Source organism: Bos indicus x Bos taurus, chromosome 5 (genome assembly GCF_003369695.1).
Source record: "Bos indicus x Bos taurus breed Angus x Brahman F1 hybrid chromosome 5, Bos_hybrid_MaternalHap_v2.0, whole genome shotgun sequence".
In the NCBI taxonomy this organism is placed as follows: domain Eukaryota; kingdom Metazoa; phylum Chordata; class Mammalia; order Artiodactyla; family Bovidae; genus Bos; species Bos indicus x Bos taurus.
In genome coordinates, this window is record NC_040080.1 from 93058414 (window position 1) to 93124112 (window position 65699).

A 65699-nucleotide genomic window follows, 5' to 3' on the forward strand; every position below is an offset into this window, starting at 1 on the left:
CCAGCATTATCCTGGTGGGGCAACAGTAATGATCTTCCTACACCCTGGTTCTGCTCCCCACTGTTATCATCACCCAAATCTTGATCACAGAAAAACACGGTATTGTGGTCATTGAGTGCGAGTGAAAGCAGAGGATTCTGCCCAAGGCTGCCCACACTTTCTGGGTGCATCATGTGTCACTCCATACACTCGGGCTCCTCAAGTGCAAGACAGATGAGGTCCTGTGGCACCAAAGGTCTGTGGTTGTAGATTCATTGAGCATCTCGCAAGACTTAACATGGTCTTCTAGACCAAGAGACAAACTACCCTCAAATCTCTCTTTATTTTTCTTTCCCCATCCCAATCTCTTGTAGACCAATGCTTTTGTAAAATAGGATAAAAATGAATTACCCTTAAAGGGAGATTTCTTTTACATGCACGCATGCTCAGTCCTGTCTGACTGTTTGCAACTCCATGGACAGTAGCCTACCAGGGTCCTCTGTCCATGGAGCTTTCCAGACAGGAATACTGGGATGGGTTGTCATTTCCTTAGCCAGGGGATCTTCCAGACCCATGGATCAAACCCACATTGACCTGCATCTTCTGCATTGACAGGTGGATTCTTTACCACTGAACCACCTTGGAAAACCAAAAGGAGATTTTCTTTAAGGTATATGAAATACAAGCCTCATTTTTTTTTAATTTTTAGATTAAGCACACCCAAAACTGTTCCGTTGCTAAAAGGAAAAATATTTGCAATTTGTTTCTAAATGATCATTCTCATATTTTGTATGTATCTACTCTCAAACCAGTAACAAAGCACCTGTGGACCATATTTTGGAAAGCACTACCCCAGACAGGAAGTGTGGGCAAAGCTCATTCAACATACATCAGTGTCAGCCTATAAAAAAATGTGTGTTTGCCCTTTGGAACTAAATGGATGGTCACTTTCATCCAAAACTTATAACAATGACAAATAGTATTGAAGAGGAAAAGCCCTAAACATCCAGACTCAGAAAAATGACTAAATGATGGCTTGCCATTTTGATACAATTATCTAAAATTATCATCACAGAATGATACAACATTAAATGAGGAAATACACAATGGTATCTGTGCTATGAACCCATAAAAATTAAGAATGCTGAGAAGGCAGGTTTAAAAAGTAACATAGGAAGTGAATTGGTTTATTAAAGATTGTAGGTGGATTTTTTTTTCCTATGTCCTTCTTTGTTTTTGTGCAATAAGTAAATACTTTTGCGAAAGCTGAGACTCAAGTCCCAGCTGCCAACAGCTAGAGCAAGACAAGTGCTGGGGAGCACCAGTGAGCGGTATCCCAGGGCTGGGAGGGGCTCTGTGGGCAGCCTCCATGCCTTCCTAACTGCTCAGCAATTGTTTAGTGGACAGTCTCCAGTAGACTCTATGTAAAAGAGAAAGTGAGCTTAAAATTTACAGTCCACAGAGCTGGGTGGTTGCAGCACCCAGCTCTGCTCTCACTGACCTGTGATCTTAGGCAAGTCACCTCCTGTAGAACCTCAGAAACTTAGAGAAATCAGAGTATCTATTCTTCACAGAGTCAATCCCATAAGGCAAGTGAAAAAGCACACAGCACTATAATATATTAAACAAACAGATGGAGCTATTCTCGGATCCTCGCAGGTTGACCAATGGCCCCTCTTGGCCTGGACTTTTAGTGCTTAAACCAGGACAGTCCCGGTCAAGTCAGGATGGGCACCTTAGTCTGGGCACCTCAGGTCTGCACAGCCCTAGTCCTGATCCTAACCCCCTCAGGGAGCTCTTGGTAAGAAAGATAAGCCAAGCCTCAGCCCCTGGGCCCAAGAGACAGAGGAGAAAACCAGTAGACTCAGAGGAATAAAAGGGGAGTCTGATCGGGTTGGGTCAGAGTGAGAGAGTGGCCTGAAGGCAAGGATTCTGAGTCAGGTCGAGGCAGAGAAAGCAAGATAAGTGAAGAAAAGATGATGGGACCCAGGTAGGAAGCAGCAGTGGTGTGGGGAAGATCCTTGGGTTGGGCATCTCAAAATCCAGCCTGCCTCTGCCCACTCCTGGTCCCATGACTTGGACACTTAGCTCCTTGAGCCTCAGTTTCCTAGTCTGCAAAATAAGGATAATCACCCTAGCTTCACAGGGTGACTCTAGTAAATAACTGAGATCAAATATGAAAACTCCACAGAGTCATACAAGTGGGTTCAGGTACCCCTGCCTGCTCACCTCCACATAGCCTTTCCTGAAGGCTCTAGACCACATGAGCCAACTTGTCACCTGCTGCGATGCTTTTTGCATCCCTCACTTTCAACTCTTATTATGAAGAATGCCCATAATTAAAGCTTTCGTGGGTGTCTCTACTGCCAACTAAACAGGAAGCTCAGGGTTATATTTACTCCCATACTGAACATGGGTACTTGGTCAATTGTGATGAAATAGAAGAGGAACCCCCAAGAAAGCAAACTTTAGAAAACCCCTTTGGTCTCTAGCTGTGACTAGCTGCCAGCATCCAGTGCCAACACCCTCGTCTAATTCCTGAGAGCAGGCTGACCCCTGCTGAGCTACTGTCACTCCCTTGAAGGGCTGAGGCAAGGGGAGCTCAGCAAATATTACTGAGTCTTTGGTGTAGGCTGAAAACCATTCTACTCCCTCAGCACAAAAGAAAACTGGCTTAAAGTTAAACAAGAGAGATTTTGCTTGTCCAGAAGACTGACCTGGGGAAACTGTTAGACGCTGGATGAGGTTTCTAGGACAAATTGCTGTCCGCAAAGAAAAACCCTTCAATTGGTTGGACAGCACAGAGTAACGGTTTCTAAACTTGCTACACATTGGAATCACCTGAGGAACTTCAAAAACCACTGATGCCTGTGTCCACCCATAATAACCGGTTCACTCATTTGTGGGGGGCGGGGGGGGGTGGGGGCGGGGATAGTGTAGGCTTTGGAATTTTTAAATTCCAGGTGGTTTAAATGGGCAGACAAATTTGGGAACCATTGACCTGGAGGAAGCAGAAGGATGATTGAGAATATTGAGATTCAATTCAGTCCAAGGACAAAAGAAAAATGATCAGAGCACTAATAGTCAACCTCTTACCAAGGGCTTTCAATGGACCAAGCACTGCACTGGTTCTGTAATGTGGATAATCTCATGAAATCTGTAAGTCAACGTTATAAGGGAGGTATTCTTATTCTTACCCTCACTTTACAGATGGGAAAGAGGAGACTTGGAGAGATCAAGTAGCTTATCTGAGAACTTACAGATGAAAGTGGTGGAATGGAGATTTGAACCCAAGCATCCCTACTCCAGAACCCACAGGTGCTGCAGAAGAGGTGGGGTCTTTGGAGAGACAGGTTCCCCGCCTCCTCTCCACATCTCTTCTCACCTGCTGTCAGTGCTGTCCTTAAAAGGAAAGTAGGAAATCAGTTGAGGGCTCCAGCTGGCCCTGCCTGTCTCCCAGATACTAAAATCCAGGGCTGCCAAGAGGGTGAGGCCCAGGGCAGTTATCAGCTAGCAGATCACAGCTTCAGGCAGCAGTGGGAGGCAGGGTTTAAGAGAAGTTGCTGGTGTGACTTGCTGAGGCAGCCCCTGCAAAACCATCCCATCTCACCCTGCATCTCCTAGGTCCAGAGGGGGATATTATAGGACAGCAAGGAAGTGGGGCAGGACGTGAGGACAGAGGCAGGGCCCCTTAGGCAGAGAAAGTAGCAGAGGGAAAATTTCAATACCAGCCCCCGCTTGGGGAGGAAGGGAAAGATACAGTCCTAGTGTAGGTATGTGGGCCTTTAATCTAGAAATCAGAGGCTTAGGGACCCTGAGCACCAGAGGGAGGCAATAATGTGACAGGGATCAGGAAGAACAGCCCCTAGATGGATTTGAAATTCCTAGCCTGGGCTTCCCACACCCTCAGGCCAATATTCTGCCTGTGGAGTATCAGACCTAGACAGTTGACAAGACCATCAGCCCAGCACCTTAATTTTATGAGAATGAAACACAAGAAAGAAAAGGACTTGGTCAAGGCTACAGGGGAAAGTTGCTGGGATAGCTGGAACTAGAACTTGAATAGCCTCCCTCCCAATCCAAAAAACAACCAGAGGCCTAGGAGAAATTCCTGGCAGCCTCTTGGCTCCTGAAGCCTGGGAGAGATGGGATCCATGGGGAAATTGACTTTCAGTCTCCAACAGGCCCTCCTGCAGGGATGGAAAATGGAGCTAGGCATGCGAAAACACCCAGGTATTCTCCTGATTCTGTGTTGGAGTGAGTGTTTGGGGCAACAACTAAGGCCTCAATCTCCTCCTGAAGCCCCAGATCAGCCAGGACCCCACTTCTGACATCCTTTTGACTAGAATGCCACCCTGCCCTGGAAACTAAGGATCAGTCTTTCTTTCTCATAAAATCTAAGAAGTGTTCTTGGGCCAGAAGCCCCCACAAGGTCTCAGAGCAGCCCCATACATTCTCTTGGCCAAGGTCCAGAGATAATATTGTTCCAGGCAAATTAACTCCTCCATCCAACATTCTGGAAGTCTCGACTATGTATACACCCATTTGTAAAGCTGGCAACTTTCTCTTGTCTCTGAGGGATAAGAAGCATCTGTGCAGACACGGGCCTGAAGGGAAATAAGGCTGCTGGTTACACGTGGATTAAATTCTAAGAGAAACAGAAAGGCTCCTGCCATAAACAGGGGTTGTCTAGGCAGAGGATGCCATTATATGATGGATCAGATTGAGAGACAAGAAAGACCCAAGGTCTCAGTGCCAGGTAGTGGTGGGGTGAGGACCAGAATCCCAAGTTCTTGAGGGAAATACGGTACTTATGGGAAACTGCAGGTAGTTCGGATGGATCACACCCAGGCAGCCTGATTCCAAAGCCTGGGTCTTACCATTGTACTTACAGCTTCATGAGGCAGTTTAGGGCAGCTTCGGCATTTGGCTGCTGGAGTTTGAATTATCTCCCTCAAGAAAGTGAAGAAGAACTAAAGAGCCTCTTGATGAAAGTGAAAGAGGAGAGTGAAAAAGTTGGCTTAAAGCTCAACATTCAGAAAACTAAGATCATGGCATCCAGTCCCATCACTTCATGGCAAATACATGGGGAAACGGTGGAAACAGTGGCTAACTTTATTTTTCAGGGCTCCAAAATCACTGCAGATGGTGATCGCAGCCATGAAATTAAAAGACGCTTACGCCTTGGAAGGAAAGTTATGACCAACCTAGACAGCGTATTAAAAAGCAGAGACATTACTTCGCCAACAAAGTTTCGTCTAGTCAAGGCTATGGTTTTTCCAGTGGTCATGTATGGATGGGAGAGTTGGACTATAAAGAAAGCTGAGCACCAAAGAATTGATGCTTTTGAACTCTTGTTGGAGAAGAGTTGGAGAAGACTGTTGGAGAAGACTCTTGAGAGTCCCTTGGACTGCAAGGAGATCCAACCCGTCCATCCTAAAGGAGATCAGTCCTGGGTGTTCATTGGTAGGACTGATGTTGAAGCTGAAACTCCAATACTTTTGGCCACCTCATGCGAAGAGCTGACTCATTTGAAAAGACCCTGATGCTGGGAAAGATTGAGGGCAGGAGGAGAAAGGGACGACAGAGGATGAGATGATTGGATGACATCACCGACTCGATGGACGTGGATTTGGGTGGACTCCGGGAGTTGGTGATGGACAGGGAGGCCTGGCATGCTGTAGTTCATGGGGTCGCAAAGAGTTGGACGTGACTGAGTGACTGAACTGAGATAAGTTCATTTCTCTTTCTTGCCTCCATTTCCTCATCTGTAAAGTGGAAGGAAGAACACTGCCTGCCTCTGTGAAAATTAAATGAGTTAATTTTTTAAGATCTGTTACCAGAGTGCTAGAAAATAAGAAAGCATCCATTTTCACAACTATTACAATGCTGCACAACATACACACATACCCATTAACCAAATTGTATTTTCCATCCATCTTCCCTTAACAAATGGGAAAGTCATTGTGAGCAGGAAAACATGTATCTGTGATATATTGTGGTTTTTTGTTTGGTCTTGTTTTTAAAAGAAATTCAGCTTTTTTTTTTTTTTAGGCTACAGTGCATGGCATGTGGGATCTTAGTTCCCCAACCAGAAATCGAACCTGCATTGGAAGCTCTGAGCCTTAACTCCTGGATCACAGGGGAAGTCCCTGTGATATATTGTTAAGCCTACAAAAGATACAGGAAAGCTTTTCTTTAATCATGTACTTAAAGGAACATGGCAAATTTTTAATCTGTTTGAAACAAGTCAAAAGTATCTCTTCTGTCCTTGGGCTAAAGGTGTGTTACACTGCATCACTGCCTTGGGGGGGTGTGTACCCAACAGTGGGTTTGCTTTTGAAAGGTGAGGCTACATCCCCTTGGAGCACAGGCTGCCATGGGCAGTTGCCAGGCTTCTCTCTGTCGGCCTCAGACTATTGCAGGTAAGCTATTCACTTCAGAGCTAGAACATCCACTGTCAAAGCTGCAGTTGTACATTGTGTTTTTTTAGGCAGTGAGCATTTGGCAGCTGTGTGTTTACTTAGCAAAGAGTTTCTGGGATCACCAGGAGGTGTGCCCTCTCTTTCTGTTTATCCAACATTGTCAGTCTTCTATGCTGATGAGGACCACACTTTAAAGAGAAAGTACTCAGGCATACACTCACTTTGTCTACCTGCATGTCCCTGGTTTGAGTTGAACCTCCCAGACTCTGCAATGAACCTGTGTTCTACACAAGTCCTCCTGGGTCTGCCTTGATTCTGTGCTGTACCTGGGGTAGGGGTCAGGGGTGACCTGTCACAGGGCCATTCAAGGTCTTTGACAGTTCTCCTAACTTTATATTTGAAGGCTCCATGCTCAGATGGTAAAGAATTTGCCTTCAATGCAGGAGACCTGGGTTCGACCCCTGGTTCAGGAAGATCACCTGGAGAAGGGAATGGAAAACCACTCCAGTATTCTTTCCTAGAGAATTCCATGGACAGAGGAGCTAGGCGGGCTACAAAAAGTTGAACACGACTGAGAGACTGACACTTTCACTTTCACCACATCATAGCAAACATGTTAAAATACATATGCAATTTTGTGTTACAAAACACTCAAATTTTTACAATTGCTTTTTAAAATATACGACTATCAGCAACTAATTGAATTATGATGAGCTGTAATGACTGGACAATTTCAGACATTTCTGGAATGACTCAAAAGCAAGGAAATCAAATCTACAACTTTTTTTCAAGGGTAATGAAATTTTTATGAATTGAAAATCTGATCAGTGAAGAAAGTTGGTATATGTCATGCATAGTCTTCAGTGAATAAAAGACACAGCCCCTCCCGCCTGGGAACTCTTCAAGCTCAGGCCAAGCTCTGCGTGGGAAAGAGATTGCGGTGAGCCACTGGCGGTGATATCAAACCCAATGACCTTAGAATCCAGAAGGAAAAGTCTACCACTGTCTGAATAAATGCGGTTTATTGAAGATATAGAACAGAAAATTCATACATATATTGGTGCCAAGAAAGGAAAAGTACTGCTCGAGGGAAACCAAAACATCAGCAGGAGATTGGGAGGAGAGGGGCCGCCGAGAAAGGGTGGGTAGCCGGGTATGCACAGGGCTGGCTGGGGCTTTCCCATAGGACAGTGGAACGTGGGCTGGGGTGGCGAGCCCTGCGGGGCGGGGGCGGTGACACAGCCCAGCCCCTGGGCACTGCCCCGCGGCTCGGCCTTATTGGAGTAGATGGTTTTTCCCCCAGATAACCCCTCCCAGGAAATTTTGGGCCGCCATGCCAGCCGCAGAAGCTACGTAGGGAAAGGGTCCCACGGGTATATCAAAGGGCGTACAGAGCTAGAGTGTGCCGGCAGGTGAAGGGGGCTGGTGGGTCCGAGACAACGTTCAGAGTTTGTGGTGGGACCGCTGGCTCTGAGAGGAGCTTTGTGTGACCCGGACCGAGCTGCGACCGCCAACCCCGCTGACGGCGCACGAGCCCCCGGAATTGGAGACGCCCCCGCGCACAGCAGAGCCCTCGCCGGAACTGCTGTCCAAGCCCAGGCCCCCGCGGCTGGCCCTGCTGTCCCGGCCTCCGCTGCCCAGCCTCCCGCTGCCTAGACCGCCGCTTCCCAGACCCCCGCTCCCCAGGCCTCCTCGACCTCCAGCTCCTCCTCCCAGGGCGCCGCTGCCGCCACTGCTGCTGCTGGTGGTGTTGTGAACCATCTCTGCAAAGAGCATTGGGGTCAGCCAGCTGCTGGGAGGCCGGTCCAGCCCGCCCACCAGTCCCGCCCACAGTCCGGGAGCCAATCCCCTCCGCCCACCGGCTCTTCCCCTGGGTACCGCCCACTAAGGTTTGGGGGAGTCGGGTGAGGGCAGGCTTCAAGACAGCCGGGTAGGGGAGGTTGGCCTCCCCCGCCGCCACCCTACAGCCTCTTCCCAGCCTGCAAATGGTGCAGCCCACCAGCGCTGGCCCCGCAGTAACCCCCCCGCGCCCCCCCACCTCGGTTTGAGAAACATTATCCCAAAGCATCCAGCCCCTTTCCTGAGAAGGAACCCGGTACTCACCGATGCTCACAGAACTCTGGCACTCCCCAGACATCCTGTTGGGGAAGATCAGACCTCCGTATTAGCATCTGTGCCGGAGCCTCCTTTCCTTAAATACACCTTGCTTAGGTCAATAACAGTGAAAGCCCTAGCTCCTTCCTGACTGATGCTGACTGTAAGAAATAGGTGCTCAAAATGCCATGACATGCATTCCTCCTCCTGTTGGGTAAAGTTGGGCTTAAATTGTTACCCTTTCCCACTAACATCACCTTCAAGAGGATCAGAGCAGAGGGTCATTCGTGTGTCTACCCACACTCTTCCTGCTCCTCAGGGGCCTATATAGTAAATAATGTTTATATCTGCCCCTTTAAAGGCCAGAGCCCTGTAACCAAGTGCCAGCCTACAGGAACCCACTCTTCAGAAACCTACTATTAAGGCCTTAAATAATAAAGAAATAACCTAGAAATAGTATTTATGCCTGTGAAAGAGAAAGTCGCTCAGTCGTGTCTGACTCTTTGTGATCCCATGGACTATACAGTCAGTGGAATTCTCCAGGCCAGAATACTGGAGTGGGTAATCTATCCATTCTCCAGGGGATCTTCCAGACCCAGGAATCGAACTGGGGCCTCCTGCATTGCAGGCGGATTCTTTACCAGCTGAGCTACCAGGGAAGCCCTTATACCTGTAAGTCCTCCTCTTTTTCAGACATGTATTTTACAGCTAAAATATGAGACATGAAAGATGGGAAAACCTGCCCAAGATAAGTTTCTGGTGGTGTCACTATTGCATAGAAAGCACAGTTCTCCTGGAGGATTGGCAGCATCTCAAAACACTTAAAGGGGCAGGGGCAGGAGTTGGGTGGGGGTGGAATGGGCCCGCTGAGGGCTACCACCATCTCCAGCAGTCCACATGAGCATGCTCAGGCAGCAAAGCCACCAGACATCTCAGCCTCCTGGAAACCAGAGGGATTCCAACTAACCTGCACTCCTCGCCCTCCAGGAGGGTCCGGTAGGTGGCAATCTCAATGTCAAGGGCCAGCTTGACATTCATCAGCTCCTGGTACTCCTTCAGCAGCCGGGCCAGGTCCTCCTTGGCCTGCTGCAGGGCAGCCTTGAGGTCCTGAAGCTTGGCATTGGCATCCTTGAGGGCCACTTCCCCATGCTGCTCTGCATCAGCAATGGCTGTCTGCAGGTTGGCATTCTGGGTTGGGGGCAACCAGAAGTCCAATTTAGGTTCAAGTGGATTCACTGAGAGCCTGCCTGTATGCTTGGGGCTTACACATGGATCGCCTCATGTTGGACAAATGAGGAAACTAAAACCCAAGAAGATGAAGCCTGGGCTGCAGTCGAAATCCTAGTGCCTCAAGGAATGGGATTAACACCATCTGGCCTCAAGGACACAGGCCAGCTCAGGAGTCAGACTCCTCCTATACCTCTCTTCTCTCTCATGGTAAGAGTCTAAGCATCTCCTGAAAGCCCTCCTCCTCCAGGAAGTCTTCTTGAATTATCCTAAGAATTGTCTTTCTGTCCTAATCCATGTTGATGTGAGCTACCTTGGCTATTCCCCTAATTTGGTCTTCACACAGCTTCTTTCCCCAGCCTCCCTAATTATGTCTGAACTCAACATTTCTGGTCCACATCAGCCTCCAGTCTCCAGGCAGGCAGGATCTGGGTCCATTAGACACAGCCCAGAAGCACGCCCCGTCAATTTTAGCATGCAAGGGGCTGGGACGTGAGTGCTGAGACCTGAGCTTACGGTGCAGGCATCAGCCCACAGTCTCAGGTGAGTGCTCCTTCCTCCTTCCCACCTGCTTCTTGACACTCTCAATCTCGGCCCGCAGCCTCTGGATCATCCGGTTGAACTCCATGATCTCACTCTTGATACTCTTCAGGTCATCCCCATGCATGCCAGCTGTGGTCTGCAACTCACCCAACTGTATCCGAAAAGAGTCACACATTCAAAAGGCCAGCAGGGCCTACTACGGTCCTCTACTCCAACCCTTCTGCATCACAAACGGGAAAACAAAAACAGAGTTAGGGCCTATGCAAGGTCACTCACTGGAGGAATCAGGTGCTCTGTCCTCTGTGTCAGGGACACGTCTTCCAGCACAGTCGCTGCTGGGATTTTTTTGAGCTTTTACTTTGCCCCAAGCCCTGTGCTTTACCTCATAGAACCTCACAGCTCCCTGATGAGGAAGGCATTATTATCCCTATCTTATGAATGGGAAAACTGAGACACAGATTGCTTGAGTACCATGACTAAACTCTCCGAGGTGTCAAGTAAGAGGGCTGGCGCATGAATGCAAACATCTCAGATGCTGGAGCCATCTCTTACCCAGCAGGCTATCCTTCTGGGGCAGAAAACTCAGAAGAGTCTGATGCTTAAGGGCTAGCTTAGGCCCCATGCAGATGTGGGGATGGGAGAAAGGTGTACAGAATTCCCCTGTCCTCTAATTTTGCTCAGTCTCCCTTGCTTTCCTCCTGCTTCCTTTCAGACACTGACTTCAACCCCTCAGTGTGATCAGATCAGAAGCAAGCATGACAGGGCCCAGTTGGGTGAGAGCAAAATAGAAGTGTCTCCAACAATAAAAGATATGCAGCCAGAGGGCTTTAGGTTAAGTATTTCTCAAGCTTGGCACTAGTGACATTTCAGACAGAGTAATTTTTTGTTTGGTGGGAGAATGGTATCTCACACATTGTAGAATGTTTAGCAGCATCTCTGGCCTCTACCCTCCAGACTCCTGTAGCACCTCACCCCCACCCCTAGGTGTGACATTCAAACCTGTCTTCACACATTGCCACATGCCTCCTGGGGGAAAAGTATACCTTCCCCCCACCCCAGTTGAGAAGCCCCAGGTTAGAGCAATGTCAGAGCTCTCTGATTAGGAAGGGAGATGTCTGGTAGCAAACCAGCCTAGTAGGAGGGAGAGGAGCCACCATGCTGGAAATGCAGAGAAGAATGACTCTGGAGCAGACTCGGCCCTCCCGGGGAGACGTGATGGTGTTACCCACCTTGGACTGGTACAGAGCCTCAGCCTCAGCCTTGCTCCTCTGGGCGATGGCCTCGTACTGGGCGCGGGCCTCGGCGATGATGCTGTCCAGGTCCAGGCAGCGGTTGTTGTCCATGGACAGGACCACGGACGTGTCACCTGTGTCTAACTGCATCTGGGACAGCTCCTGAAGGGCCAGGCAGACATGACCCCTCCTGAGCTCGCCAGGAGACACAAGCCACCAGCTCAGGAGGGAGGGCTCTGAACCAACTGAGGGACAGGTGAGAAGGTGTCACTCTGTCAGAAGGACAGAGACATAAAACTTTTTCTCTAGGAGACAGGAGGCAGGGGGGTGAGGGGCAGACTTACGGCATCATAGAGGGCCTTCAAGAAGTTGATCTCATCTGTCACACTGTCCACCTTGGCCTCCAGTTCCACTTTGGTCATGTAGGCAGCATCAATGTCCTGGGAAAGAATTCAGTCATGGTCCCCTCTGACCTGTGGGCTTAGCCCAGTCCTGGGCACTAAGGGAGGGAGCGGGGCAAAGGGGCCACAGGGGCCTGCCCCGTTCCCCCCACCAACCGCCCCCCCTCCGGAGCTCCCACTCAGGGGAAATGAGACGCCCATCCAGGCACAGGCAGACCTGGCCTAACATGACCAAACAGGCTGCCTTACAGGCTGGGCTGGAGGACCCTTCTCAGAAAACAGCCAAAGAGGCTGTGAGGGTGAAAAGAAGAGCAAGGGTTGGGCCGGGGCCATTACACTGAGACTGGGTGAGGAGAATTTGTGAGGAGGGTCTGGGGGAGAATCTAAATCAGCAACACTCAAAGGTTCTCTCTTTTTTTTTCCCAAAGGCTCTCTTTAAATTGCTCCTGGGAATACACTCCTGTGGTAGGGGGGAGGAATATATATACTAATATATATTCCTTCTCTTCATCCACTTTCTGATCACAACTCAAGATCTAATGGGATTCATAGACCCACAGGCCCACCAGGAGGGAGCCACATGGCAAAGTCTGGTGGACACTTTGGACCCTCCTCCCAGGAGGGGAGCAGCCAGGCCCTCAGATGCCCCTCCCAGCTTGCTAGGGTTCCGTGGCCCTCCCTCCCTACATGGCCTGAAGGAGACCCTCAAAATAAGAGGACTGGACTTTTTCTCCCCTCAACCTCATAGCACCCTATTCAGCAGGGCTCTGGGGTAGGAGGTGGGGGAAAGACCCTTCACCTTCTTCAAGACAACGAAGTCATTCTCTGCCGCAGTACGCTTGTTGATCTCCTCTTCATATCTATGAGAAAAGAGGCACTTTCTGGCCCATCTTCCCCAGGAGGTCACCATGGCCTCAGAGCACTTCCCGTAAGTACCGCAGCCTCAGGGCTTCTTGTCCTGCCCTTTAGCTCAAGGCCTGTGCCCTTGCAGTGCACCGCCCCCCAGGTTCAGGTGAGACCTGGTTTTTCTACAGGCTTCACTGAGCACTATGTGCGCTCAGAGGGTAGGGCCTGGAACCGGCTCTATGTTCAGCAAGTATGGTAGCCCTGTGGGCTCTTGGTAAGCACTTCTTGAATTCACGAAAACCCAGAATGGCACTACAAATGTGCCAGGTCTCATTCTGTGAATGACACGTATTAACTCATTCAGGCCTCGCTACAGTGAATAAAGACTACCACTGTCTCCATTTTACAGATGAGAAGACTGAGGCACAGAGAAGCTAAGGAGTCAGTCCAAGCTCACAGAGCTGAAAGTGGTGGAATAGACCTTGCCCAAGGCACTCGGATCCCAGAGACCGTACTCTTAACTTTAAAGTAACCTGCCTCTCCTTCAGAAGCCTATTGACAAGGGAAATACACCCCATATTTGGAGGGGAATTTGGAGTTGATGTAGTCCAGGGAGGATGGAGGATGTTGTCTGATTCTATGTGGTTTGTGAATGAACTTCAGAGTGTCTTTGAACATCCCCACCAAACTTACATGGATATACCCTTTCATTAAATTCTTAAGAGTTTCTGCCCCAAATAAACCATGAGCCATTATTTTAAAGACTGGGATCTTGAAAGTCGGAGAAGGTGGGGGTAAATCCCCCCCAGCGTGTAGCCAGCTGGAACAGAGCTGGCCCCTCCCACCCTCCAACCCACCCTGCCCCACCCCCTGCCCCAGGAACTGAGCAGCACACACCTCTTCTTGAAGTCCTCCACCATCCCCTCCATGCTCCTCAGCTCCTCATGCAGCTTGTCCTTCTCAACATGCAGACCATCCAGAAAGGCCCTGAGGCTGCTGATGTAGTTCTCGAAAAAAGGCTCCAGGTTGCGGTTGTTAGTGTTAGTGCCAGATCCCTGCTCCTGCAGGAGGCTCCACTTGGTCTCCAGGACCTTGTTCTGCTGCTCTAGGAACCGCACCTGCCATCCAATAGGAAAAGGACATCAGGGAGCAGTCTGCAGCCAACTCCAGTCTTGGTTGACTTTCCTAGAAGCAAAGTTCCCAGGGATCTCCCAGTCCCTCCCGTTGGGTTGCATTTTGCCTGCTACAACAGTTCAGTACTAACCCCATGTGGATAGCAGCATCAGTGACCTACAACGGAGGCAGAGGCCTGCTGTGCAGATAAGGAAACTGAGTCCCAGAGTAACCAAGGTGACACTACAAGCTAGTAACAAACCAAAACTGAGGTTTCTTGATACCCCGACTGGATGATCTTCCCACTGTATCATTCATTCATCCATTCATTCCTCAATCAGTTAGTACTCAATAAATAGCAGGAGATTTGAGAGCCTACAGCAGGTGTAGTTTCCAGGAAGAGGTTTACAGTACATCTGGGTGCCTATGTATTAAGGTGAGAAATAGAGAAAACCACAGAGAAATGGCTCTTGGGCTGCCCTAGTCCTAGGAACAAGGGCCCAGGTGCACCGAGATGGGCCCTTGCTGCCGAGCCTGGTTAAATGTAGGACTCAGTTGCATTTAAATTGAACCACTAGCTGAAGATGTCTCAAACTTTCATTTGCTGCAAAACGTTTCTGTACACAAGCTCAAAGCCAACTGTATAAACAATGGAATAAATATCAATCAATTGACCATTCGACAAACATTTGCAAAGCACCAGGCATGTGCCATGCCTTATGCTAGCCACTCAGGACCCCAGGACCTGAGAATCCCCCTTCAAAGGTGATAAGAGATCTTGCTGAGAAGGTCTTGGATAGTTCTCCACCTTTTGTGGAGAGCAGTATTTTCACATCACTTTCTACCTCTCTGTGAATAATTTATCTGGACACCCAGGTGTCTGCCAGGAACTAGTGGGTCACTAGGCTTTGAAGAACTTCCCCTCTGCAAAGTCTGATATTCCAGTGTTAAGATCAACTTCATCTTCAGCTTTGCCCAAGCCTCTTACGTATGGTGAGAGGACCCCCAACGAGTCCCTACAAACCCTTTCTTTAAGACCTGATACTATCCCATGGTCACAAAGAGATCGCAACACCTTATACTCAGCAGTACTGCTGAAACACTCAGTTAGCAGCTGATCAAGCCTGGATACTCTCTAGTCACCACAACTGTTGTCATAGTGTCCCCACTATGACATGGAGTAGTCAGAGCACAGAAAGCCCAGTAAAACCTCGCTTCAACCTCGCCTACACACAGACACGCATATACCAAGGTCAGTGGCCTAACGTTCACAGCTCTTCACGCCGAAATCTTCCCAAGAGAATCACCCAGGAGGAGGTACCCCTTACCCTTTCCCCCCTCCCACCCCCAAAAAACACTCTGCATCCCTCTCCTTAGGCTGAGAGTAGATTAATTCATCACTCAGGTAAATATCCAGCCTTGGCAGAGTTGGTCTCTCTTTCAAAGAGGAGCAATTCACAGTCTTCCTGAGATGGAGGAGGAGTGCAGAAGGCATCAGTGAGGGACATCCATGATGGCAGCAGCCTCGGCAGCGCCAGAGGCACCGCGCAGAGCTGCGGTGATGGGGCTTGCAGGAACGGTAGTGGCTCCGTCCAGTGAGGGACCGGAGATCTTTTCATCATCTACCACTCCCTTAGCAGGCCCGCCCCTGAGGGATGGAGGTAGAGGATGAACCTGCAAGTCCTTCCTTGGTGGCAAAAGGAAAAGAGGAAGAGGGGGCCAAGCTCATTAGGACAAACTTTCTCACTGTCCAGCTGTCCCGAGCTGGGCTCACCTTGTCAATGAAGGAGGCAAACTTGTTGTTGAGGGTCTTGATCTGCTCCCGCTCCTGAGCCTTTACTTGCCCAATCTGGGGGTCAATCTCCACATTGAGGGGCTGCAGGAGGCTCTGGTTGACAGTCACTTCCTGGATTCCCCCAGGGAAGCCACCTGGGCCAAAGCCACCAGGGCCACCAAAGCCACGGGGTCCACCAAAACCACCAAGTCCACCAAAGCCACCAGGACCTCCAAAGCCACCAACTCCCCCTCCAAAGCCCCCAGCTCTTCCACCAAAGCCCCCGCCCATCCCTCTTCCACCACCTCCAAAACCACAGCCTCCTGAATATCCCCCACTGGTGCTCCTAAACCCTCCAGCCCGGATGCTGCCTCCAGCCAGGCTGATGGAGATCTTCTTGTTCCCCCCCAGGTTGTAGAGACTCTGGCTGCCGAAGCCTCCTCCCATCAGGGCACAGGCGGCAGACCCAGCGCCACCCCCGCCTGAGCGGGAGGCCAAGGAGGACTTGGAGGAGGTGACCCGGCTCTGGCCCGACACCACGGCTGAGTGCCCGCTGAAGCCCTGCCGGCGGCTCCCGCTGGAAGCCCTGCAGGACTGCTGGCTGTAGCCGGCCTGACGACTCATGGTGGACGGCAAGTTATTCCAAAAGGAGAGCGGACCGGGAGGTTGGCGGAAACGCGGAGACCTTCTGAAGCTCTGGGCCAGAGGTGGCGCTTATATAGGGCTGGGAACTTGGCTGGCTGGCGGTGCCAACCAACTAATTGAGGTATTATCAGCTTTGGTTTGCCTGGCAGAAAGAGGTCAAGTCCGAAACTCAAAACACACCTTGGTAATCACTCCAGATTTCCAAATTGCTTTGTTTCCCGAGGGTTACTCATCTGAAGGAAGCTTAAGTTGGGAGAGGGGCCATCCTGCAGGGCTGGACACAGCCCTAATCCCCGAGAGACTTACCCTCCCATCCCAGGAGTGACAAGTCAGCATTTCCGTACCTCCCCTGTGTCCCCATGGCCACCCTGCCAGCCCATCAAGCCTCAGAAGTTTACAGGATGGGTTCAGAGCCTCAGTGAGGACCTAGGGGAAGAAGGGAGAAGAAGGGGGAGGGCTGGGAAGGAGAAGGAGCATGAGCAGATGGAAAATGGAAGAGTGAGAGAAGGTATAGCATCCCTCTGGGGCTCTTGCCATCCAGGCAGGAAAAGGTACACATCCGAATCACACAGCAGGATGTGTTCTTGACCGTGTGGGCCTTGGATGGAGAGCTGGTTGGGGAGCGGGGAAAATAGGGTGCAGGGTGCTCAGGCCAAGAAACAGAGGGATATACAGTGGACTGAAAGGAAGCACAGACCACAGCCAGGGCTTCCCCGGTGGCTCAGCGGTAAAGAATCTGCCTGCAGTGCAGGAAACGCAGGAGACAGGGGGTTGATCCCTGGGTCTGGAAGCTCCCCTAGAGGAGGCATGGCAATGCACTCTGGTATTCATACCTGGAGAATCCCATAGACAAAGGAGTCTGTTGGCTATGGTCCATAGGGTCGCAAAGAGTCGGACATGACTGAAGCGCCTAAGAACACACGCACACACAGACCATAGCCGAGGACTTTGAGGAAGGCAACAGACAGGGAGGGGGGCCTGTGGGGAAAGGAAAGCTGGAGGAAGACTAATCCAGGAAGGAAGAGTGTGCAGACTACCTGGTCCGGGTCAGAGAGACCACCAACCTTTCCTATTCCAAGCTCACATTAGAGAAATGAATCCAGGATTTCTCATTTCTCCTCTCGGCTCCCCTAAGATACACCATCTACACCACCTAGGAAGCTTGAGTGGCTCCCTGGATGGCTATAAACTACATCCACCCGCAGCTGGGCAGGGTCCATTTAACTTGACTCAGACCGTAGGAAAGTGAAGGCTCTTTCCATCATCAGTTTTCTAAAACATATTTTTATTTATCATCACGATGTATACAATAGAGCTGATTACTTCCAATCACATCATGATCTTGTAGATTTTTTCCCCAATATTCTTTGCATTACTCTTTATTCCATATTAGAAACAAAAGTTTCAGATATCTTTTGACTCAGTATTCCAAGTTCTTGGGACATAGCATCAGTACTTCCCACTATCCTGTTGGGTTCTTGCCTCTTATCTCTGACTCTTTTTCCAGAGCACATTGTTGACTAAAATCCATGAATTCTACAGAAAAATCATTTAATCTGCTAATTTCCCTTTTCTTTTCACCATCAAGATTCTAAAAAAAGAAGAATGATTGCAATTTGTAAGGTTGTTGAGAGGATGGTTATGAGAAAAGCAAACTGTCATATCACTTATCATGTGTGGTATGAATGTTTAATCAGTTACAACATTTACCTCCCATTCCCCTTCAGCAGCAAAGACCAGTCTTAATTACTCCAAGGCTGAAAGCCGACCTCCAGGTACTCCGGAAAATGTCTTTACTTAAAGAGAAAGAGAAAGGAGACTTCTCTTTCCTCTTCTAATTTGGCCTCCTTTGTCCCCAGATACCTGCCCCTCCAGGAATCCCCCCTCATTTATCTGACCCAGCCCCTTTGTTTACCCCTCACCTCTGGCTGCTCAGCATATGTGCTCTCAACCAAGAGTGCGGGGTAATTGCTCCCCTACAAGCTCACTGGGAATCGAGCCAGTTTAAACCAGTGACCCATGAAACCTTAGTTCCAGGAACTCTGCTCCTGTTTCTTCAAGCACACAAAGACCCTCAAGTCAAGTGGCCTCGGACAGGGTGGCAAGTGGAGGTTCTGTATGATCGAGGTCTGCTTGGATTACAGAATTCAGTGCCTCAGACTACCGGACTTTCTGCATACATGCATGCACACACACACACACACACACACAGGACCAAAACACAACATGTACTGTGCATTAACAGTAACCACACATACATGTGTACACACTCACAAAATCTCTCACATACACGCAGACACACGCTCTCAACACGGTTCCCTGCCCAGCAGTCTCTTCCCTATGAAGCCCTTGATGTCACAAATAGGCATTCCCTGCTTTGTCTTCTAAACCTCATTGCCTGCCTCATTCCCTCATGGCCCTGATTATTGCCCAAAGCATCTCACTAATCTGAGAAACCAAGATACAGCAACTGGGTCCAAACAAAGGCACAGGCTGGGAGTTAGGCAGCCCGGGTCCTACCCTGACTCAGCTGCCACCCACATCTCTCTGCTGCTCAGCCTCCTCTTCCAAACAAGGACGGTGGCACACCTGATCAAGGGATCCGTGCAGACCCACTGAAGCCCAGGGTTCAGAGGAGGACAGGGGCAGGAGGAAGGGGCAGCAGGGGGCAGTGCCCCAGTGTCGTGGCCACCGCCATCTCAGCCCGCTGACATCCATGAAGGATAGTCCACCTGGTGAGAGTGGGGAGAGTGGCCTGGTGACTGGGTTGGGAGACGGGGCCTTTACAACACAGCACATAAGCCGCTCTCATTGCCGACCCGTGAGGTCAATCCTGACTCCAAAATCCAAATAGTGTTTTGGATTCAAGTGTGGCTGATGCCCGCATCCAAAGAGACCCTGAGAATGAATGAGGAAATGTCCCGCACCGTCTTCCTGTCTCACCTGCGTGGTTTTCAGTGCTATCACAGAGAAATTCTTCAGAACGATTAGCTGATTTCCACCCCTTGGCAGCTGCCAATGCCAGGGCCCAGTTTGAATATGCTGAGAAGTCAGTTTGCATTTCAAACGTCGAGAACAAAGTCCAAAGAGCTTGAAGTGGAAGTCTGGGACTCTAATGAGGGCCCAGCCCAAATCTCTTATTCCTGACAAATCCCACTCTAATCCCCCACACCCACAGACTATAAAAGCCCAGCCGCTCTCCTCTGACACCTCTTAGGGAGAGAAATGGTGTGCTACTGGCAGGGAGGTGCCACCGCTGAAAGCAGTAGGTGGGGCTTTCTAGGAGGTGAGGGCACAGGGGTCCCAGGGGAGGCACGGGGCCCTGCACCACCTCCTCTCTGTGGTCATGGCTGTGCCTCCCAGGACGGCGCCCTGACCAAGGCTGCCTCTGCTCCGGGGAAGCTGGGTCCTCTCTGGGAGAACTAGGGAGGAGGAGGAGGGATTGCTCCTGCCCACAGGCAGCCCCGGCTTCTCTGGGGACCAGTGCACTCAGATGCAAGTGCTCAGGGCTAAGGACAGGCTTGGCAACACAGGGCACAGCAGCTGGGCCAAGGACAGCAGGTGGGAAAGAGCCAAAGAGGGAGAAGGAGATGGGGCTGCACCAAGATGGGGGACCCTGGGCTGGGAGGCCTGGCAGGAAGGGCGGGGTGGATGGTTCCTGGGTAGAGTTGGCCCTAAAGTCTGCACTCGGAGGGCACGCTGCTCCACAAGGAACTGTTCCTCGACACTGAGCTTTGAGCCAAGTCTCCCCAGGGAGGGGCCAGCCCTGTGGCATCTGGAGCTCAGGAAAAAAAGTCTAAAGCCCAGCAGATGTAGTCTTGAACTTAGCTCCATCCTGAAGGAGAGGGCCAAGAGGGACAGGATGGCTTCCTCACGGTGCCCAGACTCTCCCACCCAGGAATCTGTCAGAGCGATGCCACGGGGGGCCCCTCTGGCCAGAAGCAGGAGGCCTGAGCCCCAGGCTCCAGACCCCTCTGGGCCTCCAGTTAGCCAGTCATGAAATAGAGCTGATACACCTCTGCTCTCCTGATTGAGCAGAGAGGATGGGAGGTGAGTTAAGTACAGTAAAGGGCTTTATAAACTCAAGAGCAGGAGTCCTGTGTTGACCCGGGGCATTCTAATAGTAGAAAAGCAAGTCATGAGGGTGCTGGCCGGATGGCAGACTCCATAATTAACACTCTACAGACTTCTCCCCACTTGACCCTCATTGCAATCCTATAGGGAAGATTTGTAGCTCCATTTTACAGATGAGGAAAACTGGGGCCTGGAAATTAAGTAACTTGTCCAAGACCACAAGTGCAAAGCCAAGCCTCCGACTCAGTTCTGTCCCTTCTGTCTGGAGGGACATGCCTGTGGCCCCACAGGGTGTTCTGTGTCTGTTCCTGCCCAGAGCTCAGCGCATGGAGCAAGCCCTGACTCTGAACAGTTGATGGGATTTGATCACATTCTGGAAATGGCAGGTAAAACCAGAGCATGGAATGAGGAGAAGAGTCACAAAGACCACCACACACTGGTCCAGGGATGGTCCCCAGAAGGGTGCTTTGCGTTATTCCCCCCACAGAGGTGACAGTTTGTGCTGAGCTAGCCCCCTCCTTCTTGGTCAGGCCCATGGACCAGATTTTGCAAACTGGTGGACCCCACCCTGGAGCCATGGACCGCTGAGACACTAAGCAGCTCAGAGCTGCTACTGTTGCCCCCCTCATCCTCTGCCTGAGGCCCTAGTGTGAGTCCGCCCCCCTCACCCACACCCAGCCACCACTTCCTGAGCACCTCTCTGGCCGGGCACTGTCCTGACCTCCTCTCACCCACTCTCCCTCGGTCCTAGGGATCATGAAGAGTCCTCAGACTTAAAGCCCCCTCCCCCTTCCCTTTACACCCTGATGTATCATTTAGGAGCAGTCCAGCCCCACCACAAAGGCTCATATGACCAGCCTGGCCCTCGGCCTCTTCTGTCCTAAACCACCTGGGACGCCTGTAGCCCCTACCACATCCATAAGTCACATGAGAGCATCTTCCCTCCCTTAAACCAGTGTGAAAGCCCTTGGAGGGCAGGCCTCGTACCTGGGGCAGTCCTCTGTCCCCCAGCACCCAGCCAGCTTTGTACAACTCAGGAAGTTCTTGGTTCCCTGTAAAAGCCAAGCCACAGCCTTATAGGCATACATGCCAACACTTAACAGTATCTGACATTTGTGGAGTGTCTTCAACTTTTTAAAACCCTTTCACTTATCTGACTTGACAGACAAATGGGCAAAAGCACCACCTAGAGATACACACCCTCCTGTGACTCATAGACAAAGCACTTTCATACAACTTGTGACCCCAAATGGAAATGACAAAAGCATTAAGCACGAACTGAGTTTGAAGACCGATGCAGTCAGGAGGTAGATTCTGTCCCAACCTACCCACTGATTCTGCTTTCTGCTAAAAGGCATGAAGATTAGAACAGGAAGTGAAGGTCGGGCACAGTGTTCAGAGGACACAGAAAGAGTATCCAAACTCTGTCTCCTTAAGACTTCATTCTCTCCAAGGAATCCAACTTGGACCACTATCCATTCAGTCATCCCTCCAAACATCCATTCATTCTCTCAGCAATCACTGTTAAATGCCTACATATGGCTGGTCCCAGGCTACCCAATAAGGAACACAATGATATGCAAGACAGGGTCCAAGATCTGGAAAAGCTTCCAGTTGTATTGAAGGAAGGGATCAGTCATGTAAACAACTCCTTATTAGTACTTTGGGGATCAGCATTTTTGACAGCAGATCAAAAAAGTGTTATGAGTAGACAATGAATAAAGGCTATGGAAGATGTCAGAGAGAAGGTCATTTTGAGTAGGGTGTTGAGGGATGAGGAGGAGTGGGCCCAGTGGGTGGACAATAGGAGAAATATACCCCCACGTAGAGAGGAAAACATTTCAAATGCTGGTGAGGGGAGAGAGTCTGTGAGAGATCCCACATGCTTGCAGAACAGGAGACATAGAGGAGGGGGACAGGTGATAACAAAGAGCTGGATGTGTAGGTTGAAACTGATGGTAATGATCTCTGTTCTGTGCTGCAAATTTGGGACTTCAATCTGTGAACAGTGGCCCTCAGTGCTGACTGCAAATCAGACCATTAGATAGCTTTTTTTTCTTTTTTTTTTTTCTTTTTTTTTTAATTGAAGGGTAATCGCTTTACAGTATTATGTTGGTTTCGGCCAAACATCACCATGAACCAGCCATAGGTATACCTATGTACCCTCCGTCTTGACCTCCCTCCCCACCCCACCCCTCTAGGCTGTTACAGAGCCCCAGTTTGAGTTCCCTGAGTCATACAGCAAATTCCTGTTGGCTATCTATTTTAGGTATAGTAATGTATGTTTCCATGTTACTCCGTCCAAACATCCCACCCTCTCCTTCCTCCCCCCACCACCGTGTCCGTAAGTCTGCTCTCGATGTCTCTGTCTCCATTGTTGCCATGCAACTGGGCAACCTGAAAGAAATGGACAGCTTTTTAAAATCCAGATCCTCAAACTCTAGTCCTGACTTCCAGAGTTAGGATCTTAGGGAATGTGGCCCAGAAACTTGTATTTTCGTAAAGCTCCAGTTTGCTTTGATTTTGATGGACTAATTTTTACAACAAAAGGAACTTTATCAAAGGAAGAAACTTCCATGTTTTCATGAAGGCCTGGGTAACAATAAGAGAATCACCTGTTCTGTCCTCAAACCAGACACAGAGTTTCATCTAGTCCAAGAGGCTGGACCAGTCCCCTCAGCCTTTAGATACAGCTGCAAATGCTGGTGACTAAAGGCACCCAGAGCCGTTAAAAGGAGGCAGGGAGCTTGAAAACACGTTGCTGAGAACAAGAAAATGCAAACCAGAGCCCCGGGCAAAATATGCATGATACATACATCTGATGGATCTCAAAAACATCCTGATGCAACGAGGAAGTCAGACACAAAAAGAATATCTGCTATATGATTCCGTTTGTATGAAATTTTAAAAGAGACAAAACCAACCTATTGTGATAGAAAGCAAGCCCAACCTGGGCCTGAGGGCTGGCGGGTGAAGGACTGCAAAGGGGCAGGAGAACATTTTGGAAGATGACCCAGATTTTGACTGTGGCGGTAGTTATCCTGGTATATACATTTATCAAAATTGATTGAAATGAATTGCTCAGATCAGATCAGATCAGATCAGTCGCTCAGTCGTATCTGACTCTTTGCGACCCATGAATCGCAGCACGCCAGGCCTCCCTGTCCATCACCAACTTCCGGAGTTCACTCAGACTCACGTCCCTCGAGTCAGTGATGCCATCCAGCCATCTCATCCTCTGTCCTCCCCTTCTCTTCTTGCCCCCAATCCCTCCCAGCATCAGAGTCTTTTCCAATGAGTCAACTCTTCGCATGAGGTGGCCAAAGTACTGGAGTTTCAGCTTTAGCATCATTCCTTCCAAAGAAATCCCAGGGCTGATCTCCTTCAGAATGGACTGGTTGGATCTCCTTGCAGTCCAAGGGACTCTCAAGAGTCTTCTCCAACACCACAGTTCAAAAGCATCAATTCTTCGGTGCTCAGCCTTCTTCACAGTCCAACTCTCACATCCATACATGACCACAGGATAAACCATAGCCTTGACTAGACGAACATTTGTTGGCAAAGTAATGTCTCTGCTTTTGAATATGCTATCTAGGTTGGTCATAACTTTCCTTCCAAGGAGTAAGCGTCTTTTAATTTCATGGCTGCAGTCACCATCTGCAGTGATTTTGGAGCCCTGAAAAATAAAGTTAGCCACTGTTTCCACTGTTTCCCCATCTATTTCCCATGAAGTGATGGGACCAGATGCCATGATCTTCATTTTCTGAATGTTGAGTTTTAAGCCAACTTTTTCACTCTCCACTTTCACTTTCATCAAGAGGCTTTTTAGTTCCTCTTCACTTTCTGCCATAAGGGTGGTGTCATCTGCATATCTGAGGTGACTGATATTTCTCCTGGCAATCTTGATTTCAGCTTGTGTTTCTTCCAGTCCAGCGTTTCTCATGATGTACTCTGCATATAAGTTAAATAAACAGGGTGACAATATATAGCATTGACATACTCCTTTTCCTATTTGGAACCAGTCTGTTGTTCCATGTCCAGTTCTAACTGTTGCTTCCTGACCTGCATACAAATTTCTCAAGAGGCAGATCAGGTGTTCTGGTATTCCCATCTCTTTCAGAATTTTCCACAGTTTATTGTGATCCACACAGTCAAAAGCTTTGGCATAGTCAATAAAGCAGAAATAGATGTTTTTCTGGAACTCTCTTGCTTTTTCCATGATCCAGCGGATGTTGGCAATTTGATTTCTGGTTCCTCTGCCCTTTCTAAAACCAGCTTGAACATCAGGAAGTTCATGGTTCACATATTGCTGAAGCCTGGCTTGGAGAATTTTAAGCATTACTTTACTAGCCTGAGAGATGAGTGCAATTGTACGGTAGTTTGAGCATTCTTTGGCATTGCCTTTCTTTGGGATTAGAATGAAAACTGACTTTTTCCAGTCCTGTGGCCACTGCTGAGTTTTCCAAATTTGCTGGCATATTGAGTGCAGCACTTTCACAGCATCATCTCTACTGTATGTAAATTGTACCTCAAAGAAGTTGATTTTAAAAGGGAAATAGGAAGAGACAACAGGAAGGACAGAATACTCACGTTAAAGATAACATGAGCTCTGGGCTCTTCTTTGGAATAGGTATTCCAAGGCACTTCACTGTATTGATTTGTCCCTATATATACCAAGCCATGGTTCCTTAAGGCAACAGCCATGTTATGCTTCTCCATAGCAGGGCGACTTCATGGTACATTGGTACTCAATGAAATTTAACTAAATGGATAAATAACTCACCCAGGAAGAATATGTAACATGAACAGTAAAGGCACCCAAGAAAACATCAGTACTTAAATACTTTTCATTTTATTTTTAACTATAAAATATTTCAATCATACAGAAAACAATATAGCAAACACCTATGTGTTCACCATCAAGGTTAACCAGATGGACATCTCTCTTTTAAAGTGTTCTATAATCCTCAGTTTGATGACCATGTGGAGGAAAAAAGCGTACACAAAAGTCAACTGCAGATCTGAATGTGAATGAGATTTACAACAGTAAACCTTTTAGAAAACACCAGAGAATATCATCATGACCTTAGAGTAAAGAGAAGAGTATAGGACATGAAAAGCACCCCACAAAAGAAAAATATGATGAACTTATGAAATAAAGTACTATTTTATCAAAAAGCTCCACTAAAGAGTGAAAAGGTAACCTACAGAGTAGGAAACAGTATCCATACATGAGCAAAGGGCTAATATTCAGAACATATAAAGAACCCCTATAAATCAACAAGAGAGACAGACAGACAGCCTACTCAATAGAAAAATGGGCAGAAGACAGTTACAGAAGATGGTATCCAAATGGCAATAAATATATAAAAGAAGTCCAGCATCATTAACCACTATGGGACATACAAATTAAAATCACCAAGACATACAATAATGCCTCCTTCCAAACAGCTAAAATACAAAAGAAAAGTGAAAGTGAAAGTCGCTCAGCCGTGTCTGACTCTTTGCCACCCGTGGACTATACAGTCCATAGAATTCTCCAGGCCAGAATACTGGAGTGGGTAGCCTTTCCCTTCTTCAGGGCATCTTCCCAACCCAGGGAAAGACCCAGGCTTCCCACGTTGCAGGCGGATTCTTTACCAGCTGAGCCGCAAGGAAGCCCAAAATACAAAAAAAAACTACCAAATGTTCGCAAAAATATGGAGCAACTGGAACTCTCCTATACTACTAGAATGGCTACCTAGGGAAATTATTTGGAGTATCTATCATAACTTAGCACATCAGTGCCCTATGAACTTGGCAATCTCACCAGTAGGTATTCACAAAGCCATCGAGAGCACACATGTATTCACCAAAAGACATGGACTGGAGTATTCATTGACGTGTTGTTCATAACAGCTGAAAATATGAATCCAATGCCCCATCACAACAGAGAACACAAATAAACTGGGGATAGCATACTGATGAGAATGAACGACTTGCAACTGCACGACTGGTTTGGGATGATTCTTCATATATTGTGTTAAGTAGAAGAGTCCAGCCACAAACCATATGCTTCTGCTTATATAAAGTACAAACACATTAAAACCTAACCTATGGGAATTTCCTGATGATCTTGTGGTTAAGAATCTGCCTGCCAATGCAGCAGAGATGGGTTCAATCCCTGGTCTGGGAAGATTCCACATTACACAGGGCAACTAAGCCCATGAGCCACAACTGCTGAAGCCCATGACCTTAGAACGTGTGCTCTGCAACAAGAGAAGCCACTGCAGTGAGAAGCCTGTGCGCCAGAACTAGAGAGTAGTCCCTGCTCACCGCAACCAGAGAAAGCCCACACACAGCAACAAAGATCCAGCACAGCCAAAAATAAATAATACATTTTTAAAAAACTAACCTTTGCTGTTATAAATGAGTTTTTTCCTGGGGTGGGGTGGGATGGGAAGTGGTTGGAAGGGAGCTGGGTATGCGGGCTTCTAGGGTCATGGGAATGGATGTTCTGTGCTGGTTACATGAGTGGGTTCAATGTGTGAAAAGTCATTAGGCTGAACACTTGAGGTCTGTCCTCTTTTCTGTATGTATGTTACAGTCCAATAAGAAGTTTTTTTTAATGTTGCAGAACTCCAGCATTTAATGAGTAGACTGAGGAAGAGAAAGCCACAGCAGAGATTGAGAAGGCAGGGCAAAAGAGGTCGCAAGAAAATAAGGGTAAAAAGGGTGAACAGAGTCAGAGCTTCAGAGGGTTTAGGGAAATGACTAAAAATAGGCCACCGTGTGGACTATGAGCTTGTCCCTGGAGACTTTAGTGGGGGCACAGTCAGTTTGGTGGGCAAAGGGAGATCCTGAAGGTAGAGGGCAAGGTGAATGAGATGTGCTTAGAAGACTCTTATCTTGCACGTCCCCAGGGTCTCCCTCCAACTCTGAAAGAAGGTCCTCCAAAGCCACTATCGTGTCCCCCACTCCAGCTCCCTCCAAAGGCACCCAAACACCTCTGTGCCAAGCCCCCAGCCTGGACAGCACATCCAGCCACACTGAGTAAGACCTTCTAGCACCCTCTCCCACCAAGGCTATACTGGCTTCTGCTGCCAGAGGCACCCTTCTCATGACACAGGCTGTAAAGACTGACTGGGATGGTAGAGACATCAGCTCTGGCCAGATGCTGCAATAGCAGAGAGACAACTGGAGCCCTTGGTGGCCTGGGATGGCCTGCTGGACCGCTGGCTTGTTGTTTTCAGAAAGTCTTGGAGGAAAGGGCCTTCTGACACAGGGAGGGGGTGGGCATTTTTACAAGTTCCAGTGAATTGGTTCATTAATTGGATAATTTCCTGTGCTTGATTTTTCTAGCCAAAATGGGTCAGTGCCTCAGATCTTGAACATATCTTAGCTGAAATCCTGGAGTCACAAGATGCCACAATGAATCCTACATACATGCTACAACTAAGACTCAACACAGCCAAAAATATAAATAGATAAATATTTTTAGATACATCACAAGGAATGAAAAGGAGGGATGGAAATCTGTACCTGTGAGCCAGTAATAATGCATAAACATTATTTAGGACTGATTCAAACAAGCTCTTTGAATGAAAACATTGATGAAGCATTATCAGAAATGTGAACTGAGGCTGAATAGTTGATCATATTACTAAAGAGTTAATGTTCATCCCACAAAGGGTCATAGTGTTATTCAGTCAGTTCAGTCACCCAGCCATGTCCGACTCTTTGCAACCCCATGGACTGCAGCATGCCAGGCTTCCCTGTCCATCACCAACTCCCAGAGCTTGCTCAGACTCAATGTCCATTGAGTCAGTGATGCCATTCAACCATCTCATAATGTTACTATGGTTACATTATGTAAAGGGTCTTTATCTTTGAAAGAAACTTACAAAAAATGTTATGAATAAAATGATATGACATCAGGATTTGCTTCACCATAATCAGGAGGGGTAAGAGCAGTGGGTAGAACAAAGATAAAACAAGATAATGAGTTGACTGTTGACCTGGGTGAAGGGTCCAGAAGCACTGATTATACTACTCTCATTTTCATAAGAGGAATTTTGAAATTTGTTTGAAATTTCCCATAAGAAAAAGATTTTTAAATAGCTACTTCACATAAGACTAAATATAACACTTTTCTTCTCTATAATACACAAGCAATTTTTGCTTTAAGTAGCAGTTTCCCTTCCAAGTACACCCAAATGAGGACATTATTGCGTATAACTCAAATTTGTAATTTGCCTGAACCTGGCCACTGTAATAAGAAGTTGGGTGGTAAGATCAAAATCCAAAAATAATTTGACAGTTTGGGGCTCGAGCCAAATCTAACAAGAAAGATTTAACAGAGATTAATGTAAATCAAAACCTTAGGTGTATTAAAACAAAACAAGCTGTATGGTTCAGCCTGGGGAGATTCACAATAGCTTTTATAAAGTGGCGCCAGCTCAGGATGACTCAGCAGCAGGAAAGGGCTGCTAGACTCACCTGCAAGGTTGGAGGATGCACAAAAATTAGTCCCCATGTTCACGCTTTTCGTGAGCTAGTTAATCCTTATCTAGTGGGTTGGGCTGTATTCCCTATATCCAGAGTGTGACATGCAGCCTGGGAGGGAGCATGCCAAAGCATAGGAGGAAATGGAAGTGTTCAGCTTGGAGAAGGAATAGATAAAGAGACAACCATCCCCAAACATGTGGAGATTCTCATGCACAGGGAGACTTGCTCCCCATGGTCACAGAGGAGAAACCTTGAACCAATGGGTAGAATTTACGAGGTAGGACAAAGCTTAGCATCTTCTGTGAGAGAGAGAAGGACCCCACCCAGGAGGGTGGATCACCAGTTAGAGAACTGGTTTTGGAGAGGACTCCAGTATGTAAATGGGGCTCCTCTTTATAGCCTCTGAAGTCATTTCTAGCCTTAAGAGTCTGATTCTTCAGAAATCAATGAACAGCAGTAACTCTAAAAATATTGATGGTAATATCATAGATTTATTGAGTACTTACCTTGTTCTGGGAGCTGTGCCAACTCTAGCATGCATTCAATTATTTAGTCAGTTCATCAATCAACAAGTGCTGTGAAGTGCACATTTTCTATCCAGTATTAAGCAACATATGAACAGTATATGACATAGTCCCTCTCTTTAAAGAGTTTGTAATCTAGTTGCTAATCAAAATGTCCATATCTGTAGTACAATAGCTGTATGAATATCGCTCATTCTATAAAGTGCTTTTCATGTATTCCTTGAAACATCCCTGAGAGACAGATTTTATTTTTATTACCACATTGTTGCTGTTGTTGTTCAGTCGCTCAGTCGTATCCAATTCTTCGCAACCCCATGGACTGCAGCACACCAGGCTTCCCTGTCCACCACCATCTCCCAGAGCCTGTTCATGTCCATGGAGTTAGTGATGCCATCCAACCGTCTCATCCTCTGTCGTCCCCTTCTCCTCCTGCCTTCTGTCTTTCCCAGCATCAGAATCTTTTCTAATGAGTTATCACTTTACATCAGGTGGCCAAAGTATTGGAGCTTCAGCTTTAGCACCAGTCCTTCTAATGAATATTCAGGATTGATTTCCTTTAGGATTGACTGGTTTGATCTCCTTGCAGTCCAAGGGACTCTCAAGAGTCTTCTCCAGCATCACTGTTCAAAAGCATCGATTCTTCAGCACTCAGCCTTCTTTATGGTCCAACTCTCATATCCATACGTGACTACTGGAAAAACCATAGCTTTGACTATATGGACTTTTGTCAGCAACTTGGTGTCTCTGCTTTTTAATATGCACTCGACATAAAAACTAATAGCTAATATTTTTAATTGCTCTCTTCTTCTGGTGTGCCTGTTTCTAGTGTTGCTCAGTGTGATCCTAGCCTCAAACAAGAGAAGATTAGCTTTTTATTTTTAAAACCCTCTCATCCCAATAATAAAGGAATTCAATTAAAAATTATAATCTAAGTTTTAAAAAAGGATTCTAATCACCCCATGATAAATATTCCCTAGCAGATGAAACAAAAAATAAAATGTGCTAAATTATCTAAGTTTTATTATCCATAAGAACTGTGAGAGAGAGTCTTTTGGGTGTTTTTGTTTTTGTCTTAAAGTAAACATAACAAAATGGACAAAGTCTGGGACTATTTTAAAGTTGAGCTTTGGAACAGACTTTATTTGATTTTAAGCAGAAAATCTGTGAGCAGATCCGAGCTAAAGGAGGGGCTGGGAGAAGTCAAGTTTATAAGGGAGCAATGGTGAGCATCAGCCTCCCAAAACAGAAGAGTCCCCTAGGCAGCTGGACCAGATTTCAGCACCAAGGACAGGGCAGGGCTCTGAATAAAAGTAGGCCTCTGCAGAGCCTGGCAGGCTACAGTCCGTGGGGTCACAAAAGAGTCAGACATGACTTAGAGACTAAATAACAACTGTCATCAAAAGGATTCCCAAGTGGTGCAGTAGTAAAGAGTCTACCTGCCAGTGCAGGAGACGCTAGAGATGTGTGTTTGCCTGGCAGGGGCCATGGGATCGCAAAGAGTTGGACATGACTCAACATGCATGCATGCACGCTGCCATCAAAAATTAGAGACACCCCACTGCCCAAACTTATTGTGAGGAAGTAAAACTCCATATGTGTTATTAATAAAGCACGGAGGTTATAAGTAGGGATTCTGGGGTCCAACAACACTTGTTCAAACCCTGGCTCTACCACCTGCTAACTGTGACCTTTACCACAGTGTGAACTTTACCTCTCAGTGTAAAATGTGGATAAACACACCTACTTCATGGGACCATTATGAAGACTAAATGAGTTAGCCCCCAAATTCCCCTCCTATCCAGGCTGCCACATAACATTGAGCAGAGTTCCATGTGCTATACAGTAGTTCCTTGTTGGCTATCAATTTGAGATATAGCAGTGTATATGTGTCCATTCCAAACTCCTGAATGGATACATGTATATATATGCACCCACATATACATATGTATATATATGCATATCTGAGTCCCTTCACTGTTCACCTGGAACTATCACAGCATTGTTTGTTAATTGGCTGTATCCTGATACAAAATTTAAAAGTTAAAAAAAAAGACAGTGAGTTACACATGGAATTCTCAAAACAATGTCTGGGCAGGTAAAAATTACTAAATAAAATTTTACTTCATTTACTGTTTTTCCAGAAACTTGAAATCTCAGGATATGAGGGGAAAAGGAGGTCCAAGTGTTGTAGCCAAAGTCTTGCCAGGAGGAGGGATGGCTGCCATTGAACCACAGGGAATGAGGATATAGCGGCTGCTTTTGACCACATTCTCCCACCACTCTGGCCCAAAGATCCAAGAGGGAGGTAAGGAAAGGCTGCCCCGGAGGTGGCCAGGCTGGGCACTGAAGTTAACCAGTTGGCTATTACTGAGCCATTTGGAATTCTTGGCCATGACTGAACCCTGAAGCCAGTATGTAAGATGTGCCAGTCTGGGGGTGTGGCCTGCCGTGAGATGGATCCAGAAAGAGTGACGCACATCATGGCAGTTGGACATATTACAAAGTCTGACACAGTTGACTTAACCCCAAAGACTCCCTCAGCACCCCTTCTCTCTCTCACTCACTCCACACACAACTGCTAATATAACTTCCTGCAGGCCACATTTCCTGTGTGCTGCCCTCTAATTTAGCAAACATCATGGGTCCCTTTTATTGTATCAAGCTCATAGAGCTAAATGCATCATTATGTATTGCATTTTAATGGAGATGAGAAACCAGAGAGGTGAGGGGAGGCAGGGCAGAGTTCATGGGCAAGGGAACTAAAGGAACTAATCGGATGGGGGTGGCCTCAGGGACAAACTCCTAGCTTGACAATGTCTATCTGGGCTTTAGCTTCCTGGCAGATGAGATCATAGTGTCATCAATCCTGGGAGAAAAAAAAAAACTATTGCAGAGAGGTGTGGCTAAGGGTAGGGAGAGTTTCTGCATCATCTATCAAGTCCCAGTCTCAATATTTGATGCATGACTGCTGGTCACTGCTGGTGATGGTCTCCATAGTGCTGGGTTCCGGTCATCAACTACAGGGCAACACTTGGAAATCCTTCTGAGAAAGTGTCATCCAGTCTCAGTCTCTGAGAAAGGACCGCCATTTTTCCTTTGCTTGTCCCATCTCCTCCTTATATAACCCCACGACCCTGCTCACCTTCTTCACAACCATGAAGTCATTCTTAGCCTCAGCACTTGTTAAACTCATCTGCATATCTACAAGGAAGGAGAAAGTTTATGCCCAAAGGACAGCTGAGTCAAAGTATGTGTGCATGTGCCCAGGGAAAGGTGTTTATCCCTGGAGATGGGCAATAATTATGGAAAGCTGAAACAAACTATTAGAAATACCTTAAGTCCTAGATTTTATTTGTACTTCCATCACAAAGGATTATTGTTGGCTGGCTAAGACCCTGCATCTTAATTATCAGTTTCTCAAGCAAAAAAGTGAATGAAATAAATTAAAGAACATTTAAATATGAACTGTGCTGGCCTTGACTGTGAGAAACCACATCTTTAATAAGGCAGAATGCTTGACTTGAAACAACCAAATGACTAGTGTTAATGGTGGGAGGGGTTATGGAGCTCTAGTGCACACATTTGCTAATTGCTCTCCCTAGCAGCCTGGAAACAGAGAAAACAGCTAGGCATTTTTCTCTGTCAGCTAGCCAGACATTATTTCAGTGACCTTGGGCATCAGAGTGGGGTTCTCAGAAACTCAGCCAGTGGGAGAAAGAATGTCCAGAATGTACAAGAAAGGTAGGAGGAAGGATAGAGAAACTGATTCAATTAGCACATCAACCTCTGCTGTCAATTGTATAGCAGCAAGCCAAGGAAACCTACTCCCCTCTGAATCCCTACAGAACTTTCTAACGAATTCTTTGGTATATGTCCCTGGTCCTTCACCCCTTCAAGGATCTCAGAGTCTTCTCCACCCTTCCTGGAGAACCAATTCTTACTAGAAGATAAGCATCCTCCCCATCCATATCCCAGGCAAACCCAATGCCCCATCCCACATCAGATTCCTGGGAAGCAAACTCTGAGATGGATTTGTGGGCAGAAAACATATGGGGAGTGCCCTTAGGATTAATGTTGTGAGGGAGGGAATGAAGCAGGATTGGCATAGGGAGCTATCTACTACAGACCCCTAATCCCTTCAAAGCTGATTCCTGCTTATCTTTCTCTTAGCCTCACCCCACTCCTCATCTACCACTGCAGGCATGATTTTGGAGGTGGCCCTTCCACCAACTTGGTCCCAGTTTCCTGCAATCCTGTTAGCCTCCTCTGACCTCCCTCTCCCGGAACTAGGTTCTATCTTCCTGACCTCACCCCAGCTATTCTCAGAATCCCCACAGATAACTAATTATGGCTCAATGATGAATGTTTCTGGGATTCTGGACTCCTGAGTGGCTCAAGTGCTGTTGGAGTCCTTGCCTCAGACAAGCAGATTAATAAGAAAAACAAAATATGCACCCAAAGAGAAAATGGATTAAACAAAAGAAGAAAAAATTCACAGAAAGTGAAAGTTAAAGAATAAGCAGATTTATAATGTTCAACTTCATTACTAATCAAAGAGATGAAAATAAAACCTGAAAAAAACAGTGGAAAATTCAAAAATATCACAAAGTGATCATAAGACTGGAGAAACAAGAAATCGTATATTACTTATAAAAGTATCAATTGGCACAATGTTTCTAGACAGAAGTCTGACAATATAAATCAAAATTTTAAAGTGGCCTAGCAATTCCACATCTAGGAAGGTATCTTAAAGAATGAACGGATGAGTGCTCAGAGATATGTGTTCATTGCAGCAATGTTTATTACACTGGAAAATAATAGAAATAACATATGCATCAAGGTGCTATGCTACAAGCATATAACGGAATATTGCTCAGTCATTAAGAATGATGTCAGCCTTGGTTACAGGAAGCAGGGCGTGGTTCCGGAGGTCAGTAATGGGAGCCAAGTCCAGAGTGGTGGATGGGGCATAGAGTTCCGGGGTACGCTGCGCCAACCCAGACTCGGCTGGGCCCCAGACTGGTGAAAGGGCATGGAATGGATATAGCGGAAGTGACGGAAGTCTTGGAGGAAGAGAGTCTCGCAGTATCCACTTCTTCCACCGCTGAAGCTGAATTTGATGCTGTGGTTGGCTCTAGGGAGGACACGATCATGGATGCTGAATTCCAAGTACTGAAGAGAAATTTCATGGACAGATACTACCAGGAATTTAAAAACACGGAAGAGAATAAACTCACCTACCCGGCAATTTTTAACAAAAACCTTTCTTTCATAGAAAAGTATATTGAAAATCAGCTCCTGGAGCGGATACCCGGATACAACATGGCAATTTTCACCAGAACGTTAAAGCACCATAATGATGAAATGGTTCATGACGTATTCAACATGCTCACATGCACAGACTTTCTGGCATTTAAAGAGATGTTTCTAGAGTATAGAACAGAAAAAGAAGGCCGACGACTGGATTTATGCAGTGGTTTGGTGGTGACTTCCTTGTGCAAATCAGCTTCCCAGAACAACACGAAGCACCACCTCCTCCGTCCAGGCAGTGGAAGCCTTCTGATACCATGAGCCAAATCGTCTGGAAGAGGCTTCTGTTCGCGATGACAAGAGAGCACATCTTGGAGAGACTAGCTCTGTTCTGCAGCATTTTGTTAATTTTAGATATTAATGGGTCAAAAAGATAATTACCTGACTCTCCCAGGACTTCTGCTTTTTCTGAAACACTTTTCCATTCAATAATCCCTGCTAAAGGGAATAACTTCTCATTGTGCTTTTGAGAGTCTGGCTGCTCTGGAGCAAGGCTGTGTCAAGCATTCCACCTGGAAGGCCCCTACCCCAGCATATATATTCCTGTGTCAACAAAGTGGAATAATACCATGTCCCAACACCAAACACCACAGGCGGGCTTTGCCTGAACCTTTGAGGTACTCATAGCTCCTTCACTTGGGTAAACCTTTCATGCAGTGGCCCCCTGTGAGGGATCTTTTATGATTTGGGCAGTACTTACGTAGGGTGTTAGAATATCTGCACCTGTCTTTAGAGTTCTGAAACTCTATTTTCTGCCTGCCATCATGGGGAAATTAGAACTAGTTTTTGTTGTGGAAATAGACCGGAAAAGATTTCCTTTATCCAAAAGCTGCATGTGAGAATCAACTTCCTAGTCTTGGGTTTGCAGTTCTTCTATCACTGTCTTCTAGTTCTGATATAGACGCCGTGTTTTAAGAGAAACCTCTTTTTTTCTAGAATAGTTTTTGGAGAAAAATTGTAGATGAATATTCTAATTCATCTATTACATTTGATCTTAGAATTTCTGTGATTAACCAGTTCAAATCTAAGTATTAAGTGCTTGTCATTTTTAGGTGTTAGTGCTATGATGGTGTTAGTGGTGTTACCAGTGTGATGTTGTTCCCTGGTGTTACTACTTTCCCTGATGCCAATGAATATATGCTATACTCTGTAAATAGACTAAAAGACATCCTTTTCTATAGTATATTAAGTGTATTTGTGCAAGTTCACTTAAAATCCTTCTGTATAAATCAGTTGGTTAGTTTCAGGTTGGGTTGGGAATGGTGGCGGTTGTGGTAGTAAGTCACTTCAGTCATGCCTAACTCTTTGCAACCCTGTGGACTGTAGCCCGCCAGGCTCCTCTGTCCATGGGGTTCTTCAGGCAGGAATACTGGAATGGGTTGCCCTGCCCTCCTCCAGGGGATCTTCCCAACCCAGGGATCGAACCTGCATCTCTTATGTCTCCTGCATTGGCAGGCAAATTCTTTACCACTATCACCACCTGGGAAGTCCTGCGTTGAGCATAGGTTTGGTAAAAATGTGATTCTTCAAGTTCTGCACTCCCAAGCCTATTCTTCTTCCTATCAAAATCAAGTTCCACTGGTCTAACCCAGCCAGAGAACGAAGGGAGCTTTGATTTTTGATCTTCCATCTAGGTTTGGTTTAGGAAAATGTTTGGTAGAATATTACAGACCAGAAAACATGTATATCACACCTCTAGATAGAAAAAAAAAAATAGTAGTTTAAACTCTATTTAAAAACTCTGTCTTCCTCCCAGGCCAGCTCCAGCCTTCCTCTCCCAGTCTTTCACTACCTCCCTCAAGAGCCCCCTCTGCCAACTCTTCTCGAAAGAGTTCACAAGAGGATCCTAGGTCCTCCCTGTAACTTTCAGCTCCATCCTGCCTTGCAGTGTGATCTATCCCATCTTCCTGGGAGGAGGGAAGTCTGTTCTTATTCATTTCAATTCATTCTTTCAACTGACCACCAAACTTTTACTCAGTGCCCCACACCCTGTGCAGGGCCCTGAGACAGCACACCACACCAAGATTTCCACACATGGAGCAGATGGATAAAGAGACTACAGAGACTCATGGAACTCTGTTCAGTGTTATGCAGCAGCCTGGATGGGATGGGAGTTTGGTGGGGGTAGAATGGATACACATATATGTATGGCTGAGTCCCTTTGCCGCTCACCTGAAACTACCACAGTGTTTTGTTAACTGGCTATAACCCAATACAAAATTAAAAGTTTAAAAAGAGAGACTGCAGTGGCTACCCTCAACCCTGCTGCTCCAGTGTAGTGAAAAGCTGGTTTAATCCAGGACTCTTTTCAGTAAACTAAGCAACACATGGAGCAGAGCATCTGGGGTGTTTTCCTAAGATTAGTGAAGTTTCTTGGAATGTCTCTAAAGGGCCAGTAAAGGCAGTAATCCAGAATGGCCTGCCCTGCTCCCAAAATCCCCAGAGCTGTGCCAGGGATAAATGGGAAAGAGAGCTACCTCCTGCCTGTAGACCTTAAAAAGATGGGCATAGATTTACTGAACTCTCAAGTGTAGGAACTTTGAAATATCTCCTTCTCCAGAGCTGCTATACTTGGGGTGAACACAGGAGATCACATCAGGCTGTAGAACATGAATCTTGAGCAATCTCCTGGTAATCTTGGACCATCAGACAAATGTACCATTGCCTTATTAGTCCAGCTCTGATCTCACTTCTGGGTGGTAATGCATGACTTACAGTGACTTACAAACCAGAGTTTTATCACACTCAAAGACCTGCAGAAGGGATTGGTTTGGCAGGTGGGGAAAGGAATGAGACTCTAATTGCCATCTCCACGGACTCTCTCAGTCTCTCTGGTTTCCATCAGTGGCTCTCTTATTACCCTGATCCTTCCTGGGTTTGCGATTCAGCTTTCTGAGAATGACTGGGAAATGTTGGTGGAAGGGTAAACACGCACCTTTCCCACTCATAATTTTACATCTATCTGGTGTGAGCCTCACTAGTGTAGCACTCCTGCCTCTTACCTGAAAGAAAGTGAAAGTGTTAGTGTCTCAGTTATGTCTGACTCTTTGCAACCCCATGGATGAGGTTCTTCTGTTCATAGAATTCTCCAGGCAAGAATACTGGAGTGGGTTGCCATTCCCTTCACCAGGGGATCTTCCTGACCCCGAGATCAAACCTGGGTCTCCCACGTTGCAGGCTGATTCTTTACCATCTGAACCACCAGGGAAACCCTTGCCTCTTACCTGGAAGGAACCAAATCCCACTGGAATCTAATACATCGATGAACTGCAAAACACTCCTTTACCAAGACTGGGTCTCAGAGGCCCAGTGGGGACAAAAGGGTGGGTGGAAAGGCCTCCTTGGGAGTGGGCAGTCCCCACTGAAGCAACATACTCTTGACCAGTCCTATCACAAGAACACAACCAAATGGATAGAGGAGAAGCCAAGACTATGCAGTGTCCTTTACACCCACTACTAACCTAAGAGATTGCCATCCATACTTGATTTCCATCTATTCTTGGATCTTGGTTTATTCTGTGACTCCTTGAAAGCCAAATACCAGAATATGAAATACAGTGCAATTTATTGGGAAAAGAAAGTACAACAACCATCAGCAGAGAATCCACAGTTCAGGGAATTAAGGTGCCAGAGGTGAGTCAGGATATGATGTCCCAGCTGTGGGGCGGGAACCCTGAAAACCAACAGTCCGGAGATCTTAACCATTTACCCTCTAGCAGCAGCCCCACTGCACTGCCCTCCTCAGGCAGGGGCTGAAACATTCCAGCCTCAGACCATCAACTACCAAGAGAGATGGGCCAGGGAGGGAACAGGCCAGGCTGGGAAGACCCACACTTGTCTGGGCTGAGGTGTTGCTGTCCAAAGTCAGGGGCCTTTACAAAAGTGCATCTAGGGCATCATCATCCCAGACTAGCAGCTGGACCTCCCAGGCCTAGGAGAAGTCTTGGGGATGGAGGAGCCAGGAAGTTCAACCGCTTCTCCCAGGAGCTTGAGGAAAAGCAAGGTTGGGGTTGGCATTTGTCCATGCCAAGCAGAGAGGGGAGTACTGTCCCAAGCTGAGGGGAAACCAGTGGGCATGGAGATTGCCCCCCCCCCAACAAAGGATCACTTGCAAAGCTGGTTTGAGCTGGTGGTCTGAGTGAAGCAGAGGGTGGTGCCGCCCCCACCGCCAGACATGTAGCCAGTGCTTCCTGAGCTCTGGATGCAGCTCTGGTTCACAGAGCCGCTGCTCCCATTGCTGCAGGCCGGGGAGCCCCCGCCGCTGCCTCTGCCCCTGCCGCTGCCGCCGCTGACTCCTCTGTAGCTGCCACCGCCGCCTCTGTAGCCACTGCCACTGCCACCAGTGACCTCTCCAAATCCCCCACGGCCTCCACCAGGGCTGGTGCCTGTGCTGGTGACGTTGCTGACCACCGCTAAGGAAAACAAGCACTGGACTCAGGCTCAGGCCCTGGGCCTGTACCCCAACCCTGCTTGGCTGTGTGACTCAGAGAAAGTTACTCAACTTCTCTGAGGCCTCAGTGGGTAAACAGCAGGAGTGAGCCCTGGCCCTCTGGTTCCCTTCCCCAGGAATAAGAGCCAGAAGTATCCATAGGAATTTCTGGTTCTCCAGCCTAAGGAATTCCCTGGGACCACAGGGGCTTCAGCTCTGGCCTGCCAGGTGGTCAAGTTCCGCTAGGAGCAGAGTAGTGTGGCCATTGCCTGAGACCCTGGACACTTTGGTGGCCTGGCCGCCTTGCATGGGTCAGGCTCTCCCACCCAAATGTCAGTCAGGATGTTTCTAGTTGCCCTTTCTGCATCCCAGGGAGAAAGTTTTGAAAGGCTACTTACAAATGCACACAGCACTCTGACACTCTCCAGACATTCTAAAAAAGCAAGAGGAGATGAGGATTATTTCTGCAATGAGTCCTTAGATGAAGAGCTCAGGGTTCATAACCCTGGGAGCCATGTCCTCCCTTTTGCCCTCGTAGGGGTCAAGCTCCCAAAAGAAGAAAGGCTATTCTGAGTCTGTTTCCAGACACAGATCTCCCCAGGAAAAGGGGCTGCTGAAGGGAAGTAAGGCTTCCAGCAGCTCCACCAATCACCGTCTCTCCATCTTCCCATCATCTTTCACTAATTTCCCAAATTATCTTCCAGACACACTACTCATCACTCAACACCCCCTTGATTAGCCCATCCTCATCTCTCCTCTGCTGCTGAGACCATCTTCCCACCTTAGCTATGCCCTTCCCCTCCTTCACCCAGGCCTGGCTTTCTTATTCCTACAGCTCTTCTTCCGGGAAGCCTTCCCCAGTGAGCGCTCCTGGGGTGGTGGTGGCAGTAATGGTTATTCAAGAAGGATAATATGTGAGAGGGGCTGACACTCAACACATGATGGAAATGTCCTGCCCACTCTCCCCATCTTCCTGTGCCTCATTCTTGTTCACGGAACAGGCATGACCACATGTTTGAGCAGACACGGAACGTGTCCACACGCCTTGCCACTGTGGCCCCCACTGGTGTCGCTGTCTCCTTGCACATCCCACACTTCCCAATGCATGCAGCACCATCTGCACTCTCACTCCTTTTCTTAGAGACGTAAGAAATCCTTAAGTTTTCTTCTCACATGTGAGTTCTGCTTCCTCCATCAGATTGGGAGCTGCCTGAAGACAGAGGCTCTGAACACAGGATTCATGGAGCAGCTAGTCATTAGAAGGATCTTTCAATTCTTGACACCCCTTTGGCATTTGACATCCACTCACTGAGCCCTTATCTGCTACTTGATATTGTGTTATTTTTCCAGAGTATGTATGTATCAGCCACCTTCCCATATAGACTCAGCCTCAGGGATGCAGGTGTTCTAGGACTGTCTATACTGAGCTGTCCGGCATGGTAACCACTCCCCACCTGAAGCTATTTTATTTTAATTAAATTAAATATAAAACTCAGCTGCACTCGCCAGGTTTCGTGTGCTCAAGTGGCCAAGGGCTACTATATTAGATAGCACAGATATAGGACATTGTCATCATCCGAGAAAAGTCCAGTGGACAGCACTATAACTTTTATTATAAGCCCAAAGGACTTTCCCTTCCACCTGCATATAGTGAGGCTCAACAGAGGTGTTTAGTCGCTCAGTCGTGTCTGACTCTTTGCGACCCCATGGACTGCAGCACACCAGGCTTCCCTGTCCTTTGCTATCTCCTGGAGTTTACTCAAACTCATGTCCATTGAGTCAGTGATTCTATCCAACTATCTCATCCCCTGTCGCCCAACAGAGATATGTAATGCAATATTGATGTCTAAGGTAAATCAAAGTGTGAGATAAGTTTGATTGTCTGTATATACATATATATATATATATATAGAGAGAGAGAGAGAGAGAGAGAGAGAGAGTGGGGCCTGAATCCTCAACTCTGTCATTCAGGAGATTCCTTACCTATTGTCCTCTCCCTATAACCTTGTTCCCTTTCTCCACTATCAAAGGTCACTCTGAACTCACTTCTGGAGGATAATGACCCCACAGCCCCTCACCTGCACTCCTCACTCTCCAGCAGCTTGCAGTAGGTAGCGATCTCCACATCCAAGGCCAGTTTGATATTCATCAACTCCTGGTAGTCACGCACCAGCTGGGCCAGGTCATCCTTGGCCTGCTGAAGGGCATCCTGCAGTTCTTGGATCTTGGCGTTGACATCCTTGAGGGCCAGCTCCCCACGCTGCTCAGCATCAGCAATAGCGTTCTGCAGGTTGGCATTCTAGGAAAGAGGGAGTTAAGAGACTGTTTAGCCTAGTGACCGGAAAGCAAACAGCTGATCTTTCCAACATCTCTTACCCATCCAAGAAATTCCTCCCTTTCCCTTCCTCCCCTTCTTAGAAATTCAGTGGCGCATACTCAGAAAACAGAAGTCAGTTTCAAAGTTGGTTCAGTCTTCTTCGGCCCTTTTAAATTAACTCATGTCTCATCAAGAAAAGGAACACCGATTTGCTGGTTAAGGTGGAGGTAGTCTGGTAAGTGGTTCTTTTTTTTTAAGATTGTTATAATCACTTCATTCTAGTGATACAAATTAGTCTTCAAGGTTACATGAAGTGCGTGATAAATAGCTCATTGAGGGCAGATCCTACTGAGAGCTGAGTGTTTAAGACCACCCTTACAGTTGGAAGATTTGCTGCTGGGCAAACCAGAATGGACAACTGTCTCTCCTTAGGGAGCCTTCTGAGAAGCCCAACCTCGGGGAGGAGAATCGAGGAGAACAGAGTGTCCCAGAGACCAGGCTGTCCCACAGGCAACCACAAAAGAACTGAGAAGGCCTGTGGCAGAAGTCCAGCTGTTGCTTCTCCTCCTCCCCAGGGCCCAGAAGACCTCCAGGACTTTCCACTCAGCCCAGACCCACCTGCTTCTTGACATTCTCAATCTCAGCCCGCAGCCTCGGGATCATCCGGTTGAGCTCCATGATCTCGTTCTTGGTGTTCTTCAGGTCATCCCCATGCCGTCCAGCCTTGTTCTCCAGCTCTCCAAGCTGACAGAAGAGAAACCCATCATCACAACTTTGCAAACTGTTGGAGCGCTTTTGATGGAGGTCAGCGGACCTCCAGCTAGAGTGTGGGAACAGAGGAGAGCTCCCACCTTGGTCTGGTACAGGGCCTCGGCCTCGGCCTTGCTCTTCTGGGCAATGTCCTCGTACTGGGCCTTGACCTCACTGATGATGCTGTCCAGGTCCAGGCAGCAGTTGTTGTCCATGGACAGGACCACGGACATGTCATTAAGGTGATTCTGCATCTGGGTCAGTTCCTGTGGGAAACATGGAGCTCACTTTCACCTCTCCTGGCCTCAAGAGATGCTGAGAATAAAGAAGTCCACGAGTCTTCTACCCCCACAACAAGGGGGCCAGGAGTGGGAGAGTTAGAAATACCAGCTTCCATTTCAGGCCCAGCTACAGCCAAAAGGATATCAGACAATAAAACAAAAGAAAAAAGGAACAACACCTATATAATAAGATTGTCGGCCTGAAAGTATCAGTCAGTGAACCCTACTGGGTGGGTTTCCAGGGGACTGCAGTAAGGAGGGGTCCTCTGGAAGAGCTCACTGTGGTACTGGGTTAGGAGCCAGAGGGTTAGAGGCAACTACAAAGGGTAAGTAGGGGACAGAGAGGGACCCCGGTCCTGTGAGCCAGGTCCAGGCAACCATGAGGAGTTAAGTTGGCATTCCCTGGGTGGAGTAGAGCTGAGGTCTGAGCCCTACTGCTGGTTTCGTGAGTGTCCTGCCATGTGCGTGCATGTGCCCAGTCGCTCAGTTGCATCTGACTCTTGGTGACTGCATGGACTGTAGCCCTCCAGGCTCCTCTGTCCATGGGATTCTCCAGGCAAGAATACCAGAGTGGGTTGCCATGCCCTTCTCCAGGGCGTCTTCCCTACCCAGGTATCAAACCCGCATCTCCTGCATTGCAGGCAGATTCTTTACCACTGAGCCACCTAGGAAGCCCCATCCTGCCACATGACTGTCCCCTGATGTCACACTTGGGAAGCATGCTTGGAAAGATGCGAGAAGGCTCTGGGGCTTGGACGACCAAGGAATCACTGTCTCATAGAGGGTCCTCAGAGAGTTGAGTTCATCTGTCAGGCCGTCCACCTTGGCTTGAAGCTCCACCTTGTTCATGAAGGCTGCATCCATGTCCTGAAAAAAAGGAAGGGAGGAGGGCAGTCAGAAACCCAGAAGAAGGTGACCGTCTGCTCCCCTCCACCCACAGCGCTGTTCTGAGTCTTCATTGTTCTTCTTTGCCCCGCCCCCATTCCTCTTTCTAATTATGACTTCTCTTTTTTGAAAGAAAGGAAAAGTGGTTTTCTTCCTTTTAATTGCCTTGGCCAATCAAATCCCAATGCTTTGACAAAACATACACCCCATCAGCCAGGTACGGAGTAAGGGTAGCAAAATCACATTTATCCAATATGTGACTTTGGTTAGGTAGGACCAAAAACCCAGCCTCTTGAAGAGAAAGGAAGGCATTCTTCTCACAACTTCATCCTTATGATGACTGGCTGACACAAGCTATCAGTATTTGCTGATTGTTTTTATTAATAACATCCAGGGTACACTTGTAGGCTGAAAACCTTGATTCAATGCTATAGATAAAGCCTGCATTATTATTTCACATCACCAATCAGCTCATCGGTCACATTATAAGATGTCATCTCCACCAGCAACATACTCAGAGCAGCTTCCTTCATCAAACTCCTCATTCCCCAAAAATGCAAGAAAAGATGTAAACAGCCCACAGAGCATAGGGTCACAGGGCCCCAGAGAAGTTGGCTCTGCTCTCCCTCCTGGGGGGTCCACACCCAGAAAGGGAGCCAAGGTCCCCATTGTCCCAGATTCCTCACCTTCTTGAGCCCCACAAACTCATTCTCTGCAGCAGTAGGCTTGTTGATCTCATCTTCATACCTGGGACAGAAAGAGCCACATGTTTGGACATTCATATTTCAGAAGTTGGAAAAAACAAAAAAAGAACTCAGGCAGAATCTCCTCACCAAGGGACGGGACCAGCTTCAAGGGTGTGCAACCCGTGCAGTTATACAGAGCCCTGGGTTCAGAAGGTCCTTATGTTTGGTTTAAAGCTCTGTTGACCCAGTCTTTAAATTCTTAATAATTTTTTGACAAGGGCCCTGAGTTTTCATTTCACACTGAACCCCCAAACTGATGTAGCCAGTCCTGCCTAGAGGCCTTTTGGAGCTCAGGCCACTGCCTTGACCACCTCCTTCTAGGTCTGAGTGACATGCCAAGGAGTGCCAGGCAGGGGAGGGGAAGGCTTCGAGGAGCCCAGCTCTAGAGACATCACGAAGCACGTGGGCAGATAAGCCCAGAGAGGTATTTGCTCAGGCTGGCTGTTTCAACCTCTGTTTTCTCTGTTTCTCTTTTCATTAATCTGAGCAGGTGCCCACAAGCTTGTGCATATGGAGTGGAATGGGGCCTCCCCAGAACAGGCTTTCCCCTTCTTGCAGGTCCTGACCCCTAGGGATGTCTGGACCCCCCTTCCCATCTTGAGAGGTCCTGTTTACCTCTTGCAGACCTCAGAGGATGTCAGCCATAATTACAGACACGCAAGAGAGAGCTGACTGAAGCTGCAGAAATGGGACTGGGCTGGACACATTGGAAGAGCACTTTACAGCAGTCTGCCTGGAACCTGGGACCTGCCCCACCCACCAGTTCAGAATCTAGGACCAGAGCAGGGGAATTTGCATTTTTGATGGGTTTCCAGGGTGCTGCCTTGGTACAGTAAAGTGTGGAGGGCCCTCCAGTCTGAAGGACTTTGAACTCTGGGAGGACTCTCTCATCTATCTGGGCTGGTGTAGAAGGGCCCTGCCTGGAGAGTGACAAATCTGGCATCATCAGCCACTTGGAAGTCTCAGTCCTCAACCCTCTCACATACTCAATAAATCCATCCACAAGTCCTGACTGAAGGTACAGTCAGGAACAGTTAAAAATCCTCAGTTGGGACCACACTTCCCTGCTAATCCCAAGAGGGGAAACTCCCCAGCTGGGGCCCTCACTTCTTTCTGAAGTCTTCCACCAGGTCCTGCATGTTCCTTAGCTCTCCTTCCAGATTCCCCTTCTCTGCCAGAGCCAAATCCAGCTGCCTGCGCAGGCAGTTGATGTAGCTTTCAAATAAAGGCTCCAGGCCTCCGGAGCCCAAGCTGGAGCCCAAGCCCGCAGTCCACTGCTGGAGCAGGTCCCATTTGGTTTCCAGGACCTTGTTCTGCTGTTCCAGGAACCGCACCTGTAGCAGGGGAGGTACAGAAAGAGTCAGCTTCTTGAGTTGGGCAGGTGGGGCCATCCAACCCAAAGGGTTCCATATGTGGAAACTCAACCCGGTCATCCAATCTTCAAGAGCCTGTTTTTTCAGGAATTTTAGAAGGATGAGGGTTTAGAAAAGGAGGAAGAGATACATTGAGTGCTTCCTGAATGCTGTTTTCACATAGTCTAACTCATTTAACCCTCCCATACAACTACCTATAAAGGGTGTTGTCCCCATTTTGTAGATAAGGAAACTGAGGCTCCATGTACTTAAATAAGTTGCCCAAAGTAAGGTGACTACTAAGTGACAAAACTAAGAGACAAACCCAGCCCTCATCAAGTCTATTGGAATCCTTCAGCATACGCCTAAAGGAGACCTGCACAGACGAAGGTGTTTCTCATCATCTTTTAAAGGAAAGCTTTTTTACCTCCCTTCAAGCAGGGAAAATAGTCAACAAGGTTTAACTTTTGCTAAATTTTTCTTATTCTCCTTAATTGTTTCCCCTTTCAGTTACTCAGCTTCCAGCTAACTTCAGTTTAACTTCAAATCCCAGGCTCTTTCCTTCACATCAAGCATACCTTTCCCTGCCCGAGTATGGACAGCTTGGTGTAATGTGGGCTGAAGCATAGCATCATCTAGAAGGTAAGTCAATTGCCACTACTCATCACCGAGAGGCAGTCCTGAGATTCCTCCTAATACAGGTTTGGTTGTCAGCTAGTTTGGATTACCAAGCAATTGCTCCTCAAGAGTCACTGAAAGTTAGCTATAATAATTTCGTGGTTAATGCCCCTTTCTTAAAAAGAGCTAAGAGCATTCCTGGACTCTCACTTCACTTTCCTGGGCCCTATCCCAAGAAGAAAATCAGGAGATGAAACCCTTCTCCCATTTCACAACTGGGAAAACAGGGCCTGCAGAGCAAGAGAGGCATACTGACTGTCCTGTGGGGGCCAAGGTAGAACCAGCACAAGAAGCTGGAGGCCCTGCCTCTAAGCCTGGCAGGTCCCATGGGCATCTCCCTATACCATCCCCCTGGGCAGCCCAACCCCTCCAGGACACCTCTGGGCTTTGCCCTCACTTTGTCCATGAATGAGGCGAACTTGTTGTTGAGGATCTTGATCTGCTCCCTCTCCTGGGCCTTTACTTGCCCAATCTGGGGATCGATCTCCACATTGAGGGGCTGCAAGAGGCTCTGGTTGATGGTCACTTCCTGGATTCCCCCAGGGCAGACACTAGAGCCATAGCTACCAGGCTCACCAAAGCTACTAGTCCCTCCAAAGCCACCAACCCCTCCATAACCACTGCCCATTCCTCTGACTCCACAAATGCTACCCCCATAACCACCTCCATAATCACCTCCGTAGCCACTGCTGCAGCTGCTGTGCCCTCCCCCAAAGCCACCAGCCCAGGAGCCAGCCACGCTGATGGAGATGCTCTTATTGCCACCCAGGTTGTAGAGACTGCGACTGCCAAAGCCGCCTGCTCTGCTCCGGGACCCACAGACCCCTGTGCCAGCTCCTCCAGAGTGGGCCACACAGCTCATCCTGCTGCTGCTGCAGGGGACCACGGCAGAGCAGACAGAGAAGCCCTGGCTCCCTCCACTGATGGATTTCTTGCAGGCTTGTCTGTTCATGGTGAGAAAGCTCAAAGGCAAGCTAGCAATCACTTAGCAGGAGCTGCAAGAGGTATGAGGACAGAGGATGGGGACAACAGAGGAGACTGGTCTTTATATACCAAGGAGTTTGGCTTGGAAGAAGGAGAGGCAAGCAATTAGCTGAGAGTCATCTTGGGTTTGGTTTGCCTCCCAGGCAATAAGTTACTTGCACTTTGCAAACACACCTCAAAAATAATCCCCCGGACCAAAGTGACTTTGCTTTCTTGGCTTAATCATCCAAACGCCTCAGTTGACAAAGGACTGGAGCTCTCCTCCCTCCATGGGTTTCCTCAAGGCTCTCAGGGAACTCAAACAGCACCTGATCCAGCAGGATGAATGGGGGTTTGATACCAGAGGGTCAGGAGCTACTGAGCTCTGTGACACCAGGCTAAGGACCAGACAACATTTTCCAGGTGACCTGAGTCCCTCCCTGCATGCAGACTGCCACCACTCCATGGCATGTCTGTGATACTTCAAAGAAATATCCAGAGGAGGGCTTAGGTTGGAGAGGATGGAGGGCTGAGAGGTACACTGACCCCACAAGGATCCACTCTGGCACCACCTCTGCCATCATCCCTTAAGCCAGCTTGTCTCTTGAGCTGAGAGGTGCTGCTGTCATGGGAAACACATGTGAAGATAAAATATCTGACCTGTGGGAGCAATGAAGGTCAGATATGCAGCAAGTGTGAAGCTTGCAAAGAAGAGGGGATGCATATGGAGAGGAGTCTCAGACCACCCTCTACCACCATCCTAGACCAGCAGCAGGTGATTTCTGGATCTAGAAGCAAGGGAGGGCAGAATGTGGGACCAGTTGGCTGATGGAGTCAGCTCAAAGACCCCATTCATCATCTTAGAATGAGAGTGCATGCTGTATCAGATCTAGTGGCCTTTGACCCCCTCTCCCCTCCACCACCTGGTCTGAGTTAGATGCCCCTCCCTCTTTTTCCACCACACCCTGTGCTTTTCCCACCAGGGCCCTGATTCAGAGTATCCTTATCTGTTTATTGGAAAAGGAGTACATCAAGGCTGTATATTGTCACCCTGCTTATTTAACTTATATGCAGAGTACATCATGAGAAACGCTGGACTGGAAGAAACACAAGCTGGAATCAAGATTCCCGGGAGAAATATCAATAACTTCAGATATGCAGATGACACCACCTTTATGGCAAAAAGTGGAGAGGAACTAAAAAGCCTCTTGATGAAGGTGAAAGAGGAGAGTGAAAAAGTTGGCTTAAAACTCAACATTCAGAAAACGAAGATCATGGCATCTGGTCCCATCACTTCATGGGAAATAGATGGGGAAACAATGGAAACAGTGTCAGACTTTATTTTGGGGGGCTCTAAAATCACTGCAGATGGTGACTGCAGCCATGAAATTAAAAGACACTTACTCCTTGGAAGAAAAGTTATGATCAACCTAGATAGCATATTGAAAAGCAGAGACATTACTTTGCCAACAAAGGTCCATCTAGTCAAGGCTATGGTTTTTCCAGTGGTCATGTATAGATGTGAGAGTTGGACTGTGAAGAAAGCTGAGCGCCAAAGAATTGATGCTTTTGAACCGTGGTGTTGGAGAAGACTCTTGAGAGTCCCTTGGACTGCAAGGAGATCCAACCAGTCCATTCTGAGGGAGATCAGCCCTGGGATTTCTTTGGAAGGAATGATGCTGAAGCTGAAACTCCAGTACTTTGGCCACCTCATGCGAAGAGTTGACTCATTGGAAAAGACTCTGATGCTGGGAGGGATTGGGGGCAGGAGGAGAAGGGGACGACAGAGGATGAGATGGCTGGATGGCATCACTGACTTGATGGACGTGAGTCTGAGTGAATTCCGGGAGTTGGTGATGGACAGCGAGGCCTGGCGTGCTGCGATTCATGGGGTTGCAACTGAGCAACTGAACTGAACTATCTGTTTATTTGTCAGAACCCCTCTGGGTCCTGAGCTTGTCAAGGGAAAGAGTTGAATCCTACTCATTCTGAATCTCCAGCCTGTGCGTAGGGTAAGCACACTGAGAATGTGTGTTAACTGATGACTAGTATCTAAGTGTATAAATAGTCTAGACCCAGTCTTATGGAATGTAAATCTTCAGAGGAAGGGTTTGGGTGTCTGTATTCTTAACAAGCCCTTTAGGTAATCCTTATGATCAGGGAAGTTTGGGAAGCCCTGATCTAGAAGATGGTTGTTCCTTCTGGGCTCAGGGAGTGAGGGGAATGGAGGACCCTTGGCAGTAGAGTGAGTACACTGATGCGTTACTGCTCTGACTTTTGACAGCTCAATCGTCTCCCATCCTTGGACCAACCCATCTCCACACCCAGCCACACCACTCATGGCAAGAACAAATTCTCATGTTGTTACCTATATATGGGACTTCACAAGCTATGGCAGAAACAGGAGCAAGTGATTCTCACACCCCGAGAAATAGGTGGTGAGTCTATCTCCAGAATGCTGGTCAAGTTGGCAACATGCACTCTTTCTGGGATGGTCTCAAGACAAGGCAGTCTGGTGCAGAGGACTGGTCTGGAAAACCCTCAAGAACCTCAAGTTTAGCAATTTTAAGTGCTCTGCAGCTAATTCTCAATTCTCTGCTCTGCTTCTTGTCTAAAGTTAGTCCACTTGGTTAGAAGCTCAGTAGCTCTTTGACCTTGAACAAGTTACTTAATTTTTATGTGTCTTGGTTTCCTCAACTATAAGATGGGGATGATAATAGCAGGTACTCGAGCATTAAACAAGTTAAATGAATATGAAATGTTTACTATGGTGCTTAACACATGGTAAGCACTCTATGTTCACTGATGGCTAATATTCTACTTGGGAACATGGGGAAGGGAGTAACTTATGTTTGGCCTTGACTGTCCTCAAGAAAACCTTCAGCCCTGAGAAAAAAGCTGAGTGCGAGTGGAGAGTAAGATAAACAAGTTGGGACAGTAGAGAGTAAGACCTCTGCTAGAATTGGTTTGGATTGGGTGACCTTGAGCAGTGACTCAACACACAGGTTTGTGTTCTAATCTGTCAAATCCCTTCCAACCTAATTGGTTTGTGATGAGCCTCACAGGAAATGTAAGTTGAAAGTCCTTGATAATTACAAAATGCCTCACAAAACAAGGTAACTGGGGTCTAACAGAAAGCCTGTCATCGTGGACTTCAGAAGACCTGGGTTCAAATAACCTCTTGTCTCCCTCTTACCATGTGACAACCTCAGTCAAGCTACTTGACCTCTTTGTCGTTGCTGTTTAGTTGAGAAGTCTAGAATTCTGTAGCCTCTCTTATATGTAAAATGAGCCCCACTCACAGGATTGTTTTGAGATTTAAATTGTGTCCAGCAACAAACTGGGTTTTTAAGTCAACATTACCCATCGATAGCCAATTCATGAAGGGGATCTGTGTCAGGTTCTTCTTTGAGACATTTACTCCATCCGTCAGTTGAATGCCAGTCCTCTTGGTGAAGTCCGTGTTCATAACCTTTGAAACTCCTTGAAAAGCAGAAGACAAAATGCCCTCCCTGGGAACAAAGCTGAGCCAGGCTCACCTGAAGCCCTGAGTGAGAGCTCAAAGCAAACAAGGACAAACATCAATGTCTCTGACTCCCTTCCCCTCCCTTGGCTCCAGTGCTGAGACAGCGGGTGGCAGCCTCCTATGTATGGCTGATTTCTGCCATCCTGGTAGATACTGAAGAAGAGGAATGGAGAGAGGTGATGGGCAGGTCACTGAAGCACAGTTTTGGGTTGGAGTCCCCCAATCCACATACCCTGAGCCTGCCAACCACCGCCTTCTTTAGCCGGTTGGGATTGTTTTCTCAGCAGTTGACTAAAGCTGCTGAAAATATCCAGAGTTAGCATCCTGGGCTATATTTCCCACTGATCTTCTAGGGCAGTTCCAATGAACTACCTGCTGCCAACAGTGTGAGTTCTAATCCCTCACTTGCTGGAACCTTCTGTGTAAGGTTGCCAAGTGGCAGAACACTCTGAATCCTTATTTCCTCACCTAGAAAATAAGACAGTTTTCATGAAGCTGAGTGGTTCCCTCTAACCAAATTGTTCTCTGGTACTCAACTGCAGTGAGAATGCTTGAGTTTCCTAAAACGTAATTGTAAGAGGAAGAATGAATCATGAGACAGTAGTCATTACCTCTAGGTCAAAGTGAGCAGACATCCTTCTCCATATAGGAGATAAGGATGAAGGGGTGATTCTTACATGCCCTTTTCTACATATGGATTCTCAGATCCAATTTTCAAGATAATCATTAATTTGTTCTTCAAAAAAAAGCAGTCATTCTGGATCTGCTGCCCCTGGACTAAGAATTATTATTTTCTCCTTTTTATCATGTTAAAATAAAAACTTGGCACTGCTGAAATAACTTTACTTAACAAATATAAACTTTTTTACATTAACAAATGTAAATGTAAAAATGTAAATTTTTTACTTAACAGTAAAAATATATTACTCTATAGCTCCCGTCAACCACTTAAGCTTGATAAAGAAGTGAATGCCTAAGTACAGCTAAATCCTTTTGTTACTAAACCTTATTAGCAATCACAATTTTTTCTAAATTCTGGTTCCCTCTCCAGACTGGATTAAAATACTCTTCAACTCATCCCTAAATCCTTATCTAGTACTAGATTCTCTCCCAGGGCTTATCTAGGGCAGAAATCTATCGCCAGGTTAGCCTTGATTAAGACGTTTTGTGGTTAAATAAATTTGGGAAATGAAAATTGTTTAGCTTTCTCTTGGGTTTTTATTAAAGCTTATTTGCCTATTAAAAGCCTCTTTCTTGTACAAAGAATCATTTACTTTTACTAAATCGGAGCTCCCCAAACAAACCTAGCAACAAAATCTTTCTATGTTAACCCCTATTAACTTGTTGAATATACTTTTGTTGTTGTTGTTGTTCAGTCACTAAGTCGTGTCCAGCTCTTTGCAACCCCATGGACTGCAGCATCCCAGGCTCCTCTGTCCTCCACTATCTCCCAGAGTATGCTCAAAAGAAACACTAAAACAAAATGAATAAGAATGCAAAGAACTAAACAGACATTTCTCCAAAGAAGACATACAGATGGCTAACAAACACATGAAAAGATGCTCGACATCACTCATTATCAGAGAAATGCAAATCAAAACTGCAATAAGGTACCATCTCATGCCGGTCAGAATGGCTGCTATCAAAAAGCCTACAAACAATAAATGCTGGAGAGGGTGCAGAGAAAAGGGAACCCTCTTACACTGTTGGTGGGAATGCAAACTAGTACAGCCACTATGGAGAACAGTGTGGAGATTCCTTAAAAAACTGGAAATAGAACTGCCATGCTGCTGCTGCTGCTACTGCCAAGTCGCTTCATTTGTGTCCAACTCTGTGCGACCCCAGAGACGGCAGCCCACCAGGCTCCCCCATCCCTGGGATTCTCCAGGCAAGAACACAGGAGTGGGTTGCCATTTCCAATGCATGAAAGTGAAAAGTGAAAGTGAAGTCGCTCAGTAGTGTCCAACTCTTAGCGACCCCATGGACTGCAGCCTACCAGGCTCCTCCATCCATGGGATTCGCCAGGCAAGAATACTGGAGTGGGTTGCCATTGCCTTCTCCGAGAACTGCCACACGACCCAGCAACCCCACTGCTGGGCATACACACCGAGGAAACCAGAATTGAAAGAGACACTTGTACCCCAATGTTCATCACAGCACTGTTTACAATAGCCAGGACATGGAAGCAACCTAGATGTCCATTGGCAGATGAATGGACAAGAGAGCTGTGGTATATACACACAATGGAATATTACTCAGCTATTAAAAAGAATGCATTTGAATCAGTTCTAATGAGGTGGATGAAACTGGAGCCTGTTATACACAATGAAGTAAGTAAGAAAGAAAAACATGAATACAGTATATTAACACATGTATATGGAATTTAGAAAGATGGTAAAGATGACCCTATATGCAAGACAGCAAAAGAGACACAGATGTAAAGAACAGACTTTTGGGCTCTGTGGGAGAAGGTGAGAGTGGGATGATTTGAGAGAATAGCATTGCAACATGTATATTACCATATGTGAAATAGATCGCCAGTCCAGGTTCAGTGCATGAGACAGGGTGCTCAGGGCCAGTCCACTGGGATGACCCTGAGGGATGGGATGGGGAGGGAGGTGGGAGGGAGGTTCAGGATGGGGAACTCATGTACACCCATGGCTGATTCATGTCAATGTATGGCAAAAACCACAATATTGTAAAATAATTAGCCTCCACTTAAATAAATTAATTAAAAAAAATTTTTTTAATGCATGGAGAGGACAGTCAAGGGACAGTGACTTAAAGTAAAGGAGACTCGCCTCATCCCTGGAGAGAAAGCATGTGCTCCCAGTGACAGAGAAGGCTGTGGGCAGACTAAGGCCTGTGGGATGAAGAAGCAGGGAGAAGCACTTTTTAACGCTGGGAAATAGAGAAGGTCTGGGAGAACCAATGCTCCTGTCAACCTCTATTTCTCACCAGCCACAGATTTTGCTGGGTCTTTCTGAAAGCCATGGACCCTCCCTAGGGAAGCACCCTGGGCAAGGGGCCTCATCCCCTTGGATTTTCCCTGTGCTGGATTTTCTGAAACTCAAACAATGGCAACTGTTCCCTCTCTTTCCTTGCAGTTTGGAGGAGTGAAAAACATGGAGGCCTTGAAGTTAGACCTGTGTTCAAATCCCAGCCTCGCCACTTGCCACTTACATGGACTCCAGGGAGTCTGGCCTCAGTTTTCTGTTCTGTAAATTGGGGTGAGCACAGCCTCTTTGTGAGGTTGCAGTGAGGACCATAGAAAGTGTGATGGAAAGCCCTTACACAGGGCAGGTCTCCATACAGCAGCCTTTGTGATGATGACAACGATAATGTCCATATACGGAGCCCTCCTGGGAGTTGTCAGTGTGGAGGCTGAAGAGGAGGAAGGAGTTCTAAGGGGTAGCCTAGTTTAGGGTCCTTGTGGCACTGAAGGCTGATGATTTTGGAATAAAATTGCAAAGAATCTTTGTGATTCACCTACAAGTCATTTTTCCATGCCTGGCCAAGCCAGTTTCCCACTACAGGGGCTCATCAGTAAAGCAGTTCATCAATCAGCAAATGTTAATTGAGGTACTGCATACTTCTCAGAGTTGGAAGGACTGTGATTTAGTAAAAATAATTTCCTCTTTCAAATCTTTACTCCTTTCACCTGTCTGTGAAAGTATATAAAAATGGCTAACATTGAGTGCCAGCCATATGCCAGCCACGGAGTTAGATTATTTACAATTATCATTTCTAGCTGTCCTAAAAACTCTGCAGGATTGAAATTTTCATTCATATTTTACAAATAAGGGCATAAGCTTAATGAAACTAATTAACTTGTCCCAAGACAATCAGCTGAGTGAGATGGGATTTTACTCAGACTATGCAACTTCAAAGCCTGTCATAAATCAATGGATCATTTTTATCTGTGTGGGCTTCAACAAATCAAATGACACCATCCCAGAGTGGAAAGTCCACTCTGACATTTAAAGAGCCCATCATAGAAGATGATGGATAGATATGCCTCAAAGCAGCCACTTGTAATAGCCACTTTAAAATAGCTTTAAATCTTACAAACTCCTCTTTGGCATCAAGGAGTGACACCCATCATTATCAAGGTATTTCTCCCAGTCAGTCTCTCTGACTCCTCTACTGGAGACTGGAACTCTCCAGAGCTGAAGGTGGGCCCGCCCACAGCAGACACCTGAGAAAACCTCTTCTGCTCACATCAGAACTTCAGGTTTGGTTTCTGCTCCTCAAGACTCCATGAAGCTGTTAGCAGCACATGTGAGAGCTGGTGGAAGAGAGGGCCTCCAGGAGACTGAGAAGTCAGCTAGCCCCATCCAGCAGCATAGCACAGGGGTTATGGGTGTAGCCTTTGGATTCGGGGCCTGGATCTGCCATTTCCATCACTAACGTGGGCATGTTACCCTGCCACTCTGAGCCCTGCTTCCCTCATCTGGAAAGTGAGGATATTTGCTGCCTGCCCCCTCCGGCAGTGATGAGGATTACGTGAGATGACTTGCACAGGTGTCCGGTGTGTGACTCGCACCAGTAAGCACCAAATGAAAGTCAGTAGTTTAAATTGCATTGTTTTTGTTAAGGATGTCAGGACAGCCGTTGCATTTTAGAGTCCAGCCCTCTCCTTTTAAAGTGCCCCATTAGCTCACTGAAATTCTCAGCGCCTAGGATGTGCTGGGCAAACAGCGGCCCAGAGATGAAGGTGGCACATCCCGCCCTCCAAGGAAATTCCATTCTAGCAGAGAACAGACACTGAAATGAGTCAGTTTAATAGAACAGGACAAGTGATAAACAGAGATTAACACAGTCCGACAGGAACCCAAACAGACATTTAGTGCCATGTGTGCAACCCAGGAAAGCTTTCAGGAGGCAGTGCTGGTGTGATCTGTGGTGAGAAGTAAGGGTTGGTCCAGTAATTGAAGGCAGGGTGAGCATTCCTGGCAAGGGGAACAGATTACCAGAGGCACAGAGGCCTGACACAGCCAGGCTTGTTGCAGAACAGCAAGCATCGCACAGGCCATCGGCTTAGGTCTTGAAAGAACCTACATAAGGCTATGCTGTCTGCCTGGCTGGTTTCCCATGTCCTTGCCCAGGGTAAAAGGGCATTTCCCATATAAAACCAACAAACTTCTAAAAATGTGTATATTCATATATAACAGATTGTCTTTGCTGTGCCCCAGAAACTAATACAACATTGTAAATCAACTATACCCCAATAACAATTTTAAAATAAAAATATATACTTTCTTCAAATTCAGAATGGACTGTGTCAGCTCAGCTGCCTACACTATGACTCCAGCCAAGGCTCCTTTCCCAAGGAGAGGGGACAGTGAAGTGGCCTTCTGCATGGCTGCAGTTTTCTCAATGGCAGCTCTGTTGACATCTCAGGTTGGATGATTCTTTGCCATGGGGCCTGTCCTGTGCATTGTAGGATACTTAGTAACATCCTGGCCTCTACCCTCTAGATACCAGAAGCAACTCTCCTCCAGATTCTTTACTACTAGCTTCCCAGGTAGCACTAGTGATTAAAAACCCCACCTGCCAACGCAGGTTAGATATAAGAGATGCAGATTCAATTCCTGGGTCATGAAGATTCCCTGGAGGAGGAAATGGCAACCCACTCCAATATTCTTGCCTGGAGAATCCCGTGGACAGAGGAGCCTGGCAGGCTGCAGTCGATGGAGTCACACAGAGTTGGACACAACTGAACCGACTTAGCACACACACACTTCTCCAGCTATGACAGCCAAAAATGTTACTAGACATTGTCATATGTTTTGGGGGGTGAGGGAGAATGGGAATTGCCTCCACTGAGAATCTCTGTTTTATTGCATCCAGAACCATTCTTTCAAGCCCCTGTCTTCTCTCAGGGTTGATGAAGCTGTCACCATTTGGTGATGTCACCATGGATTCCAAGGTATGAACTGCTCCCACTATACCTTTGTCAGTGGTTTCCTAGGAGAACCAGCTAGCCTTCCAACTTGGTCTGGGCTGGAAAGGCTGCAGTGATGAGCTTGATCTTAACCACAGCAGAGATGTGCATCTGTGGGGCTGGCAGGCCAGAAGGGCTTGGGAGTGTTAGTGAAGGAGAGTCTGGAGACCCCGCCTCCCATGGGCCTCAGTTTTTGGTAAGGACGCAAAGAAGAATCTGAGTTTTTACCCGTTACAAGAGAGTTTATTGAAGACAAGGAAAGACAGAATACCTCAAGAGGGAGATGGGCTGGGCCAAGGGAGACAATGGCCCTGGAGGGCTGGGGTGCAGAGTGTTTAAGGCAAGGTTATGTGCATAATCCAGGAAGTTGCTGATTGACAGTCTTGAATGACAGCTGCAGGTTACACAACAAGAGGCTCTACTGTGCATGCACTTCTCCATAATTCAGCCTGTTATAATTAGATGTATGTATTCATAGAATATTTATGATTACTTAATGAGCCAAATGGCTGCCAAAGATTATCTAAGTACATGACAGTGTGAGGTGTGAGTTTATGTGCCAGAGGAGAGAAAGTCCCTCCAGTCAGCCAGTGGGGGATTTTTCCTGTCCCCTGACTATTTTGGGTGGTGACGGGGTCATTTGGGGGTGGGGTTGGTAAGTAGCTTGGTGGTATTAGGTGGCCCATTGGATGTGCAGCCAGAGGGGTCGCCTCTCATAGCTCTTGACTAAATTCCTGCCTAACAGGAGGGGTGTAGATAAAATACAAATAAAACATGTAAAGTGTTTTCAGAACTCAAGTGTGTCTTTTTCAGTCATCCTGAGACTTACAAAGGGTCCACATTTTTGGTCTTGGTGGCAGAATGTACCTGGATTAAGGTGATGAGAAGGCAGAGGGAAGGGGCAACCCACATCCCAAAAGATGAGATCTCTGATGATTGGCTAACAAAACCCCACCCAACTCTAAGGCAAAACAGGGGAGAGTCATATAGAGATTGACCTACCAAGTACCCAAAATTTTATATTCAGACTTGATCATCAGCAGTCAAGTCTGGATTATCCCCAGACAGATTCTTATGGGAAGCAATCCCCTGATTTCCTTCAAAGAGCCTTCTATAGCTGTTTCACCATCGCTGTTGATACTTTCTCTGGCACGTAGCCCACATCCCAGGAGGAGATAGAAGGGAATAACCTGAAATCTAAAAACATGTCTTGGTCTCCTTAACATCAAGGGGTAAGTCAATAAGCTCTGAGAAAAGGAAGGTACTATCTTGACCATTCTTTCCAACTGAGGCATGAGGGGACAAGGCAGAGAGGAATGGATGGTGATGGGAATGTGGTGGAGGGTACAGCCAGGGTCCTCTGTGTCCTCACAGGAAGTGGTACCACTCCACGCCCAAGGAAGAGGGAGATGGAGCAAAACAGAGGAGTAAGGGAGGTGGGAGGGAGGTTCAAGAGAGAGGGAACATATGTATACCTATGGCTGGTTCATGTTAATGTTTGGCAGAAACCAACAAAATTCTTTAAAGCAATTATCCTTCAATTAAAAAAAAATTTTTTAATAATGAAAAAATAAATACTTGATCATCGATCCATGAGTGTGTGTGTGTATGTTAGTCACTTAGTCATGTCCAGCTTTTTGCAACCCTATGGATTCTAGCCTGCTAGGTTCTTCCAGGCAAGAATATTGGAGTGGGTTGCCATTTCTTTCTCCAGGGGATCTCCCAGACCCAGGGATCAAACCCAGATCTCCTGCATCGCAGGCAGATTCTTTACCATCTCAGCTACAGAGAAGTCCCTTTAAATAATGAAAAAAAAAAACCCATAAATACTTGATCATTGACCCATGACCCCAAATCCCAGTTTAGGCTCCAGCACACAAGTCAGCATCATTCAGCAATCTCTGTGGGTTCCTCTGTGGGCAAGAAACCATGCCTTAGAAGACAGGAAATGGAACGAACGACACAGCACCAAATGGCTGCAAGCTCGAAGAATGGAGAGTCAAGTACAAGCAGGCCCAAGGCCAGGGATTGAAGAGCACTTGAAAAGTCAACATCGATCTTCACAAACAAATGATGTGCATGCTGAGGCGAAAGAAAGGAGATAATAATCAGGCAAAGTTCCCTAGAGGTGCTGTCAGTCTGGATTAGAAATGGTCAGGGCTGGGCTGAGATCCAGGCAAGTATGGGATTAACTCCTCTGTCTCAGGTCCCGGCACCAAGCTCACCTGTCTGGCCATTCCTCTGGGACAGTGAATGACACAACAGGGAGATAGCCCTTTCCACGGTGCCATCCCCTCTGAGCTAGGCAACGCTTGGTTATTCTCTCCTTTAAGAAGCTGGATGGAGTGGCGGAGGGAGGGGGCTTCCCTGGTCGACCAGTAAAGAATCCACCTTGCAGTGCAGGGGACACCGGTTTGATTCCTGGTCCAGGAAGATTCTACATGCCAAGGGGCAACTGGGCCCAGGCACCACAACTACTGAGCCCATTGCAGCAACTACTGAAGTCCACACGCTGCATGCTCATGCGCCACAACAAGAGAAGCCACCCCAGTGAGAAGCCCACACACCGCAATGAGAGCGCAGCCCCTGCTCTACGCAACTAGAGAAAGCCTGCACATAGCAACAAAGACCCAGCACAGCCAAAAGATAAATATAATAAATGGATTTCTTTTTGAAAAAGGAAGCTGCAGGGGGCCTTCCCTGGTGGTCTAATGGTTGAGAATCCACCTTTCAATGCAGGGGATGTGGGTTCCATTCCTGGTAGGGGAACTGAGATTCCCACATACCTCAGGGTAACTAAGCCTGTATGCCATGACTAGAAAGAAGTCTGAGTGCCAAAACTAAGACCCAGTGCAGCCAAAAATAAATAAACTTTTTTTTTTTTTTTTTTAAGAAAAGAAGAAGCTACATGGATTTCCCCCATGGTCTCCTGTAAACCACCCGCCCAGGATGATATAATTTAGAGTCCAGAGAGAAGTGGCAAAGGCAAGAAGCCCCCATCTGAATATGAGACTTGAAACCAGTGGACGGTGTCCCCAGGAAGTCTGGGCCCAGTCTGGGTTTCCCTTAGAGCCCATTTAGAAACCCCTTGACTTCTTAGATGGAGGCATTTTGGAAAACCTGGACCAGGCTCTATAGCCTGGCTCTCTCCTCCTCTTCCTGATTCCGAACACCAGGCTTTCTTGGAGCTCACCTGGGTCCTCTTCCCTCCTCTCTCTCCTCAGTTCCCATGGCTTAGGAACCACTCTAACCAGCCTGATGCAGTGCTGTCCAAATCGGAGTCTCCAGCCCTGACAGGCTTCCCTCTAAATCCACAAGTGCAGTCAGGAGACCTCCACTCAGCTGTCCCATAAGCAACTCAAACTTATCTAGAGCAGAGCTCCTGAAGTCCCTCCTCAGACCCATCCCACCTCCACACACACCCCTCTACCTCAATGCATGTCATCACCCCAACCACCCAGTTGCTCCAGCTGGGCATCACGATGAATCTTCCCTGTCCTTCACCGCCTCACCCACTCCATTCAGAAGTCCTCTCATTCTCCAGTGCAGCCCCCAAGCTTCTTCTCTTCATATTCGTATCACAGCTTAAAGCTATTTGTTTACTTTGTGTTGTTTGGGGGCTCCCTTACAAAAATGAGAAATGATATTTCACTCACCAATGTAAGTCCAACATTTAGCCTAGGGCCAGAAAGTAAACACTTAATGAATATGAGCTGAAGGAAGGAAGGCAAGCATCCATTAATGATGACTTCATCCAGCGTGAAGTACTTGTCCCATAGCTGGCCTGGCGTCAAGTCTGGGCAGGGCAGGTGTTGAATCTCCCCACCTATCTTTCCCGCTCCTTTTCCACAGAAGGATACCAACAAGAAAAAGTTCCACCCTGCCCCAGAATGGAGCAGCAACGACCGAATACCACCTCCTTCAGAGAACATCCTGGGAGATCAAAGAATTGCCACTGACTGCGTTGCTCTGCCAAGCCTGGATGTGGAATTTCTATATAAATCTCTTTGCACCCCAGTAGCCAGTTTTATTTGTTTCTTGAACTGTCATTTCCATTCTCTGAAATAAATTCAGCTTTGGCCTAAGATGGAAATACTGCTTTCCTGGCCTGGCCTAGCTAAACGTCCCACTCCGTCATCTGTGTCTTCCCTGGGTACCCAGGCAGCCAGCCTTGCCTGGAGGGCAGCAGCCACAGCCTCAGAGATAAGTATGGGGAAGCGGAGGAGTTCCAGATTCAGGATCCTCCTGTGCACTCGCTCCCAGCTCAGCCCCTCGGATGCTCCTGGACTCTAAGCAGGCCACTCCTCCTGCCTGAATCCCTTCCAATCATGACCTTCTGAACAGTCGTCCCAAGGCCAACGACCACATTATCAGGGCTTCCTAGTGTAGGGCAGCCACCAGGAACTTCCACGGCTGCTACACACACCCTGGGGACCCAGACTGCATGCCTGCGTGCTCAGGAACAGGGCCTTTTCTGAGGGATGTTAATAATTGTTTACCAGGAAGGGAATGTGGAAAATTCTGGGTTACAGATAACTAACGGGTGACTCTTTCCTACAAGACTTCTCAGAACCTCTAATATGTGCTCCAAAGACGAAAGATTCAATGAACATGGAACCCTTTGTGTGTGTGTTGGAGGGGGAGTGGGCAGCGGGTTGTGAGTCAGACTTTGAAACAGGTGGCCCTTGGGAAGTAGCCCTGGGGTTCTTTCAGCTCACACCTTCCCAGGCGCACCTTGATAGGGGGAAAGCTTTCAGGGGGTCAGCTGGAATGGGGACCAGCACCAAGGAAAGAAATCTGCTATCCCCAGGCACCTCAAGGCCCTCTTCAGTTCAGTTCAGTTCAGTTCATGGTTCCTCCAAACTAGAGAAGGAATGTCTGCACAATTAGGACACCACCAAGAACTCCCCACCAGCCTCCTGGAGTGTGGCCCCATCCTCCCCCTCCCGGCTCCCCACTCCCACCTCTCCCAGTAGCTCAGTTGTCCCAGTGCTCAGAGAATAAAGGAACAACCAGATCTCGCCCATTCAGATCCATACGATGGACAACAGAGAGTAACTGTCTGGGTTTCAGAGGAGTAGTACTCAGTAGTACCCATCCTGTAGAAGGGCCGGCCCACACGGGACAGGATGGAAGAAGTCAGTTCAGCGGGGAGAAAGAGGTCCAGAGAGACTCAGAGGCCAGACTTAAACACAATGCATTTTACTGGCGACAGAACGGATGGGCAGAGGGACCTGTGTGTTATATACATCAGAACTGTGGTGACCACTGCACCCCGGGAGGAGGCCCCAAGGGCAGCGAAGATGGTGGCTGAGGCCACACCTAGACAATCACAGGCTCCAGCGGGAGCCAGAGAGAGAGTCTGAAATTGTCCTGGCTGCTCTTGCTCGGGGATCTGGATGCTTGAAGGACAAGAGGCCCCAGTCTTTTAGACCCAAAAAGCGACTGCTGGCGGGGACTGGAGAGGGGAGAGGCAGGTGGGTGGGAGGGCGCTGAGGAGGCTGCAGAGGTGAGAACTGAGGAGCGGATGGGAACGACCGGCGGCGCTGGGGCGGCTGCGGTGCCCTGCGTGGTGTTTTATCTGGAGGTGCGCTGGGAGGACTGGGAGAACCTGACGCTGCCGCCCCGGCTGCTGCCTGAGCTGAGGCCTCCACCGCTGACCCCAGAGCGACCCCCGGAGCCAGAGCCGAATCCGCTGCTGCCGCCGCCGAATCCACTGCTGCCACTGAATCCGCTACCGCCTCCGAAGCCGCTGCCGCTACCGCCGCCAAAGCCGCTGCTGCCACTAATTCCGCTACCGCCGCCGAAGCCGCTGCCGCCGCCGAAGCCGCTACGGGCGCCTCCTCCCACGCCGACGCCACCGCCGTATCCGCCTCCGAAACCACCCGCGGAGGCGGAGGTGGTGCTGCTGCTGCTGACCACGGCTGCAGGGGAGACCACAGACAGCGATCAGCTCCCAGCCACCACCTCTCTATATCATAACGATCCCCTGGGCCCAGGGTGATTGAGAGGCGATCAAGGCGGCTTTGAACCTGAAGATTACTGTTTTGCGTTCTGATGTGGTGAGGTGTTCACCCCCTCAGTGTTAAGTCAGTTTGAATTTTCCAATGGTTCCTTCTACATACTATCAACTCTTGAAGAACCCCCCATGGAGATTATCCAGAATTTCTCCTCCTATTAATAAGCTCCCTATTAGATATCCCCCCACACTCCATATAGTACTGTTAATAGTGCTCTGAGCCCAGAACCATTACCAAAGCATATCTGCTGCCCCTTCTGCCCCCCAGAAAACGTGTCCAACCACCATGGAAATATTGTTTAAATTAGGGACTATCGCCTTGAATTAGTACAGATATTTCAGAACCAATTCTCACTGTCACGGTTTCTTTGGCTACTTACAGATGCTAACAGCACTCGGGCACTCTCCAGACATCCTGTATGAGAAAGCAAGAGAAGGCTAGCTCAGTCGCAAAGTAAATTTCCAACATGTCCATGAATGAAAGTGACAGCAACCAGAACAGAATTCAGCAGCCTGGCACATCAGTACTCTATCTACTGTTCATGGGCCAACACAGAACCCCTATGCGCACTGGTTACCTATGCACTTGGCCATCTATGGAGGGCGTGAACTGGCAAAGGCAAGTGGTTGCCTGTAAGCCCTGTGCCATGTGGGGGCCTCTGTCTATAACAGGCCTGCTCCCCATTCCCTTGGTCACTTATCTGGCCCTCAGCATGTGACTTGGGGCAGGAGAAGCAGGGAGATGGCAGTAAGAGGCCCACCTGCACTCCTCGCCCTCCAGTAGCTTGCGGTAGGTGGCGATCTCCACATCCAGGGCCAGCTTGACATTCATCAGCTCCTGGTAGTCGCGCAGCAGCCGGGCCAGGTCATCCTTGGCCTGCTGAAGGGCAGCCTGTAGCTCTTGGAGCTTGGCGTTAGCATCCTTGAGGGCCAGCTCCCCACGCTGCTCAGCTTCAGCAATGGCTGATTGCAGTTTAGCAATCTGGAGCAGGGGGAGGGAGGAGGAACGATGAGCCCAGTAGGAGGGTTCTCTGAGTGTTAGACTAGATTATCCCAGAGCAAGTCAGTCAACCTCACCCCTTCCTTAGCACCTCTGTCTGTCTTCATGCACGGAAGACAGATGGATGGCTGTGGCTTGCCAGCCATCTAAACTGGCTTTGTCTTTGAACTCCTTGAAGGCTAGTGCTGCCTGAGATGACCCCAGAAGTCCCCTCCCCCAGCCTAGGAGTTCTGCGATCCTCGCCCCGACCCCTCACCCATCAGCCTAGACAGCAGCCTCCGTGGCTGTCCCACCTGCTTCTTGACATTCTCGATTTCAGCCCGCAGCCTCTGGATCACCCGGTTGAGCTCCGAGATCTCACTCTTGGTGCTCTTCAGGTCATCCCCGTGCCTGCCAGCCGTGGTCTGCAGTTCACCCAGCTGGAGAATAGAAGGGACAGTCAGGTGTTGATGCAGCTTTGCCTGCGTGTTTCTCCATCCCTAATGTTACCCAGCCAAACTCGAGGTACTTAGTAAGCACTGTGTCTAAATGACATTGAATTATGTTTCTACAGGGACATCTCTGAGGCAGCAGGGAAGAGAACATCTGGTTTGTTGTTCTCCCACCCCTCGATCCCTGAGCAAGGGACCTGTGGTCTGGCAAGGGACAGTGGAACCACTTCCCCCTAGGGGGCAGCACTTTCTGTAACTGAACAACCTTGACAGGATGTCTCCAAAGAGGAGAATCGAGAGGGGCCACCCAATGACCACCACCCAGCCATCCATCCCATGGACCACAGCCTCCCTGGGACCTTCAGTGAATCCTCTGAGAGGTGCCTGGATCTCACCTTGGTCTGATACAGGGCCTCGGCCTCGGCCTTGCTCCTCTGGGCGATCTCCTCGTACTGGGCCTTGACCTCGGCGATGATACTGTCCAGGTCCAGGCTGCGGTTGTTGTCCATGGACAGGACCACGGATGTGTCACTGACATGGCTCTGCATCTGGGACAGCTCCTGCCAATGCAGAGGGGCCTGTTCACTGTTGGGGCCTCTACAGCCAGCACACAGAAGCCCAAGAGGCTCCTGATCAACGGACCCATCTGCTGAGTCAGCTTGGAAGGTGGATCGGCTCTGCCCTGCCTGCCAGCCTCTCAGAGACCCCATGCTTACAGTTCCTCCTGGGGAGCCCCAACAAGAGGCCTTATTTCAAGGCTCAGTCTTCCTGGGCCTTACCTATCAAATCTGAAAATATCTCACCCTCTCTCTTGCCCCCTCTTAGTAGGAAACATCCTCACCATATCATAGAGGGTCGTCAAGAAATTGATCTCATCTGTTAAGGCATCCACCTTGGCCTGAAGCTCCACCTTGTTCATGTAGGCAGCGTCCACGTCCTGAGAAAGACAGATAAACACTTAAAGGCCTCATTACTCCAAAGAATGCACAGCAAGCTGCAGCCACAGCAAGACCAGTACTTGTCCAAGGCTGGTCTCCACATAAAGGATTCACATCAAGGGGGTGGCGGAAGTTCACTCCTACTCAAAAGCTGAAAAATGAGTGAACTGACTCCTTGAGGCATCTCTCCAGACTAAGATGCACTTGGCTTTTATTTTTGGTTCAACTGCCTGAACTTGGCAGCTCTGTGGCAGTGGAGTAAGGATTCCCCACAGCCCAGATGGAAACCAGTGCCTACAAGCCCTAGAAACCTCACACTACAGCCCTTACCTTCTTCAGGGTCACAAATTCATTCTCAGCAGCTGTGCGCTTGTTGATCTCATCCTCATATCTGTAAGAGTTAAAAGGAAATCACTGTTTGCAGTATGAGGTAGTCATAAATGTCACTGTTCTCTGAAACTCTGAAAGTACCTCTCTTCTGTCCTCTGTCCCCCTCCCGCCCCTCTTAAATAAACACACCCTCTCACTGTCCCCCTGTTAGTTAGAAGGACCAACCATTCCCATTCATTCAGGCAGACTGGGTTTAACACGGAAAGTAAGTCCTGGGAAACCCCTCCATCCCCAGTAGACTGGATGCTTGGTCACCACCCTGTGAGTTGTCCCAGCATCCTTCAGATCCTACAGCCAGGATCTTCCCCAGCCTGGCTCATGATAAGGTGCTTCTTCAGCTCTAGCCTTCTAATTTTCTTAGTAAAGGACTATC

At 47.9% G+C, this 65699-nt stretch overlaps 3 protein-coding genes and 1 pseudogene across 7 annotated transcripts in view; 1 reads left to right on the forward strand and 3 right to left on the reverse strand.

The window, feature by feature from the left end:
* Positions 1 to 7426: 7426 nt before the first annotated feature.
* On the reverse strand, positions 7427 to 16258 carry LOC113893581 (keratin, type II cytoskeletal 3-like). The gene is made up of 9 exons (XM_027543499.1): positions 15635 to 16258; positions 13645 to 13865; positions 12701 to 12761; positions 11845 to 11940; positions 11498 to 11662; positions 10294 to 10419; positions 9466 to 9686; positions 8508 to 8542; positions 7427 to 8167 (listed from the first exon to the last, which is right to left on the reverse strand). Exons 1-9 carry the CDS (start codon positions 16256 to 16258, stop codon positions 7848 to 7850), a joined length of 1869 nt encoding a protein of 622 aa, XP_027399300.1. The 3' UTR covers positions 7427 to 7847.
* An 18143-nt stretch (positions 16259 to 34401) lies between these two features.
* LOC113893582 lies at positions 34402 to 34935 on the forward strand (annotated as a pseudogene).
* Positions 34936 to 38778: 3843 nt separating this feature from the next.
* LOC113893583 (keratin, type II cytoskeletal 2 oral-like) lies at positions 38779 to 47064 on the reverse strand. The gene is made up of 9 exons (XM_027543500.1): positions 46510 to 47064; positions 45190 to 45416; positions 44023 to 44083; positions 43223 to 43318; positions 42272 to 42436; positions 42039 to 42164; positions 41182 to 41402; positions 39502 to 39536; positions 38779 to 39086 (listed from the first exon to the last, which is right to left on the reverse strand). The coding sequence occupies exons 1-9, from the start codon at positions 47062 to 47064 to the stop codon at positions 38779 to 38781; spliced, it is 1794 nt and encodes a 597-aa protein (XP_027399301.1).
* Positions 47065 to 61736: 14672 nt separating this feature from the next.
* The window catches only part of KRT3 (keratin 3), a 6054-nt gene continuing 2091 nt past the window's right edge, over positions 61737 to 65699 (reverse strand). For 4 of the 5 annotated variants that reach the window (XM_027543643.1, XM_027543645.1, XM_027543646.1 and 1 more), the window contains 7 exons: positions 65267 to 65327; positions 64840 to 64935; positions 64394 to 64558; positions 63861 to 63986; positions 63329 to 63549; positions 62948 to 62982; positions 61737 to 62472 (listed from right to left, as the gene is read on the reverse strand). In XM_027543643.1, coding sequence (XP_027399444.1) covers positions 62126 to 62472; positions 62948 to 62982; positions 63329 to 63549; positions 63861 to 63986; positions 64394 to 64558; positions 64840 to 64935; positions 65267 to 65327 — 1051 coding nt within the window. In that variant the 3' untranslated portion in view covers positions 61737 to 62125. The remainder of the gene's footprint in view (positions 62473 to 62947; positions 62983 to 63328; positions 63550 to 63860; positions 63987 to 64393; positions 64559 to 64839; positions 64936 to 65266; positions 65328 to 65699) is intronic. The other variant, XM_027543644.1, reaches the window with a different exon arrangement.

Coding starts and splice junctions, on each gene's coding strand:
- LOC113893583 (XM_027543500.1), bottom strand. CDS start 47,064: ATGAACAGACAAGCCTGCAAGAAATCCATCAGTGGAGGGAGCCAGGGC. Junction 45,417..46,509: donor TCGCCTCATTCATGGACAAA/GTGAGGGCAAAG, acceptor CCCCTGCTACAG/GTGCGGTTCCTGGAACAGCA. Junction 42,165..42,271: donor AGGCCCTGTACCAGACCAAG/GTGGGAGCTCTC, acceptor CTCTTCTGTCAG/CTTGGAGAGCTGGAGAACAA.
- LOC113893581 (XM_027543499.1), bottom strand. CDS start 16,258: ATGAGTCGTCAGGCCGGCTACAGCCAGCAGTCCTGCAGGGCTTCCAGC. Junction 9,687..10,293: donor TTGAGAGTGTCAAGAAGCAG/GTGGGAAGGAGG, acceptor CCCCCAACCCAG/AATGCCAACCTGCAGACAGC. Junction 8,168..8,507: donor CCAGAGTTCTGTGAGCATCG/GTGAGTACCGGG, acceptor TGCTCTTTGCAG/AGATGGTTCACAACACCACC.